This window comes from Camellia sinensis, chromosome 3 (assembly GCF_055761805.1).
Source record: "Camellia sinensis isolate YWXY chromosome 3, ASM5576180v1, whole genome shotgun sequence".
Classification (NCBI taxonomy): Eukaryota; Viridiplantae; Streptophyta; class Magnoliopsida; order Ericales; family Theaceae; genus Camellia; species Camellia sinensis.
Window position 1 is genome coordinate 225,458,384 of NC_138963.1, and position 71,334 is coordinate 225,529,717.

Sequence of the window (71,334 nt, forward strand, 5' to 3'; positions counted from 1 at the left end):
AGTCCATACCCAAAATAACATCAAAACCCTTCATGGGCATGACAACAAATGGAAAAGGAAGCCTATAGTCGGCGACCTCTATATCACAACCTCTAACACCCTGTTTCAAGATCAACTCACCACCCAAAGGCAATACCACACAAATAGGAGATGGTAACTGTGCTAAATCCAATTCCAAAACAGATGCAAATGCAGCAGATACAAAAGAATGAGATGCACCCGTGTCTATCAACACACTAGAAACCGAGTTGCAAAACAGAAAAGTACCTCTCACTATTGATGGAGCCGGTACTAAATCCTGCGCGGTAACAGCATACACGCGCCCCGTAGGTCCCTGGTCTACCTGCTCACCCCTCGGAGCAAAAGACTACTGCACAGACTAGGATGACGAAGCTCCCGGATTGGCCCTCGAGGCCTGCACAGACTGAGCTGGCTGAAAACCCGCGTCTGCCTAGAAACAGACGCTCCCGAAGTGGCAATCAACTGTGGGCAAAACCTCTTCAGGTGCCCAGGCTGTCCACACTGATAACAAGATAAGGGCTGCCTCCTGCCCAAACTCTGACTCTGCGGTCTAGCTGAAGAAGAAGCAGCTCTCTGACCCCCACCCTTCTGCGGGCAAACTGAAACCTTGTGACCCAGCTGGCCACACTTGTAACAAGCAAACTCCCCCTGATTGCCTCTCCCCGAGCCTGCACTCGGCACTAGAAAGGTCGATCTAGAAACTGATCCCTGAGACTGCTGAGGGTTATAACCCCTCTGCCTCCTACCATCATTCTGACCATCCTGGCTCCTCTTAGAGCCCCTCTGTTCTTCCTTCTCTTCCTGCATCATAATTTCCATATGAGCAGCAGCATCTACCAGGTGTCTATACTCTCGGATATAAGATCCACCAACTCTCAACTTGAGGCCCCGCCTCAACTTCCGCTCAAACTCATAGCAACGGCGTTCCTCAGACGCCACTAGTTCAGGTGCAAACCTGGACAAACTGGTAAAAGTAGCCTCTAACTCGGCCACTGACAAGCCCTGCTGTTTAAGCCGGCTAAACTGATCCCTCAGTTTCTCCCTAGCTGCTGTAGACAAAAACCTCTCCTGAAAAGCATTCACAAACGCCTCCCAAGTACCACCAACACGAGCCTTCTCATACTTCCACCATTGACCCGCATCTCCCTTCAGTTGGAAGGATGCCAAGGTCACTTTCAGTGCTCCATCCTCGATGCCAAGTATCTCGAATGTCTTACTCATTTGCTCTAGCCACTCATCAGCCTTCAGTGGCTCCTTCAGATCCCCGATAAACTCATCCGGATTTGATCGGAAAAACTCCCTCTTCAAGAAAGAAGGCCCTGCCTCAACTGCCTGATTCCCAGCTCTAAGAATACCCAAAACTCCTGCTATCTCTCTGGCCAAGGCACCCATGGCCTACTGACCCACTGGCTCGGCCACATTGGCCTGACCAACTCCCTCTTGCACTGCCGGAACCTCACCCGGTAATGGTACTTCCTGCCTCGCAGGTCTACCACGCCTAGCACCTCTTCCTCGTCCTGACATCCTAATAAAGGTAACACAGAACATTAGCACATTCACAAATGTGCCGAAACTAAACACCCACGTCCTAATGCATGGACAACTGTAATTCACTCCACGTAAGCACATAAACACATAAGCACTTACGAATTTCATTTCCGGATAATGATAGTCCCGAGGCGTTACTAGAGTTCCGGTTAGAAACAGCATTGATCAAGTGCTTTTCCAACAAGACTCCCAGAAACCCAAGGATCCATATCAACATCCTAGAAACTAAATCCCATACCCACATAGTCACATAAACATGTTATCAATTAAGCACATAGCATATGATACTACATCTAAGTCTCTATCAAGCGAGACAAACCCATTGTGATCCTAATCACTTCCCACGTACCCAAAGTATTCGAACCCGGTATGCTTTGATACCAAGTTGTAACGCCCTCAAAAAAATAACAATAAACCCATCAAATAAGACATGCATTGAGATATGAAATAACCACATTCTTCCATTTATCAGAATTCCATTACATAAGTATTACATGTTAACAACAGAAGCAAATGCCCTAAGGGCTTACAGCTTTCCAAGTTAACACTTGGATACAACAAAAGAGTACTAACTCATACACATTAAGCCCTTGGCTTGAATTTACATGTAATACTTATGTAATGGAATTCTGATAAATGGAAGAATGTGGTTATTTCATATCTCAATGCATGTCTTATTTGATGGGTTTATTGTTATTTTTTTGAGGGCGTTACAGTTTTGGGCTTGGACATCAACTGTAAAAGGTCATATTTTGGCCCCCTGTTCAACATTGTTGAAGGGCCCTAATCTGTTTGGGGTCAGCAGCTGTGAGTTGCTTCTTTATCTCACATTTAGGGCCATTTTTGCATGCTAGTTTTGCCTTATGTGTGTTTACTGTTTGGCCTTGTTTAAAATTGAAAAAATGCTTGTTTTGGGGCTGCCTAGAATCTGTCTTCACATGTCATAATCAAATAATGCATGTTTTATATAGCTATAGGCCAATGCATGGGCCTAGTTTTGCATTTCGGTTTCATTTCATGCATCGGGTGCTATTTTGCCGTGATTTGGACTTGTTTTATACCATATTTTAGTGCTGAAATTACATGCTTGTATGCCATATTTCATGCCTCGCCATGCCTTGTTAGAGTTTCATACTATGCCTTAGGTTTGGTCCTCGGTTTGCGTGCATGCGTGCACGCTTTTCGAGAGTCTCATTTTCATCTAATCGCCACCGATTTTGGCATGCTTGCGAGCTATCCATGTTAGTTTTAGTCCATCATCGCATGTTGTTGCATGCCATGTTTACTTACATGTTTAGGTTGTGTGCCTAGTATACATTGCTCATTTGCATTTTCATGTTGCATACTTAGCCTCCATGCCTAGGTTGCATTTCATTGAGCATGCATCCCTTGCCTCTTGATCAATCATGATAGGGGTTGGGGCCCTTTGATGTGTTTTGTGCTTGCATTTCATTTGATATCAAAGTTGCAAAACTTGGCCTCTTAGGCCATCATGCGTAATTGATGGCCCAAAGGTCGAGGGTAATGCTCCCTTGAGTCCCTTGCATGATAGGGAGTGTGCCCGCGCATACATGTGCTTGAAATTCTATGCCATGCACTGTCTGTCCTTGTTGCTATCAAAAACCAACTTCTGCAGGAAGTTTTTGCCGACCGGCACTGAAGAATGCCGACCGGCAAAGGATATGAGGCCGATGGACTTGAAAGCAGCCGATGGAAATTTCCCATGGCCGGTGGTCATTTCACTTAGCCGGTGGTGTTATGCAGTTCTCATTGAAGATACCCTGAGACTTTGGCAATTTTCAGAGGAGCAGGGCAGTATTAACAGAGGTAGCAGTGGCATGGTATGGGTTTCCGGGCTTTCGGGGGAAGATAAATCCGAGCATGCATCATTCACGCATCCCGAGGTGGGGGTTGCGGCCATCCTCTCTTTGCATTTAATTTGTTAATTAGATTAGAAATTTTGTAATAATTAATTTAGTATTATTTATTCGGACTGTAATATTTATTTGGACCCTCCGAGTGAGGGAAATTCTGTAATAAGTGTGGGTGAGTGTGTGAAAGTCTTCCAACCCCCACTTCTTTCTTCCCTTTTATTTACCTGCTTATGATGGTAGATTAGGGCATGTTTAAATTAGCATACCTTATGCTATGCATGCGTGCATCCATACATTTGTTTTGCATGCACCGGGCTCGGTACATCATTCTAACTGCATTTGTATTTCAATCCCAAATTGAATACGTGCATTAATTGGTTGCATTTCACATGCCATGTTTAGGTTAGCCGAGCCTACTCTAATTGCATCTTGCATCTGATGCATTAGTCAACTTGACATGAACTAGGATCACGTATGTTTGCTAACTAGTTTATTGTTTTGGCACGGAGTACGATGTAAGTATTTATGCTTTAGCATCTCGCATGCGTGTGAATGTTAACCTGATAGCATGCTTACCATGTGGCTAGATGCTTATGTGTTATAAATTGTTTGAATGCCTGTGGGTGAAGGTTGGATTGTTTGAGTTGGAAAAACTCGTTGAAATCCGTATTTTAGCCTACTTGCGAGTAGCAAATTCAAAAGTACTTTTTTTTAAAGACAAACGGATATGCAATGTTTCTTTCCAAATTAGGCAATCTAGTCTATACTTGTTTGCTGTGCACATAACATAGTAATTCTAGGCTAACAATTGGAATAAGAATACATAATGTTTTCAAAAACGGATATCACGGTTAGTAGAGGCCGATCTTCGGATCGGGCGAGAGGGGATGCTCATAGCTGACCTTCCCCAATCGTACCCTAGCTCCCGAGCCGAGAAACTCCGGTGATGACAGACATGTGGCCTTCGGCACCGAGTCAGGGTTTCCTAAATTCCCCCATAAAAAAATATTTAGGTGGCGACTCTGTATCTGGCAAAGCAGTCCATGTTTGGCACTTCTTTTCAAAAATCTGTTTCTCAAAATGATTTCCCGGATTTGGACTCTTTGGTTCAGATTAAGAACCGTGACAATTTGAGGGTCCGAGCTGTAGTGACCCCACAAATGAACGGAACGGGACTCACCCTCCCGGGGCGTTCGGGGATGTCTATAGCAGGAAATGTGATTAATATTTGTTACTTACGTTATTTTAATGTTGCATGGGAATACATTCATCGTAGACATCAACACGAATAAAAACGAAAATAAGAAAGGACAGATATACGTAGAATACAGGATTTATGTGACTATAAATGCTCCCAACAATGTTTCCAAGTGAAGCAAAAGAAAGTGTCAATCATCTATTTCTAATGAGCTAGCATACTCCATCCTTTGTGTTTAATAAAACCTTCAAGGGTAATCATGACAGATAAAAGGCATGCAACACAAATAGTCTAAAATCCTATATATATAACCAAACTTGTAACATTATGATTGACGAGCAGTTTTGTTTGTAATATAAATTATTTTTACATAGTTATGGCTGCCTTTTGAAAATCAACAAAATCATAAAGCTTACCATTTCCAACATATAAAGAGAGAATATTAATGAGACCAAAGAAACACAAGTAGGCAAATATACAAGTAGTACAATTTTATAATTTGTGTAGTACTAGTCGAGATATAATATCAATGCATCTATTTATATTCTGGTTTGCGAAAATTTTTCAAAAACCAAATTCATAAAACTCAACCAAATAGATTTGATTCCCAACGTTACTAGCAGTGAGGCAAAACCAAAATATAAAATTCACACATTAAAAAGTAGGGAAAGAAGAGCATGTACATGCAATGAAACAGACCAGGTTTTTCTCTTTAAACATAAGTGAATAATGCAACAAGCAAGCAAACAATAACAAGGAAGGTGATACCACAGAATCGATTCAATAAATCACCAAATATAACTATCTTTAAACAGAATCAAGCATGTTTTGGATTTATTTTTTAAAGAAAAAAAACAAAGGTCAGTTCCCTAACTATACGATCCGCTAAGACAATAAATCATACACCTAAAATCGAATTTAAATATGGTCATAACGTAATCGTGAGTCGTGAGTGAGAGATGCAGAATCAAGTATCAGATTTACAAGAGAGAGAGAGAGAGAGAGGGTCTGGAAAAACTCAAGAAAGTGAGTTCAAAATCAAATGATGACGATAAATAAAATAAAAAAGTAAACAATGATAGAAACGAATCAGAGATTGATCGCTGGTAAATTACCGCAAAACCTGAATCTGAAGGGACGGTGGGCGGCGACTCCTCCTCCTCCTCCGCTCTTTCTATCTCTCTCTCTCTCTCTCTCTCTCTCTCTCTGTATATCTGTTTCTTGCGAGGGATGGAGTGAATGGATGGGTTTAGGGTTTGTGTGAGTCGTTTGGTTTGGGTTTTAAAGTAAAGTCACGCCGTTCGTCCAACGAAGAGTGAGGTATTTATTTCGAATCCGGATCCTCCGTTGCACTCCCCTGTAGCCCATTCCTGTCGCCCTCCAAAACGACGTCGTTTTGGAGGTTTTTTCTTTCTTTCTTTCTTTCTTTCAACACTGGTATGTCTCTCTCTCTCCTCATTTCAGATTGCAAATGGAATCAGAGAGAGGAGCAACAATCAGCGACCCAAACCACCCCTCTCCTCGGCATAGATAAGATCTTCGAAGCACGCTATACCCAATAGCTAATTAGCAAAAAGGGCATGAAATTAAGATAGTGAAAATGAAATTACAAACTAACTTTATTGGAGGAATCAATAATCCCTTGTTCAGCAAATTCATAGATACAAACTAGAACTCTTTAAACATATAGTAAAGATTAGCGTAAATTTATTCAAGTATATTGCTTAAATAGAATGTCCTTATCTCTCCCTGAAGAGTAAACAATTATTTGGAAGATCTCAACTTTCCACATATTGATCCAAAAGAATAAATAGTACAGAAAACCCCAAAAGACTTCACCTTAAATTACCAAAAACATGTCTTAAAATGCTAGATTTGAATCCCAAACCAGAATTACACTATCTTTGAAAATTAATTGACACAAACTATACCCAAAAACCCAAATTAGAAATATTGGATTCCCAAAAAAAAAGCATAACTAAGCTCGACCCTTTACTCCTTTCACTGTTCCAAACAGTGGGTCGTCCTCAAAATTATTTTTTAAAAAAAGAAAAACAATTCAATCCAATCCTATCCAATCATAATACCTTATCAGGTTCTAGATCTTCTTCAACTCTATTCGTGTCAGACGAACAAGGATCATCAACAAGAGGAGGAGGAGAGGGAGAGGGAGCTCCGCCGCTGGAGATTGCGATGGCGGGAGGCGGCGGAATCTCCGGCAAAGGAATCGTCTTTCCGAAGAGCTTAATCGCAGGGTCTGTCGATTCTGACATTTCTGCACTGTCCTTAAAGAAAACTTCTAGAGAGAGAAAGAGGAGAGAGAGTAATCCAGGGAGTTTGGGATTGGATCACTGTGAGAGAGAGAGAGAGAGAGAGATCTGACAAAGCCAAAGGTGTGTGAGTGTGAGTGTTGGTGTGTTCTCTCTCTTCGATGATTGTTGCTCCTCCCTCCGATTCAATTTGCAATCTGAAATGAGGGGAGAGAGAGAGACATTCTAGTGTTGGAAAGAAAGAACGAAAGAGGAGGAAGGAAAAAAATAAATAAATAAATCTTCAAAACGACGTCGTTTTAGAGGGTAATAATAGACTCAAGAGGAGTGAGACGGAGGATCCGGATTCATGTAATGTAACCCTACTTCCATTCTCTTCCTTGCTTTTCTTTCCTATATTTTTCTGTCCGCTCTTTGGTTTTTTAGTAGCAAATATTGATCGATTGATTGTGACAAGATATTAATATTTTTCATGTTTATTATCCTTAATTGTGATTGTGAAATGGATCTATAACATTATTTACGCGAGATTTGAGGTTAAATCCGTTTGAAATATTGCATGCTAAGCCATTAAACTTGGGCTGAATTTTAACAAAGTTGATGGGGGTATTCTATTTATGAGCGCAACACAACCACGCCGGGAGCTTCTATATACACACCTAATCCCCTCAATACACATACTTAATGATATTTAATTTTATTATAATTTTATTCTTAAGTGAAATTACCATTTTAGACACCATTGTTAATTGAAAACATCTCAATGCACACCTCAGAGTTCACATTGTTACATCGTGTGTGTAAGCCACTGGTTTGGCATGCTTCTTTGAAAATGGCTTTGGCATTTCTGTAGGATTTTCATTTTTTACAAAGGGCTTTGGCACTTCTGTAGGGAAAACATCATTGTGATGGAGGATTTGCCTTCTGAAAATCAGTAAATAAGTATTCATGTGTGTAGACGCGTCCGCGTGGGGGGCCTTCGCTATAGTTCGGACTTGATTTTGTTGTCACGGTTCTAAATCTGAACCAAAGAGTCCAAATCTGGCAAATCCTTTTGAGAAAGAGATTTTTGAAAAGAAGTGCCAAACATGGACTGCTTTGCCAGATACAGAGTCACCACCTAAATATTTTTTAATGGGGAAATTTAGGAAACCCTGACTCGGTGCCGAAGGCCACATGTCCGTCATCACCGGAGTTGTCTCGGCTCGGGAGCTTGGGTACGATCGGGGAAGGTCAGCTATGAGCACCCCCTTTCGCCCGGTCCGAAGACCGGCCTCTACTAACCATGATATCCGATTTTGAAAACGTTATGTGTTCTTATTCCATTTATTAGCCTAGAATTACTATGTTATGCGAGCAGCAAACAAGTATAGACTAGATTGCCTAATTTGGAAACAAGCATTGCATATCCGTTTGTTTTGAAAAGCGCTTCGAAATTTGCTACTCGCAAGTAGGCTAAAACACGGATTTCAACGAGTTTTTCCAACTCAAACAATCCAACCTTCACCCACAGGCATTCAAACAGTAATATCACGTAAGCATTTAGCCGCATGGCAAACATACTGTCATGGAAACATTCACACGCATGCGAGATGCTAAAGCTAAAATACTTACATTGTACTCCGTGCCAAAACAATAAACTAGTTAGCAAACATGCATGTCCTAGTTCATGTTAAGAATAGCTAATGCATCACATGCGAAAATGCAATCTAGGCAGGCTCGGCTAACCCTAAACATGGCATGTGAAATGCGATCGATTAATGCACGTATTCAATTTGGAATTGAAGTACAAATGCAGTTAGCATGATGTACCAAGCCCGGTGCATGCAGGACAAATGAATGAATGCACGCATGCATAGCATAAGGTATGCTAATTTAAACATGCCCTAATCTACCATCAAAGCGGTTAAGTAAAAGGGAAGAAAGAAGTGGGGATTGGAAGACATACACACCACTCACACACACTTATTACAAATTTGCCCTCACTCAGAGGGACCGAATAAATATTACAAATTAATTAACTACGCAAGCTAATTAAATATTACAAATTGCCTAATCAACTAAGCAGATTAATTAATCTAGGAAAAGCAGTAAACCGCCTCGGGAGGAGAGCTCGATGCAATGCATGCTCGGTCCTGCTCGGAAACACACCGCCATGCATAGGCTGCCTTTGTTTTCCTTCCTTCACTCCTCTGGAGGTTGTCAAAACCTCAGGACTGCTTCCTTGGATATCGGGGAGCACCACCGGCTGAATGGAACTGTCACCGGCAGTGTGTTATGGCCATCGGCACAAAATGAAGCTGTTGGCAGAGAAGAGATTGCCGGTCGGCACTTGACACTGCCGGTCGGCAAAGTGTTCCTGCAGAATCTGCAATTGACAGCAACAGAGGGCAAGGCAAAGCATGGCAGCACAATTCAAGGCATATATGCACCAATCATGTCCCTTATCATGTTTGTGACTCAAAGGGGCATGTGTCTCGATTCTCAGACCACCAATCACGCATTTCCATGCATGATGGCCCAAAGAAACAAGTATGCAACTTTCATGTCAAATGAAATGCAAACCATACAAACAAACTAAGGCCCAATTCCTATCACCAAGTCAAGGAACAAGGCATGCATGCAAGATGCAAAGTAACCTAAGCATGCGAGCTAAGGATGCAACATGGCATGGCAAGGCACTTATGCAAGCATACAAGCATACATGTGGCAATACAAACCGATGAAAAGATGGACTTATACATGATTTAGGCAGCTCTAATTAGGCCTAAAACAAGGGCCAAAGTGCTAAAATAAGGGACCAAATGCATATACACGCATGCACATGTTAAGGCCAACACTTAGGCACAAGTGAGGCAACTCTCAAACACATTTGAAAGAAGGATATCATGGACAATTAGCATGCAACATAAGCTCTGAAAATCATGTTAAAACATGGTGCCAAACCAAGCAACAAATTAAGCTAAGCATGCAACAAATGGCCTAAGTACTTGAAGCAAGTCAAAGGGACTTGAACCATGGCCAAGCCAACCAAGCCTCACAAGGCTAAGAGGGCTTAAGATAGGTTTAAGACAGACTTAGACCATGCAAAATGGACTCTTAGATGGCCTCTAAGTGGCTCAAATGCAAAGGCATACGCAATGGCCAAAACATGGAGCACGCAAGACAAGCTTTCAAAGCATTAAAGAGACAACTAAAGCAAGCATACATGCATACTATAAGGTCTGAAATGACATGGTGGATGGTCCCAAATCACCAAATCAATACAAAAATGTCATGCTATACATTCACATGCTTAAGGCCAACAAGCCGGAATGCAAAGGAGCTATATTAAGCATGCCAAATTCGATCCAAACAACTATGGACAGACCTAAAACATGACAAAATATGCACAAAAGCTTCACAAGACTAAGCCTAAAACATGCTAGAACTAAGGCTAACAACCTAAGGCATATTAAGGCAACAACAAGGCATTACATGGTAGGTATGCTAAGCATGCATGGTGTACCAAAACCAATAGAAAACGGGGGCATATTATGACATATTAAGCACAAAAAACAACTAAGGCATGGTCAACACACACTCTAACATGGTGCTCCCTCAAGAGGCCAAAAATGGTCCATTTTAAGGACAACAAGGAGAGGGGGGGGGCCCTCTCCTTTTGGAGACTTCAAGGCACCATCTCCACCACTGAAATCCCTCAAGATTTCAGTGGTAAAGAGGCCCAAACACCAAAGTCTCGAAACTAGCTCAAAATAGCACAAAATGAGGCCTTTCAAGGCCTAAGAGGGGTCAAACACCCTCAAACCACAAAACACTCTTAATAAACAATCAAGAGGGTTAAAAAAAAGAACTTTTTTGTATTATACACTAAGCACAAAAATAGTTCAAAGATAGGTAAAAACAAGATGCAAAAATGGGGTAAAAAGGGGTAAGATTCTTACCCTTGAAGACCTCTTCAACAATGATGCTCCAATGGCCCTCCTTGGCTTGAATCCAACACCAAAACACCAAAATCAGCCCCTTAGAACCTCAGGAGCCAAAGGAAGGTGAAACACTAGGTGTTTGTGTGCAATAGTATGGACTAAAACACCTAGAACACTAAAGAGAGGGAAAGAGAGATAGGATATGTATCAAACCCTAACCCTAAAACCAGAGCTCTCCTCTGTCTTCTCTCTCTCTAAAATGTCTAAAGTCTCTAAAGTGTCTAACCCTTGCAACAAGAGAGAGCCCCTCTCTTTATAGAACTTCTTGTCTTGTAAAGCTTACAAGACAAGCTTCATAAGAGGGAGATCCCTCCATACACGTGTATGGAGGGGAGCCAAAAGCAAGACAGCTGTCTTAAAATATCTGCAAAAGCAGATGCACAGTAGTCGGCCGGCCAAAAGGGCCATCTTGGCAAAAAAGAGTGCCGACCGGCACTAAATAGTGCTGACCGGCAACAAATAGTGCCGGCCGGCAATATACATTGCCGGTGGCAGCAAAAACCAGCCGGTGGCCTCTAGCCACTGCCGGTGGTGTATGGGGATGCCTCACAAGGCATTCCCTGCCCCTCTAAGGCAAAACAAAAGTGTTTGGTGTGAAACCAGACACTAAACGGTTGAGTTCGGAGATCCTGAGGCAAGGCGCGCGAGCCGAGACCTCCGGGAACTCCAAACGAACGCAAACATGGATAATCACCAAGTGTTCCAATGGTGACGCCCAAGTCTTGAGGACGGTCAAAAATGGGGTGTCTACAATGTGAAGTAGAGCGAAGGAAATGTGAGTTTAATTTTTTTTTTTCGCAGCGTCGTTCGGATAACCAGAGCCGAATTTTTTTATTTTGTTCAGAAATGTACTACCGAAATAATTTTTTATTTTCGGAAGTTGATGTCCGAACAAAGTGATACATTTCGGAAGTTGTTGTCCCAAAAATATATTCAAATTCGGAAGTTGTTGTCCGAACAAAGTTAACTTGTACAACATTCAACTTCCGAAATTTGAAAAAAAATTCGGACAACTACATTCGAATGAAGTAATTTTTTTTTTCCATTTCATATTCCAAATTTGCAAACTGCATACCAAATTTACAGTTTCAAATTGCAAATTAATCTTTATAATGCTATTAAAAATTTGTAGTGTTATACAAAACATGCAGGAATATGTGTCAACTCAAGGAAGTCAGGTTTGGGCGGATTTTGTGTTAGATTACACCACTCAATTCATAACTGAACAGGTTCAGTCTACGAAATTATAACGATTATGTTTCAAATTGCTCACCAAATGTAAATGTTTGATAATATTTATTTAACTTTGTAGGTATTCAAAAGTAAGGATGAATTGCTCAACTGGGTACGTGAAGTTGGAAAGAGAAATGGTTTGGTCATTGTAATCAAAACATCAGACTATGGTGGAGGGAAAAAAAGACCCAGGATGTGTCTTGCTTGTGAGAGGAGTGGCCAATATAGAGCAACAAAGAAGTTAAAACATAATGGCAACAATACATCAAGAATAACCGGTACAAAGAAGTGTGGTTGTCCTTTTGATATGAGGGCTCACAAGTTTACCACATATGATGCATGGACATTGACCGTAGTATGCGGATTGCATAATCATCCACCTGCGGAGCACCTCGAGGGACATTCATATGTGGGGAGGCTATCAAAGGATGAGAAAGAATTGTTAATGGATATGTCAAAGAGCATGGTTCGGCCAAAAGAAATCTTAGTAACCTTGAAACAGCGAGATGCCCTCAATGTAAGCACACTTAAAACCATTTACAATGTACGCCATCGAAACAGGGTGGTACAGAGAGTTGGAAGATCACAGATGCAACACTTATTGGGTGAATTGGCCAAGTATAATTACATTGAGCGCCATCGGTCTGAAGAGTCCACGATGACTGTGACAGACTTGTTTTGGGCACATCCTACCAGTTTGGACTTATTTCGGTCTTTCCCACGTATATTAATTATGGATTGCACATATAAAACCAACAGATATCGACTTCCTCTTCTTGAAATTGTGGGAGTGACATCAACTGAAATGACATTCTCTATAGCTTTTGCATACTTACAGTATGAGAGGGTCGATAACTATGCGTGGGTGTTAGCTACATTACGTGATGTCATGGACGGGTTTGTTATGCCAACAGTTATTGTTACTGACAGAGAGCTAGCCTTGATGAATGCCATACAGAAGATATTCCCGAGTGCCAGACATTTATTATGTCGTTGGCATATCAGTAAGAATGTGTTGAACAAATGCAAGAAAATGTTTGAGACACAGCAAAAATGGGAGAAGTTCAACCATGAGTGGAACTCTGTAGTGTATTTATCTTCTGAAATTCAATACGAGGAGCGTCTTAAATCATTACTTAAGGAATTCAGTAGTTATCCTGATGCAGTCAAATATGTCATGGATACTTGGTTGGTTCCTTACAAGGACAAATTTGTGGCGGCATGGACAGACACGTGTATGCATTGTGGCAATGTTACAACGAACCGGTAAGATTACTTTTCTTCAATATGTTATTAATAAGTGCCATGTACTTGATTTTAACTTGACTTACATTGAATTGAACAGGGCTGAGAGTGCACATGCAAAACTTAAAAGACAATTGGGTTCATGTCAAGTCTCATTTCAGGCATCATTTGAGAAAATACACAGTCTGCTTGAGTTGCAACACACTGATATCAAGGCTTCATTTGAGAAAAGTCTAACTGTTGTGCAACATCAATTTAAACCTTCTCAATTCAGGGAGCTATGGGGGAATATGTCTATCTCTGCATTGGAGTATTTGCTTGTCGAGAGTAAGAGAGCCAATTCCATTGGTATTGATGTTAAAGCTTGTGGATGCGTCCTTCGCCACACTCATGGTTTACCTTGCGCCCATGAGATTGCTGACTACATCAGACAAGATCGTCCTATACCACTTACTACCATACACTCACAGTGGAGGCAACTTCATATCTCCATATGCAAGAAAGAAGAGGAAACAGAGGTGACTTGTCATGCAGAAGTAGAGTTGTTTGTGAACAAGTTTAATGAAAGTGATAGAACCATGCGATTTGAGCTTTTGAAGAAGTTGAAAGAGATTGTATATCCGGGAAGCAATTTTCTTGTTGAGCCGGAGGTGAAGCCCAAAACACGTCTTCGGGATCATAAGAAGATCAATGTTTCTACTCATCGTGACCCGTGTGCATTTGAGTTAGTGCAATCTGGACATGATTCCTTCTCACCTAGGGACACTCAAATCACTACATTAGCTTCTACTCTGCAAACCAAGAAGAAGCGACCTGTTAAGGGAAAGGAGAAGGTGAACCCGAAAAGGAAGGCATACATTACTAGAATAGTGAAACCTAGTGCATATGTTGATGCTTTCCCTATTGGGTTAAAACCATACATTAAGTTTGTCAAGGATGTAGCTGCAGATGGGAATTGTGGTTTCAGGGCTATAGCTGCTTCAATTGGTCATATAGAAGATGATTGGGCTCAGGTTAGGCGTGACCTATTGGGTGAGCTGCACACACACAAAGAGGAATACATTACACTTTATGGGTCCTATGAAAGGTTTGAAGAATTGACAAGCATATTGTCATACTTTGAAGACAGTCCTGGATACTCACATTGGATGACTATGCCAGACATGGGGCATCTTGTTGTATCGTGCTACAATCTTGTGTTATACCACTTGTCTTTACAACAATGTCTCACCTTTTTACCTCTTAGAACAGTGCCAGTACCTCAACTTGATAGACGTGAGATTGCCATTGGGTTTGTCAACGGAAATCATTTCGTCCAGGTATAACAGAAACTTATCAATTGGGATTATGCATGTACAAGAAGTTATGAGGTATGACCACTAAGTCAATTGATATTTGGTGCAGGTTTTGTTGCAGCCAGGCCATCCAGTTCCTCCTATTGCCACTAATTGGAGAAAATACCGTCACCCTTGCGCTGTGGACTCGGATGATGCATATGTGCGTCGCATTCAACATTTCAAGGACATTATTCATGATAATGTAGCTACTCGAGAGACTTTTGATGTTCTTGATGTTGCATGACACATGTATGCATTTGACAATGTTACAATTATGGAAGAAATTAATGGATGTGTTTTTTATGTTGATGTGTTATGTTTTGCAATATGGATTGAATGTTTATCGACCATTGTTGTAATAAGAAAATATCATTTACAAAATCAACGACCATTGTTACCATTCCATTCTAATAATAAAATGTCATTACAATGTCATTACAATACCATTGTTGCCATTCCATTCTAATAAGAAAATATTAACCACTGTTACCATTACAACAATGTCATCTTACAAAAAACACCAAAAAATATTCATCAACTAACAAAATAACATGTAACAACATAACATGTCACGAATCAGCTGTATGCCTACGCCTAGGCCTACGACTGTATGTCAATGTCGAAGATGGAAAGCGACCTCCAGCAGAACTAGGTTCAGCAGAACTACGTCCAGCTTCGTCAATGTGCTGACCTTCAAGAACATGTGTCATACTCTCGATAGCCTGGTAAAGTCGATAAGGATGGCAAATCCCCTCCTGATAACCAGCGTCAATAATAGGATGTGAAATCTGCAGTGCATGTGCAATACACTGCATTTGAAAAGAATATCACATTTTAGGGAACATATCAGAAAAAAAAAAAGTAAGTTACATATGCATCAGAGAGGATAATAGATTACATCCGCATGTTCGCTGAAATCCTGATGGTCATGGACACACGGTTCATCAGTGTGCTCGACATATAGGTGCGTGATATTCTTATACCAATCCATGTAACCCGGTACACATTGCCAAGGCTGATGAACTGGTGTGCTCCTCCGTTGCTCAGACAACACGTGGTTATCCCAAGCCTCCCAGATCCTATCCAAGTATTTGTACATGATGGTATATCGTGCAGATATGTTGCCTCGTGCACCACGACTGGGAGCTAGCGGTGCATCTAGGATGGTTTGAACCCTGCCAAACTGCCTCAAAACTCTATCTGGATGATAGGGTTCGACAACGTCTAAGCACTTTAAGCATCCATGGTAGAACGTAACCGGGTTACATGGATGCCGGTCTCTGCAACTGTGGTATGGATCCCAAATAACCTGTAAACGTAAAGTGTTTTTGCATTAAAGTTCGCAGGATGAGTAAACTTACATCAGTAGCTACTAAACTGTCAAGCTCATCTCGAAAAGATTTCAAATGGTCAATGGAGGAACCCGCCTCTCTCCTAGATGCCCAATGGTACACGTGTGGCACGTCTTCATTATAGCCCATGTTTTGATGAGGTCGGAATGCTCGAAAGTGCTCATAAATTCACGCCTCCAAAAGAGTCATATAACCACCCATCTGCTTAACCCCAGACCGGCTAGCAAACCCCAACTGTCGATATAAAAATGCTAATGCAGCAGCACCCCAGGCATAAATATGTATGGATCCCAAATCCATCAATAAGCTGAGGTAAACAACGGGAGCCCTGCCGCCACTCTTGTCACTGAAGAGTGTACATCCCAACAGAAACAATAAATAAGCTCTTGCAGCGCACTGTATAGCCTCCTCGGGGTCTGAATCTGTGACACCAGCAAACTGACTTCGCAACCATTCAAGCCTGACTGAATTGTCACCAGCAGAAGAAACCTCTTCATGTGCTGCAAGTTCAGTAATCCCCAAGCCATAAATGAGTAATGTAACTCCATGATGATCTGTCACATCTGGTATACTGACTGATTTGCCTACAATGGGAAGGCCAAGAATAGTGCCAACATCATCTAGGGTCAAGGTCATCTCACCAACTGTCATGTGAAATGTGTTCATCTCAGGTTGCCATCTCTCAACAAAACATGAGATTAGAAGCTTGTTGACGAACCGATAAGTGCAACGAGCTAACTGTGACAGTCCAAACTACTCAATAATGGCTTTGAATCTGGTGTTGTTCTCTACTAACCACCATGGCCATGCAAGGATCTTGGAAGAGTGATTATGACACTTTAGGGGCCCTCGTTCCTACAACACAAATGATATCTCATTACAAACTACCATACAACACACACAAAAAAAAAAAAAAAAAACTCATATACAAATGAATTTCAGTTTTACTGAGGAATGTTTACCTCCCCGTGCCAAATAGCTGCAGCCACATGACTATTGAAACTCCGCAGTATTGACGGATCAGTCGGTCCACCTGGAAAAGCATGAGTAAGGTACTCTTCCTGGACAGGAGGAGAATCAGGTAAAGAGGTATCCTCCATAGCAATGCTAGGCATATCATAACCTTCAACTCGTCTTTGGCTTCGGCCCCCACTTTGACTGGCACTGGGAATATCATATTCTACTGAAACTGGATCACGACCTCGACCACGACCTTGACCTCGTCCTCGCCCACGCCCTCGTCCCCGTTCATGCTCTACATCCAATTCACGATGTCGTCTATTTGAAGCAGTAGGTGGGACACGTTGTTGATATTCAGAATACATATTATCTGCAAAAAATACTAAGTGTGTGTAATGAGTGTGTGTAAATAAACGGAGTGTGTGTAAAATTAATGAGAGTGTTTTAAATTATAAGTGTGTGTGTAATGAGTGTGTGTGTAAAATTAATGAGAGTGTGTGTAATGAGTGTGTGTGTAAATAATAAGTGTTTTAAATTATAATGAGAGAGTGTGTGTAAAATTAATGAGAGTGTGTGTAGTGAGTGTTATAATTAAGTGTTAGAAGGGAAAAAAAAAAAATTGTGTTCGGAAGTTGTTGTCCGAAAATACCTATTCTGTTCGGAAGTTGTTGTCCGAAATTATAGCTACTATTCGGAAGTTGAAAACCGAAAAAAAAAATTATTTTCGGCACTTGAAAGCCGAACCAAGTAAATATTTTCGGAACTATAATGCCAAATAGAAGAAGAAATTTCGGAACTCTAATGCCGAACAAAAACAAAAAATTCGAATAACCAGTTCCGAATGAAACACGGCAATCACTTACATTGGGGTGGACTGAAAATTTCAAAAATGGTAAAAATTAACCCTACATTACAAATAAAATAGGAATGAGAAGATTCTAATCTGTGTAAACTAACCTAAAATGTGAAAATTTCAATGCTCTTCAATGCCCTTCAATGCCAATACTTCAATGACACAAATGGACGGATGAAGCTTTTGGGGAGGAACGGTGGAGAGTGTGAGAGATGGGTGTGTGTGTGAGAGGGGTTCTCAGATGGGTGTGTGTGTGAGAGGGGTCTGTCACAGGTGTGTGTGTGTGTGTGTGAGGGGGGGTGTGTGTGTGTATGATTTACATTTGGGGGTATATGTGGAATGATAGGTGTGTGTAGTGAGTCAAATATACTAGGATTTATTTTTTTAGTGTGTGTATTGAGAAGGATTTGTATAGAGAGGAAAGGGTGTGTGTATATAGAAGCTCCCCCCCACGCCACACTTCACACACTATTTTTCGTTTTCTTTTTATTTTATTTTAAAAAATGAATAAATAAATAGTATAAGCCATTAAACTTGGCTGAATTTTAACAAAGTTGATGGGGTATTCTGTTTGTGAACGCAACACAACCACGCCACACTTCACACACCATTTTTCTTTTTCTTTTTATTTTATCTTAAATAAATAAATAAATAAATAGTATAAGCCATTAACTTGGCTGGATTTTGACAAAGTTATGATCTCAACACACCCGCGCCACGCTTCACACACTATTTTTCTTTTCTTTTTCTTTTATTTAAAAAAAATAAATAGGAACTAATTATCACACCATCAATGCACCACCACCACCAACAATTGAAGATCTCCAAGAGGCTTAAAAATTTAATAATGATATATTATTTTTATTACAAAAGATTAATATCAATATATTAACCATATATGGCATACACATGTTAAAAAATATTATTCCAAGAGTCGACTCAATTGAAGATCTCGTAGTCAATTCATTGTTATATTGTTAAATAACAAAGACTGATATGGGCAACCATTAATGTACTAAGCCGTGTGTCATATACGCGTGAATAATTTCAATAAATATTATTCCAAGACTTTTTTTTCTAGTATTCTCAACATGCAATACTATGTTGATAAAGATCGTGCATGAAAAGAAAAAAAAAAATCAATAAAAGTATCTCAATGGTACCACCACGTAAACAATATCACAAGTATTCATGAAATATCTAATAATTTTTCTTATTGTGCAACATGTGATTTGTGACACGTAAAAATTCGAGTTTTACGTTAAGATAGTGTTTGGTTCACTAGAATGAAATGAAATAGAACGATCATTCCATCAAAATATTCATTCTCATATTTGGTAGATTAAAAAAATAATAACAAAATACATTATAAATAAAAATAAAAAGGTTGTGACCCCCTTTTTGAGAAACCTCCACCACCCCCAATGCATTGTGATTGGTCAACTTTTTATTTTTTTGTTTTTTGTCCTCTTATCTCTGGCTGACATGTGTTTGTAGGAGTTGTGGAGATAATAATAATAATAATAATAATAATAATAATAATAATAATAAGAGTTTGTATTATTTCTGTAAATAAAATCATCATTGACCATTTCAAGAAAATGATCATTTCATATAAGAGCTTAAAAAATTATCGTATTATTTCATTCCAGTGAACCAAATAAATAAGGATGATTTTAAGTATCCGGCAAGATTAGCGGGAAAATAACAGAATGACACGAGGAAGAGGAAGAGATGCGTATGAGAAGGAACACATACATCATGCTTCCACCATGTACTAATTTAATATAACCATATAGACTTTAAACAACCCTACTCTTTTGTAAATCTCAAACTGAGCTGCAACAATCGAGAACAATTACGAGGCAAAGCAGAACACGACATAAGCACTTGAAAAAATTATTCAGGATTTCACCTATAACTGATATGCGCTGATAAAGTTCATTACCTACAACACACTAACTTTAAATATACATCATAAATATTTCATTTTCAATGTTGAAATTCTGGTTAAAGTTTTCATGCTATCTTCTATCTAGAATTATTGTTTGAGGCAGATAACAAAACTAACACCAGGTACAACCCACACAAAATTGAAATAGTTACATACTAATACCAAACAAAAAATATATATCCATCATCAAATTCAAGTTCTGAGAATGTACAAAGTAATAGGGGAAGAAACAACAATTGATCCAGCTCTAAAAAAATGTGGCCCCCCAAGGACAAATAATATGACAGAAACAACTAGAAAACAGGACAAGGTTCAAATTCACAATTGGAAAGCGATACAAACCAGATATGTGGGGCCTCCAATGGTCACAAGTCACTAGGGAATGTATGTCATGCTTAGAGATATAGATAAAGAGTAAAGTACAACCAGGCAAGTTAGCACCATCGCATGATTGCCACCTTTACAGCTACATCAAGAAGCGATCTCACATGGGTATCGTTCCTCTTCCCCAATTTTGCCTTCTCAGCCTCTTTGAATGTTTAACTTTCTTCTTTCCTCTTAAGAGGCAATTTTTGAGACATCTTTGCTTGATCTGTTGTATTTCATGTGGCTCTTAACAAGCTGCCCAGCTGCAATGGCGGACATCAAGGAGAGCTCCCCTGCCAAAACTGAACCAGCTACTATGGTTGCTAAAAGCCTTGAGTTCGATCCTGGGGACTCCTTGCTTGCACCTTTCACACCAAGAAGGTTCAGGCAAGACGATTGAGATGCAAGTTGAGTCCCACCTCCAACTGTGCCCACCTAGAACAAACAAAAAACCAAATAAGTTACAGCTATAGATAATGGTTTAAGAAACTCAAACAGAAATACAGTTCAATATTCTGAATACATTTTGGTTCCCTAGAAGTGAAAAATATAAGTAGCAATGCTTCACAAGTAGTTGCAAAATGAAGTGATAGTGTAACAGAAAAGCACTCTGCCTTAAAGGTCCACAGATGAGGCTACACAATGCTTGCAGCACAACAGTACAGAACCAAACAAACAAAAAAACACCGATATTTGGTCAAGATGGCAATACAAGCAGTGCATTGGATTTCCCTAGAATCCAATTTAACAGAACTTGTAGCAAGATAAAATCAGAATCATCAAGAAATGGGAAGATCATATGAAATATCGAATTACCTCTATGGAAGGCATGTTCACTGAAATGTGAAGATCCTTCCCGTCATTGACAGCTTCCATCATAGTTATATAGTGGGAACTCTCGATATTCTGTGCTGGATCCTGTCTAGTGGCTATGAAAATTGCAAAGACTATATTGGCAGCATGGGCATTGAAACCACCAAGAGCACCAGCAACAGCAGATCCAACAAGATTCTTAAGCATGTTAAGCTCTACGAGTGAAGGTACGATGGTTTTCAATACCTTCTTGTAAGAGGGGCTAATTTGAGCCCACTAAATTATTTAGGCCCAATAGCCCAAGATTAGTGGGCCCGAATTTATTGCAAGTCCAAGAATCGGTGGGCCCAGATTTATCGCCATCAAACGGGCTGAATCGCTCTAAGCCTCGAAGGGGTTCGGATCCACGAACTTAGAGACTTAGAGACTTACTCGGGCCCGGACTCGAAAGGGTGTTGAACAAGCCTAGATATCCGAGGCACTCGGACTCGAAAGGATTCGGACCTACGAATCTAGACATCCGAAGCACTTGGCTTCGAACGGATTCAGATGCAATCTAGAAGCCGCTCCGTTAATGAGTCCCAGAACACTTGCGGGCTCGGAGCTTTCCGGGATCTACGCACCAGAACCATGGGCGTAATGGAGTTCGAACAAAGGACCCGATCCCGAGGACGGTGAGTGGAGATAAATTCACTCTTCGGTTAAACTAGCCTATACCCGGGTCGAGGTGGCACGACCCCGGGGGGTCCATGAGACTCGGCAATATTTTTGCGGCAGGACGTCCTCTGGGACTACCCCTGACCCTTTGGGATGATTGGGGATCATTGGTTAGGTGTGGCTAAGAAGAAGGGTTCGCCGAGGGATTGATCTCCTCTTCGGGGTTTTCTCATCCTCGGAGAAGTCACCTCCTCGGAGAGGTCACCTCCTCGGACAAGGTGGTTAGAGAGAATATCCCCCATGTGCCTTGCACATGGGCTCCATCCTACATCATGAGGTGCCTATAAATAGCACCCACCCATAGCTTTACAAGGGATGAATTTTGGAGATTTTTAACTCTTGGGAAAGAACTAATTTCCCTTCTCCATTATCAACCTTGAGAGTGAAAGTGGGAGATCAATGGGAGAGCCTTGCCATTATTCTATTCTCTAGCCATTTTGCCTTCTTCTTCACCCAATCTCTTATCTCCATCATCTCCTTTGTTGTCGTGTTCCTAAGTTGAGATTATTGAAGAATCTAAGCCTCTCATCATATTCTAGAGAATTCGAAGTTGTTCTTCAAGGATCTTCGAAGATCTTCGAATTTTCTAATTCTTTTCTTGAACCCTCTCCTACATTTTGGCGACTCTGCTGGGGAGGTGGATTGGTTAATGGTCTCAACGAGATCTGGAATCCACACAACTCCAACAAGGATGGCAGGAGAAGATGAAGTTCACCAACAAGGATCCTCTAATGGTGGTGATGACAGAACCACGGCACCAGATCAACCACTTTTGCTTGAAGCCATTCAAGGACTTCAAAATACTCAGCAGGAGATTCTTACCACTCTTCAGAATCTCACTCACACCATGTTGGTGATGAGTTCTAACTTTGCACCGGCGCCAAACGGAAATCAAACTGGTGGTGGAGTTATTCCCGCCGGAGCGCAAAATCAAATCCAAGGAGAAGTAAGCCCCAATCAGCCTATGGCTCATGGCAACACGGCCACAGTAACACATGCTCAAACCACAGTAGGCGGCGGCAGTTTGCCCATGCCCGGGCTCCATGGCGTGCCAAGCCAAGATCCAATGGTGACTAGGGGAGTTTCTAGTGTAATGAATGGTGCTCCGGCGACTGTTGGTGTCCAGGAAAACATAAGGAGCGTGATGGCACAAAAGGGAGCTCTGCCCGTACCTAATCTTGTCACGCCACCAGTAAATGTTACCCAAGCACCAAGCGGGCCTCCTTTGGTGCCGACAACGAATCTGCAAGCACAACCCGGTATAGCGGCGCCGTACGGTGGACTTTACGGGCCTCAATTCAATATCCCATCACCAACTGGCTTGTCTATAGGCGCTGATGGCCAGTATCGTCAAATGTCCTCACCAATGATGAATTTGCAGCACCAGAATGGCCAAGACGCCCCTAGCTCAGTCTTCGGGTACATAAGCCAAGTCCCGGGAATACCACCATCAAACTCTCTCCCTCAACAGTTTCTCACTCTCGCCGATGTGCAGGCCATGTTCGATCTCGAACGGGGCAAGAGGACCTTACCCTCTTTGCCTGATCCAGACGTCAAGCCGCCTTACCCCATTGAGATGCTGAGCTATCCATACCCTGAGGGATATACAGTGCCGAAGTTCATCAAGTTCGACGGCAAACAAGGAAATGCCCGAGAACATGTTGTGCGATTCATCGAGACTCTAGGTATTCATGGTTCAAACCACGTCCTCCGACTGAGAGAATTCTCTAAGTCCCTCACCGACCGAGCATATAGTTGGTATGTTAATTTGGCCCCAAACTCTGTCCGAAGTTGGAAGGAAATGGTTAACAAATTCCACTCCAAGTTCTTTCAAGTGGCGGAGAAGGTGACCACACTTACATTGTGTAAAGAGAAGCAACAAGAAAGTGAAGACATCCTTGACTACGTCAAAAGGTTTCAGGACAAGGCCGTGGATTGTCATGAAGCAGTTGAGGAGAGTTATCTGGTTCAAATTTGTCTAGAAGGGGCATTGAGCAGGTACAAAATGTTTCTAGTTAACCACAAGCTACCCACCTTCTCGGCATTAATAGAAGCAGCTCGGAACATTAGCATTCCTCAGGCTCAGGAGTCCGGATTTAAAGCCAGTTACAAGACTAGTTTCAAGTCATCTCGTGGACCTATCGTTGCTGCTGCCTCTGCCCCGGATACCCGAAATTCACAAGGAGGAGGTCATAGAGGCCAGAAAAGAAAGCAATATAATGGTGAAAAGGGGAATGTTTCTTATCCATGTGGAATCGAGGAAGTGAAAGCTCTAGTTAAGGAATAGGTGGCTGACGGAGAGCTAAAATTGCCTTATGTTGAAGAAATGCCATCAAAAAAGGACCGTGAGAGCCCTGAATTTTGTGTCTACCATCGTACATTGAAACATCCAACAGAGAAGTGTTGGACTCTCAGGAAAATCTTCAGAGATAAAGTCGAGGCAGACGAATTGAGGTTCAAAAAGCGAGGGACTCAAGACATCCGAGAACAACCATATCCTCAACACCGAGACAAGGGCAAGAATGTTGCTATGATAGCTTATGAAGGCCCAATGATCGAGGCTATCGCTAATCTCGATGACGATGACTGTTATCTAGACGACATCCTCGAGCCAGAGGGTGAGCAAGTTTACTATGGAAGTGCTCCCTTTGATCCAGAAGGAGGAGAAGAATACTATGGAAGAGGAGGACACCATGTTTATGTGGCATCTTATTTTGAGGAGACCGAGGAGATGGTTAACTACGAGCCTCCAAGAGTGGAAAAAGATCCGGATCACTATGCCAAAACCCTGCAAGACTGTGTAAAGTTCAAGCAGTTCTTTGACCAGCTTGGACTTTCCAGGGAGGCAAGAACGGAAATCACCAAGTCTATCATTAATATAGCCGAGGCACACCATGAGGAATGCATGTCGACTGAGGGGTCTATCCCGAGGAAGGCAAAAGAGCAATCTAGTGCCATTACTTTCTCCGAGGCTGATCGAAAGTATCCTTTTTCTCACAATCGCCCGCTTTATGTGACTGTTTTTATTAACGGGGTCGAGTTCAAAAGGGCCTTTCTAGATAGTGGAGCCTCTATCAACATTATGACTCGCGCTACTCTAGAAAAAGCCGGAATCTCTGAAGAACGCATTGTGAAGCAGCCGATAGTCATCACTAGCTTCGGTGGAGAAAGGAGAGTTACTATCGGATGCGTAACAGTTGATTTAGCCGTTGGAGAAATTCGCTCGGCCACCAAGTTCCATATTATCGATTCTGAGGCAAATTATCACATCATTCTAGGGAGGACCTGGATGCATAGATATGGGGCTGTACCATCAAGTTATCATCAGTGTGTTAAGGGTAAATGGGGAAAGAAGACGGTGACAATTCAGGCTACAGAAAGGCCGTTCGAGATCCATGAAGCTCATTATTCTGATGCCATCTACTTCACCGAACTGGCTGTCGAAGAAGTTCCCACCACCTCTAAGCCTCGAGGGGTCAAAATTCCTCGTTGGGAGGATATCAAAGATGACAAGGAGCCGATGACAGAATCAAGTAAGCGGGCGATGTCTAGACCAGAAAGTCCGCCTATTCCTCGGAAGGTGATGAAAGTTCGAGAAGGAGGCAAGATGGTGTATTATTTATGAAGGTGCGGGGAGTCGGTTTCTTCAGTCACCGACTCCGAGTCAAAAGAAGAGCCTCCTGACAATGATATAGTAATAAAGCCTGAAGTGGCTCCAGAATGTATGCAAGATGGGCCGAAGCCTCAGCCTGAACAACTTATCGAAATAGATCTGAGTGATGGACAAGATGCACCGAGGCCGGTATTCGTAAGTTCGAGCCTTAGCCCAGAAAAGCGGGAACAGTTGTTAAAGTTGATAAGCCGATACTCAGATGTGTTTGCTTGGTCATATAAGGAAATGCCCGGACTAGATCCTGACCTAGTCTCTCACTATCTTGATGTGTTCCCAAACTCCAAGCCAATTAAGCAAGCTGCTCGAAAATATCATCCAGATCTCGAAGAGAAGATTAAGGAGGAGATTGAAAAACTTCAACAGGCTGGTTTCATCCGGCCAATACAGTACCCCACGTGGTTAGCAAACATCGTGCCAGTAAAGAAGAAGAATGGCCAAATCAGAGTATGTGTAGACTTTCGGGATTTGAACAAATCTTGCCCGAAGGATGAATTCCCTCTTCCTCACATCGACACCCTCGTGGATACTACCTCGGGACACCAGATGTTCTCATTCATGGATGGATTCAGTGGATACAATCAGATTAAGATGGCTGAAGAGGACGCAGAAAAGACTGCTTTTAGAACACCTCTCGGAAACTTCTTCTATACAGTCATGCCTTTCGGACTCAAGAATGCCGGTGCAACTTACCAAAGGGCTATGACTGCAATCTTTCATGACATGATCCATCATGAGATGGAAGATTATGTTGATGATCTAGTGGTGAAATCCAAGAAAGAAGAAGACCATCTCCGAGACCTTGAGAAGGTATTCAAGAGGTGCCAGAAATTCAAAATGAGGATGAATCCTCTCAAATGTGCTTTCGGGGTGACGGCCGGGAAGTTCCTCGGGTTTCTTGTACACAGACATGGTATCGAGGCAGATGAAGACAAGGTCAAATCTATCAGAGCAATGCCTCCCCCGCATTCTCAGAAGGAGTTAAAGAAGTTCCTCGGGAAGGTGTCTTATATTCGGAGGTTTATCCCAGCACTTGCAGAGATCTCTGCCCCTTTCGGTTCATTGTTAAAAGGAGATGCCAAGTTCGAGTGGAACCAGGAGCACCAAAAGGCCTTCGAGAGAAGCAAGGTAGCCTTGACCTCGCCTCAGACCATGATAGCCCCGCAGCCCGGGGTGCCTCTAATGTTGTACTTAACCTCAACCCCCAAGTCCATAGGGGCATTATTGGTCCAAGATGTAGATGGAGCAGAACGCCCGGTGTATTACATCAGCCGGAAGATTCGAGGAGCAGAAGTCCGATATACTCCGGTAGAGAGACATTGTTTAGCTTTGGTATTCACTGCCCAAAAGCTCAGACATTACTTCTTAGCACACCAGATTCAGATTGTTACTAAAAGTGATCCAATCCGATACCTCCTCAGCAAGCCTGCTCTAACCGGGAAGGTGGCAAGATGGTTGTTAGCACTGGGTGAATTCGAGATCACATGTGTAGCCCCCAAGGCCATCAAAAGCCAAGCCTTAGCTGATCTTCTTGCTCAATTTCCAAGTGGTGACTATGAACCAGTGAATGAAGAATTAAGAGGAGAGGTGCATGCGGCTATGGCTTCCGAGGAAAGCTTCTGGACATTGAGCTTTGACGGAGCAGCAGCCGGAGGGAAGGGAGGAACCGGGATAGTCCTTACAAGCAAAAGTGGGGAAAAGTTATATTTGTCTTATAAACTGGATTTCCATTGTTCGAATAACGAAGCCGAGTATGAGGCTCTTATTTTAGGCTTGATAGCAGCTGAGAAGCACAGTATCAAGAAGATTCGGATCCGGGGGGACTCAAAGCTGATAGTGAAGCAAGTTTCAGGACAGTTCGTCTTAAAGGAGCCTGCCTTGGCCACATATCGAACAACAGTCCAAAGGCTTCTTGACAAATTTCAGAAGGTCGAAATAGAGCATGTGCCTCGCTCCGACAACAAGTTTTCAGATGCCCTCGCAACATTAGGGGCAAGAGTTGACATTCCAGAGGAAGAGGCAACAATTGTTATCAAGAAGAGAACAGAACCTTCAATAATACCCGAAGACAAAGGCCTTCCGGAGGACTGGAGAGGAGAAGTCCTCGAACAACTCAGAAGCAAAATTGGAAAACTGACTATGGCCAAGCTTGCCCAATTCACAATTATTCAAGGTGAACTTTACTTCCGAGGAGGTACCGGATTCCTAGCCCGGTGTGTTGGCCAACAAGAAGCAAGCTTCCGACTACAACAGATCCATGAAAAGTCTTGCGGGGATGGGGATATCAGTCTGTATAGAAGAATCCAAAGACAAGGTTATTATTGGCCCGAGATGGAGAAGGACTCGAATCAATTACAGAAGGAATGCCCCAAGTGTCAGTCATACATCCGGGAGGATGAGAGTTGCTTTGAAATTGATACCCCTGACTGGAGGCAAGTCTACATTGACTATCTCAAAGAGGGAACACTACCTGAGAGCCCGGGGGACATTGCACACCTCAAGAGGAGAGCGAGGCGGTACTTTCTTGATCAGGACAAGCTGTATAGAAGAAGTATTGAGGGCACTCCCCTGAGGTGTCTCTCCAAGGAGGAGTCAGATCTAGTCCTCGGAAGAGCCCACGAGATTGAACATCAAGGAGGGGCTCGGCTGTTCGAGCAACTTATACACCTTGGGTATTACTGGCCGACCATGGAGTCAGATGCATCCCATCACGTGAAGAGGTGCCAGACTTGTCAGAAACACGGAAATTTGATCCATGCTCCAGCTGTAGACCTGCATAGTATCCGAATGCCATGGCCGTTCCATACTTGGGCTTTTGATCTGATAGGGCCCATCTCCACATCTTCTAAGGGGTACAAGTGGATTCTCGCAGCCACAGAATTGAGTACAAAATGGGTCGAAGCAATTCCTCTGAAGAACGCTACGGGGCCTGCAGTCGCGAACTTCATCAAGGAGAATATCATTTGCTGATTTGGGGTACCAAACACCATCCTTTCGGATAACGGCACTCCCTTCATAAACAAATATGTGAAGAGCCTCCTAGAGACTTACCAAGTGAAGCATCACAAATCCACACCCTACTATCCAAAAGGGAACGGGCAGGCGGAAGCCACAAACAAGACACTGATAAGGATTCTGAGCAAGATGATGGATGAGTTTGGGGGGACTTGGTCCGAACAGTTGATAGTAGCCCTATGGGCGTATCGCACTTCAAAGAGAAAGCCAACTCAAGCAACTCCTTACTCCCTTGTGTATGGGTCCGAGGCAGTGTTACCTATAGAGTTGGAAACGCCATCTGCTCGAATGGCTCTCGCCTCGGGGATGGTATTGGAGCCTCGAACCACCAGATTGGAAGCGTTAGAGGAAAAGCATGACAGAGCTGCAAAAGTCATGGAAAGGTATCATGAGTCTATCGCCCGAGCCTATAACCAGACTGTGGTACCAAGGAAGTTTGAAGAAGGTGATCTAGTATGGAAGATTGTAGACCCAATCATGCGAGGACAATCTTTGCCCAAGTTTTCTCCAAAATGGGAAGGGCCCTACAAGGTGGTTCAGGCCAGCTCAAGTGGGTACTACAAGCTTGTAAGGGTTGAAGATGGCTTCCGAACTGGACCGCTCAATGCAAAATTTATCAAGCATTACTACCCATAGTTGGACTCATCTATGTTGAAATTCATTTTCATTTTCTTACTTTGTCTAAAAGTCGTATTTCCCTTACGCTATGAAGAAGCTGGTTTTCTCTATGGTGTATGTTTTATCCCATCACTTGCAGTGAATCTATTATACTTTTGCCAAGAAAGTTGAAGAACTAATGAGAATATTTCAGCTTTTATAAACATGTGCATATGATTGTTCTTTCCATTGTATCATTCGAAATAAATATTTTATCAAGTAGAATGAGAAAACAATGCGAAAATATCCAAACAACAAAAATTTTGTCATTTCATTGCATTGTCCTAGATAAAACATTTTTATCGAAAGGGGCAAGAAAGTAATGATAAAAAAAAACTCAATCTTTCCTAAAGACACCCTCGAAGAAGCTGCCCGTCATATCTACATCTGCAGGACAAACAGTAGAGTGTGCCTCTAAAGTCTCCAAGGCCCGAGCATAACCCGACTCAAGTTCACGAAGAGTTGCCTTTATCTCATCTATAGAGGTGCGATAAGAGGCAAGCACAGACATAAGTTCCAGCTGATGACTGGCGTTCGAAGCTATATCCAGGCGCTTCCGAAGCCATGATAAGTCCACTTGGTGACGCTCCATGTCAGAGATCCCCTGATACGCCGTCTCGACTACTTTCCCATTAAGGTCACACAACCGTTGCCTGTCCAAGCTATATAAGATAGTGGCAAAAGACTCGAGAAGAGCAGTCTGAATGAGTGGACACTGGCAAGCAAATGAAGCAAAGGTCTCCGGGTAACTTGAATGCACAAGCTGTAGAACTGAAGCAAACTCAGGAGCTACCCAATAATGGAGAAATGATACTTTGCCAGAAGCTGAAGGATGAATTGGGGCCGGAAAGCTGCTAGTCTCAGGAATCTCCCCAATGTCTATCGGGTTAGATGAACCACCCGGAGGGGTAACTCCCGGCAGAGGTCCCGAGCCTGAGAATGCCGAACGATAAGGGGAAAGACCAAAAGCATCACTATCAATGTGGAAATCACTAAGATTCAGATCCAAAATATTCGAAGGCACTGGCGATGAGGAACCTCTGGCAGTCGTCTCAAAGGCAGGTGTCCCACCTTGAGAAGGAGAACCGTGAGGAGTTACAAAGAGAGTCGGAGAAGAGCCCGAGGCAGGTGAAGGCAGGACCCCGGTAGCAGCTAACACTGGAGCAGAGTCCGAGGCAGGTGAAGGCAGGACCCCGGTAACAGCTAACACTGGAGCAGAGTCCGAGGCAGGTGAAGGCAGGACCCCGGTAGCAGCTAACACTGGAGCAGAGTCTGAGGTAGGTGAAGGCAAGACCCCGTTAGCAGCTAACACTGAAGAAAAGATAAGAAAGCCTTATTAGAGGTAGGGAACAGGAAAGCCATTTGAGTAAAGATTTCTCACAGATAGAAGTAAATGACAAACTTCAGAAAGAAAGATTACCAGAGGGAGAATCAATATGCAAAGCCGGAGCAACTGAAGGACTCCTAGCATCAGCAAGGTCACTTGGCCGTATAGAGAGCACCTGATCGATCTCAATGTCTGACAAAGCCTGAATAGTAGCAGTCATCCCTGAAGAAGGAAGGAGGACCGGAGGATGAGAATCACCATAAGTGCCAGAGCGAGTCTCAGAGATTTCTAGCACATCCACCTCCACACCATTCCCAGAGGCGCACCTCGTCTCTACATTGCTTCTAGAAGCATGGCCTACGGCATCAATTTCTGTGGCATCAGTCCCTCCAGTAATCTCAACATCAGAACGGTGAGCCCCAATAACCTCGTCACCAAGATAGCGCTCCTCCTCAACTACGGTAGGGCAGTGACGACGCATGCGTGGAATAAGGTCACAAAAATGATCGGAGGACTCAGCCTCATCATCGTCATCATCTATAACTGCTATACGAGAGGTGCGCATCTTCACAAGTCTTGCAGACAAAGGAAGGGTGTCGTCCAAGTCTGAGTCCGGCCTGGGGGAGGCAGCATGGCCAGGAGCCCCGGTACTGAGAACGTCAACAACCGCAGGATCCTACACAACATGGACAAATAAAAGTTTTCATTTTAGAAGGTATAGTCGCAAAAAGGAAAGTAGCTTCAAATCAAAAATTTCGGGTACCTCATGAAGCCTTTTGGAAAGGCGAGAAGCGGAAGGACTGGCATCAGAAGTCCTCTTGTGAGCCATCTTCTTAAGGCGGGTCGTCCGAGGAACTGGCTCCGGAGAAGTAATTGCCAAAGGGACTGGCTCCGGAGAAGTAATTGCCAAGCTAGAAGCAGATGCCCGAGCAGAAGGGTCAGTTGGAGCAGATGAGGTGAAGAAACTCTCGTACATGTGGTCAGATTTTCGGCTCTCGGGTAGCCGAAGAGAAGAATCCTTCTTATAAATCGGCGGAGGCAAACATACGGTCGGTCTGCTCTGGACAAATGCAATAAACGCATCGATATTCTTCTGCCAATATCGCCTGAAAGAGGAGGTGAAACCCCCTACTCGACTCAAGCCTGGCATCGTCAAAGAGCCGGCTATGGGAAGCACGGTGTGTACAAGCCCGCGGCTAAAGCGCCCGTAGCTCGCTGAAAATGATAATAAAGGAGGTGCTGGCCCCGGGGCACATTGATCAAACCCGAATTGATATGCTACGCGGTCGGGCCTATAAACGGCACTATCAACGCCTTCCTCATGCCACACCGGTAATGAACTCGGACGGATCATAATCAGCATATCAACAAAGGGTGCAGGGATGTTCTTCGGCAAAGGAAAGGACACCGAGCAGGAGGAGCCATGATAGATAAGCGGTGTGGCCACACCCACAGGCGGGCATACATACGGCTGTGCCACAAAGCGTCGGGGATCATCCACCAGAGTATTCAAGGATAAGGTGGAAATGGTACGTGACCACCGTGTAATCAACGGCTGGCAAGACTTCGCTTTCTCAAATGTCCGAGACCCATCAGTATCGAGCACGGGGATGCCATCTTTATCCACTATCTCTCGAAGAACTTCCGCCTCAAATACAGTCGGAGCAGGGGCAAATTTTGGGAACCTCTCGAAGAAGAAACATAGCAGGAACTGGCTGTGAATAAAGGAGACAGGCTCATATCGACCCACGGAGCGAACCATATCTCGATGTAGTAGATCCAGCCGATAGTAGAGATTCCCAAGAAATAGTGGAGCCAAAGGGATCCGATCTCCTCTGAAAAGCCTGACTGCCAAGGGGAAGACGAAAGAATTGAGGGAATCCGGAGGTGTGCTCGGAAGAATGAAGAATGAAAGGAAGCAAGCCAGAAATCCCAAGAAATAGAGCCTGGAGCCATACATCGGACCGGCCTCATACTCCCGAGAGTCAGGGTCAGCATCTCTGGCCAAGGGCTGAAGATCTTTGAAGAAGTGGCGGATCCATGCAGTATAGGAGGCACGGTCCGTCCTTACTCGACTAGTCCTCCTCGCTGAACCATCAAAAACGGAACTCCACCGACCACAAGTTTGAAGATTTAGCTTCAGAGATTGGATCAAAGAATCATCTTCGGGGGGTGTCTGCTCAGGGTCGAAGGCATCAGGGCCGGTCACTTCCAGACACAGCAACATGAACACATCCTCAAGGGTGGGCCCCATCTCGTGCTGGCCAAGTATAAAGGTGTGTGTCTCGGTGCTCCACCGAAGAGCCATGGCTTCCAGGCTAGCATTGTTGCGACGGATGGATAGGGATCGAGATATTTTCACCGGGATCAATAGTCGGGCCTCTTGAAGCCGCTGACAGAAGCTCTTGTCCGAGAGGACATCATCGACCCACTCCTGCCAACCAAAAGGAGGGTTTGAGAAGGCCTTGAACTGAGGATAACAGTATGGAAAGTCCCCCCGCTCAATCCGAAAGCGTAGCATCGAGGAAGGAGAAATGAGGGCCTCATGTCCAGAGTCAGTGTCCTCAGTGAGACATAATGGAGCCCCCTTCGGAGATAGAAGAGAAGTGGTGGAGGTAGCCGCCCGCCAGAAGGGGTCCTTCCGACCAAAATAAGGAGATTTCCTCCACTCAGATGCCGGAGGTACATCCCTCTCTTTCATGAGAGCCGGTTCCGATGATCCCGGGACAACGGGTTTCTTTCGAGAAGACATATGGCTGAAATAACCGGTATAAATATTAAAGAGTTGACCGTATTAAAATTCAGAATATTGTTACATGCAACATGATGGTTTTATCAACAAATTCAACTTCGGACGTCATCAACAATTCATTTTCTCGGATATTCTTCAAGCTCAACAAATTTTAATACCAATGGGTGCATCATCAACATATAGATTTTCGCCTTCTATCATCAATAAGAGGTGCAATGTCAGAGGTCGCTTCATGATGAAGTTCAATTGGGTCAATTTCTTAAAGTCACTATGTTCCATATTAAAGGTCCAATTTATACGGGGCTCAAAATTTGGACACAGTGAAGTTCAATAGTAAATTTCAGGCCCGAGATCCGAAGTATATTACATTGCTTATCAGTAGCAAGATTTGATGGATTGACGTGCAAGCTACAAGAATGTTCTTCCCAAGTCAATATTATTTGCTCAATTCAGGTGGCAGATATTCTATTACGAGGGCAAAAAATTCAGCAGCAATGGTTCAAGTTATGCAATAGTCCAGAATTTCTTTGGCAAATTTCAAGTCAGAAAAATCGTTTAAATAAATCCCACAACTTATTTCAAAAATTGCAAAGCCCAAACAAATTCAAGATTCACATTGGGATTTCAAATCACCGATATTATTTTTATTTAATGTATCAGAACATGGAAGTTCAAGCATGGATTCATTTTATTTAATATAGCAATGCATGGGTTTATATATCTATTTCTTGAGCACAAAGATCCATCAATAAGAAGGAAAGTGAATTTATTCATTTATTTATTACAAGAGCTGCCACCACACAAATATATATATATATATATAAAACAATTGAAAGAGTTACTCACAGATTCACGCCAATGGAAGAAGAGCACGGCTGGAAGTAGTGACAAGACTACAAAACGTAAGCCAGACACACCTGAGGCCGACGCCGAGCAGTACTAGGCAGGCCCACTCACACGTCGCGTTGAAAGGGCAACGTGCGTAGTCGGCGTTAGAGAGTTGAGGACGGAGGCAGTGTTGAAGATGTAGCTGAGTTGGCGTCGATCAAGATCAACAAGATTGAGCTAGGCTGAGCTAGACCACACACGTTGCGTTGAGAGGGCGAACGTGTGTGGTCTGTGTTGGAACCGTTGAAGTCAACAGTGATCAGAGGTGGAGCAGAGAGAGGCTGACAGCGGCACTCGGAGGGTTGAGACAACAATCGATATGCAAATAGAGGCGGATTTCAGCGATTGTGGGAGCGAAACCAAGGTTCGGCGTGCTTGAACCTCTAAGCTCACTAAGCTGAAGTGAAGCACCAAGGGCGAGCAACAGCCTGGATTACACGACTGCGGCAGTCGTGACGTTGAAACAAAACAGTGGCTGTGTCACGGCGTTGGGGCAGATTGGCGGCGTCGCTTGAAGCCACGAGGAAGTTCAATGCGAACGGCAGCGGCTCTGCTTTGTTCACAAAGAAGAAAAACTGTGTTGGTCCCATTCAAGAGGAGTCTAAAAAAAAATATAATGAAATAAAAATATATAATATATATACATCATGAGCCATATATATATATATATATTTGAAATGCCTACTAAAAGCAAAGATGAGGAAGAACGCTGGACAGTGGAGGAGCAGTGATGTTGCAGAAAGGCCGATTGTGAATTGGCGATGAAGCTGGGCAGTCGAAGCCGGCAGTAGCAGCGGCGTCGGTGCTGTCTTGGGCTGTGATGTTCGCGATAGTCGGAGCTGAGCTATGTGGATGGCATTGCAATGGCAGTCGGCATTTGTGGTAGGTCGTAGTCGGCGTTTGCAGTAGTTAGAGCAGCGACAAGATGTTAGCAACGCGAGGAGGCAGCGACCGTGACGAGCTGGTGCCGGTGCTGACCTACCGTGATAGTGGCTGGATCTTTGGCAGCGGGGCTAGAAGCTGCGATGGAGGTCCGTGCTAATGGCAGCAGTGCTGGGTTGCTGAGGAAGAAATATGGCCTCTCGATCTAGAGAGAGTAGGATGAGAGACGAAGTTGAAATGGGTGTGGCGGCTGTGCGAAAAGTTGGTGAGCCAAATAGGGTTTTGCCATTTCCTTAAATAAAAAAAAAAGGTGCGATCCGGTGTGATGCCAGAAGTATTCTGAATATATATATATATATATATATATAAAAGAGCCTTTCGTTTTTCTTTTTTTTTTTTTAACTCTTTCTTATCAATTTTTATATTCTTGACAAGATAAGCCACACTTTTTCTTTTAGAGTACAGCTAGCCCACGTTTCACTTTACAGCATAAAAAGGTAAGGCTCATGCACTTTTATTTTTTATTTAAAAAAAAAAAAAAAAAAAAAAGTACAAAAAAATTAAATTTTTGCTTGTCAATTTTTTCTGTAAATTGAAGTGCGTCATCAACTTTATCCATAGGCTCTGTCGTGACAAAATGTTTTTTTTTTTGGGGAACGTGATGCGAAACAGGGCCGAAGAAATGCCAGTATGCATGTCTGAGAAATTTAAAATTTCTCATACACGCAAGGGGCAAATGTAAGAGGGGCTAATTTGAGCCCACTAAATTATTTAGGCCCAATAGCCCAAGATTAGTGGGCCCGAATTTATTGCAAGTCCAAGAATCGGTGGGCCCAGATTTATCGCTATCAAACGGGCTGAATCGCTCTAAGCCTCGAAGGGGTTCGGATCCACGAACTTAGAGACTTAGAGACTTACTCGGGCCCGGACTCGAAAGGGTGTTGAACAAGCCTAGAGATCCGAGGCACTCGGACTCGAAAGGATTCGGACCTACGAATCTAGAGATCCGAAGCACTTGGCTTCGAACGGATTCAGATGCAATCTAGAAGCCGCTCCGTTAATGAGTCCCAGAACACTTGCGGGCTCGGAGCTTTCCGGGATCTACGCACCAGAACCATGGGCATAATGGAGTTCGAACAAAGGACCCGATCCCGAGGACGGTGAGTGGAGATAAATTCACTCTTCGGTTAAACTAGCCTATACCCGGGTCGAGGTGGCACGACCCCGGGGGGTCCATGAGAATCGGCAATATTTTTGCGGCAGGACGTCCTCTGGGACTACCCCTGACCCTTTGGGATGATTGGGGATCATTGGTTAGGTGTGGCTAAGAAGAAGGGTTCGCCGAGGGATTGATCTCCTCTTCGGGGTTTTCTCATCCTCGGAGAAGTCACCTCCTCGGAGAGGTCACCTCCTCGGACAAGGTGGTTAGAGAGAATATCCCCCATGTGCCTTGCACATGGGCTCCATCCTACATCATGAGGTGCCTATAAATAGCACCCACCCATAGCTTTACAAGGGATGAATTTTGGAGATTTTTAACTCTTGGGAAAGAACTAATTTCCCTTCTCCATTATCAACCTTGAGAGTGAAAGTGGGAGATCAATGGGAGAGCCTTGCCATTATTCTATTCTCTAGCCATTTTGCCTTCTTCTTCACCCAATCTCTTATCTCCATCATCTCCTTTGTTGTCGTGTTCCTAAGTTGAGATTATTGAAGAATCTAAGCCTCTCATCATATTCTAGAGAATTCGAAGTTGTTCTTCAAGGATCTTCGAAGATCTTCGAATTTTCTAATTCTTTTCTTGAACCCTCTCCTACACTTCCTAACTACATCTTCAGTGATGATTGCCTCATAAACAACTGACTTTCCACGCCCTTCGATTCAATTAACTGCAGCTGGCTTCTTGTCTGAACAAAAGTTCCCTGGACAAACAATCAAGTGATGCATGACACGTTACAATAGCACTAAAAGAGCTTATCGAGTAAAGCCCAGTAAAATGGAATGGGCATAATGGATTAATGACATAACTTGGAAAGTGAAATAAATAACCACATAGAAAAAGTCAAAAACAAGGGCCGCATGTGTCCACAAATTCAGAGAAACAGAAAGCTAAACATTGACAAGTCACCTTACCAATAACGTACACCAGTGATATAACCATACATATATGATCAGAATTAGAAAGCGCCAAAATTAGACAACTGTAAACCATTAACAAAATTATTGCAGACCCAAACAGATTTGTCACTAGTCTCAAATTTTGAGCAACAATCCACGTTGACGAGGGAGAGGTGGAGGGAGGGGAGGAATTACCAGAGATGCCGATTACATCCATGTCTGGAAAATCATTTTGAAGGAAATCTAAAACATTCTGAACACCTTTGGATACCATGTTCATCCCCATCGCATCCCCTGTGCTGCAGCTAAATCTTATGTAAAGGTTTTTCCCCGCAATAGAACAGTGAATGCCTTGGAGCCTTGCAAATCTGCCCGATCTGCTATCAGAGAACACGTTACCGTGAACCGAAAGACCAGAAACTATTGGAAAATGCTAAAAATACAATATCCTAATTACAAAAGCATAGAAGATTGTACAAAGTAACCCCATCAACATCAGAATATGTCAAATTCCAAAACAGAAACAAGTGAAACACAAGAGCCACAAATATAAGCAATTCCCCGTACATAGATATATACAAATCAGAAGCATCAATAAAAATCTTGCAATTCAACATAAAACTAGATGAAAACAAAACTTGAAACACCCCACAGCATTCACCATCAGGGAAGTATTTACGTCATTTGGTGTAATTGATTGGAATGTATTGACAAATCTATGTAGAACCATGAAAAAATAGTGCCAACTATATTCTCGGGCACTTTTTTTTTTTTTGTTAAATGTTCTCCGCTTTTTATAGGATATCCTCAAAGTTAATTTTTCTTACATTTAACATAAATCAGATTCACCATTTTTCAGGAAAAAATGTAAAAATTATTGAGCGTCAACCTCTAAAAGATGCGAAAATGCCTATCAACATCAGTACCTTTTCAAATTAAAAAAAAAAAACAACCAAAACAGCAAACACAAAGGCAAAGGGAATGCTAACCATTTTAGCATTTGATTGATACCAATAACTCAGAAAAGGAATTAACAAAGGAAAATACTATAGCCCTAAACTTTTTACCAAATAAATGATCGGGGTAAAAAATTTGATCATTTATTTGATAAAAAAATTAGTATCCTAGCATTACCCATTAACAATTTAACCTATGACACTATATTTGGTTTGGGGATTTGGAAAGAGAATGAGAAAAAGTGTGAAACTATATATTTATATGATATATTTTATTCACATTTCATTTCTCATTCCATTTCCATTTCTCTTTCCAAATATCTCGTCAAAAGCCCCAACCCAACCAAACACAGCGTGAATGTGATTATGAGTGAAATTGAAATTATTGGTATAATTGAATTTGAAAGGAATCTTTCTTGTTAAAAAACAAGGACAATGTATCGAAATTAAGAGGATCTTCCAAGAAGAACTTCAAATCCGTAGCTCTCTTCGCCATGGAAAACCTGACAACAGGAGCTCTTGTCATTCCATCTCTCAAAAGAATGCCTGTAGCACCACCACAATCATATATCGCCTTGCAACCTCGATTCGTACTCGCCACCAAACATCCCTCGGTTGTTGCCATTGGCACCGAGTATTCGCAACCGTTGAGCAACAAAGGCCCCGTAATCCCCACCGAAATTTGCACAAAGCCGACTGGCATTTCACAACACTGCCCCAGAATGGAATCGTAATCGAATCCATCCAACGTCAACCTGTAGACACCCCATTTTTGACCGTCCTCAAGACTTGGACGTCATCATTTGAACACTCGATGATCATCCCTGTTTGTGTTCGTCCTGAGTTCTTGGAGGTCTCGGCCACGCGCCTTGCCTCAAGACCTCTCGATTCGACTGTTTTGTGTTTAGTTTTGCACCAAACACTTGTGTTTTGCTTTTGAGGGGCAGGGAATGGCTTGTTGGCCATCCCCACACCTCACCGGCCATGGCTTGAGGCCACCGGTCCTGTTTTATTGCCATCGGCCATTAATGATGGCTGACCGGCACTGTTTTTGGTCGATCGGCCTTTTGTTTCGGTCAGTTAGCCACCTTTTCTGGCCGAGACCTTTTCTTTGGGGGGGTTTGAACCTTTTGAATCCTTGTTTTAGCTTCTTGAGGAAGCTTGAACCTTTTGAATCCTTGGTTTTAGCTTCTTGAGGAAGCTTAAACCTTTTGAACCCTCGGTTTTTAACTTCTTGAGGAAGCTTGAACCTTTTGAACCCTTGGTTTTAGCTTCTTGAGGAAGCTTGAACCTCTTGAACCTTTGTTCTAGCTTCTCCAAGAAGCTTGAACCCTTGTCTAGCTTCTCCAAGAAGCTTGACCCCTTTGCCTAGCTTCTCCAAGAAGCTTGGCCCTTTTGCTCCAAGCTTCTAAGAGAAGCTTGGCCCCTTTACCTTAGCTTCTCTAAAAAGCTTTGCCCCCTTGGTTTCTCTATAAAAAGAGGGCCTCTCCTTCCATTTCAAGGGTTGAAAAATCTGATGTATATAATATATATCACTCCCTCTCTATATCTCTATCTCTCTCTCTACATTTGTGTGGGTTAGAGTGTTTCAAAATGAGTTTTTGTTCTTGTTTTTGCATTAGAACACCTAGGAGTACACTACTCTTTGGTTATTGACGTGCTAAGCTATTGTTTGAGGGGTTTTTGAGCTGGTTTTGATCCAAAGTGGCTGCTGGTTTGGTGTTCTTCGAAGTGGGCTTCAAGGGTAATCTCTTTTCCTTCTTTATTCCCCATTTTTTCACACTTTTAGCCTATCTTGCAAGCATATTTGGGCTTTGTCATAAACTGAAAAAAGTCTTATTTTGAGCTCCTTTTGAAGTTTGTTTAGATCACTTTTGTGGTTGGGGTTGTTTACCCCCTCTTAGGCCTTGTTTGGCCCCATTTTGTGCTATTTTTGGTGAGCTCCGGGACCACCTTGTTTGGGCCTCCTCACCACTGAAATCCCTCAAGATTTCAATGGTGAGGATGGTGGTTTAAGGTACTAAGAAGGAGAGGGTCATCCCCTCTCCTTGTTGCCTTCAAAAGTTGCCATTTTAGCCTCATGTGTGAGCATATTATTTAAGACCATGTTGGACATGTCTTAGTAGGTATTTGGTAGTATTTTTCCATGTTTTACCTCTGTTTTTACTTAGTTTAGACACACCATGCTTAGCTTGCATACTTGTCATGTAATGCCATGAATTGCCTTAACATGCTTTGTGCTTTGAGCCTTGTGTCTAGCATGTTTTTGGCTTAACTTTGTGAAGCTTTTATGCTTGTTTTAGCATGCTAAAGGTCTATTTTTGGTCATTTGGGTCATCCATACTTTGCTTTGTATAGCTACCATGTAATCCCCCTTGTATGCCTTGAGCATTGACTCCTCTAGCATGCCATCCTTTCTTTGTTTCAGTGGTTTGGAACCACTTGCCATGCCATTTCAGTCCTTGTGGTGTGCTTGTATGCTTGCATTTGATGCCCCTTTAATGTGTTAAAAGGTTGTTGTCTTGTGCTCCATGTTTGGACCCTTTTGTATGCTTGGATGTTTAGACCATTTAGATGCCATCTAGGTGTGTCTTTGGTCTCGTTTAGACCTGCATTGGGGTTGTTTGGAGTCCCCTTGGCCCTTTGAGGCTTGGTTGGCATGGCCATGGTTTGAACCCTTTGGTTGGTCTCAAGCTTTGGGCTTGTTAGCATGCTTTGATTGCTTGGTTTAGGTTGGTTTGGCACCATCCTCATGTGTTTTTCAGAGCTTAATATGCATGCCATATGCCCATGATGTTCCTCTTTTAAGTGTGCTTAAAAGTTGTCTCTATATGATTAAGTGTTAGACCTTGTATGCATGCATGTTTGTATATGTTTTGGCCCTCATTTCCATGGCATTTGGCTACTGTTTTGGGCCTAGTTGAGGGCTGCCCAAATTGGTATAAGTCCATTGTTTGCATGTTGTGGCATGCTTGCCTTGTATGTTGTCACACACTTGGCCCCTTTGGTACGTTGTTGCATGCTTAGGTGGTAGTGCATTTGGCATGCATTCCTTTGCTAAGTTTCTTAACATGTTGTCCATGTTGCATCTTGCATGCTTGCATGGTTAAGTTGCCCTTTGCATGCTTGATTAGCTTGCATAGTTGTTACATACTTCACATGCTTGTTTGCTTAAGGTTGTGTGCCTAGTACACATTGCATATTTGTATGCTTACCTTCATGCATCATGTTGCATGCTTAGTTCACATGCCTAGGTTGCATTGCATTGAGCATGCATGCGTTGCCTCTTGATCAAGTGATAGAGGTTGGGCCACCTGTTTGTTTTGGTGTGCATTGCATTTGAAATCAAAATGCACAACTCGGCCTCTTTGGCCATCACGCATTGAAATGCGAGATTGGTGGTCCGAGGGTCGAGTACCAAACTCCTTTGAGTCATAAACATGATAAGGAGTGTGGTTGGTGCAAACATTGCTTGAAATGCATTGTCATGTCATGTTTTGCCCTCTGCTGCTGTCAAAACAGGTTTCTGGAGGAAAAAGTGGCCGGTCGACTGCATGGAGTGCCGATCGACCAAATATGGATAGCCGAGAGCTCAACAAATGGTCGATGACCATCCTGCCATGGCCGGTGATGATTCCCCTTGGTCGGTGGTGTTCTAAAGTGTCCATAGAGTGTACCCTGGGACTTGTACAATCTCCAGAGGAGAAGAGCAGGGTAAACAGAGGCAGCTTGTGCATGGCAACGGATTTCTTAGCAAACCCGAGCACGCATGCATTGGACCCTCTTCCCGAGGCCTTTTACTGATTTCCTTAGCTTAATTAATTTGTTAATTAATTAAGTGGTCTGTAATAATTAATTAGCTTGTAGGTTAATTAATTTGTATATTCTTTTGGTCCCTCCGAGTGAGGGCGAATTTATAATAAGTGTGGGTGCGTGTGTGCATGTCTTCCAACCCCCACTTCTTTCTCCCTTTTACTTACCTGCTTTTGATGGTTAGTATTAGGTCATATTTAATTTAGCATACCTTATGCTATGCATACGTGCATCCATACATTTGTCTTGCATGCACCGGGCTCAGCGCATCATACTAACTGCATTGTATTTCAATTCCAAGTTGAATACGTGTTAGTTGTAGCATCATCATATGCCATCCATAGATTAGCCAAGCCTATTGTAGCTGCATCTTGCATGTGTTGCATTAGTCATCTTAACATGAACTAGGATCATGCATATGATTACTAACTAGTTTCTGTTTTGGCTTGGAGTACTCGGTAAGCATTTATGTTTTAGCATCCTTGCATGAGTGTGAGTGTTGCCATGATAGCATGCTTACCATGAGTCTATGTGCTTATGCACCATTGTTTCGCCCTAATCGTGAGATGTTTGTGCTTGAAGATGCTATTCGAAGCACTGTTGCTTGGCCAATCCATTTCATTAGCTTTGATTTTGAGTAGAACTAACATCTATGGATAGTTTTTGAGGACTTTGATGAATAGATTTCTATAATTTTTGAATAGTTTTGGGTAATGTTTACAAACTTATATATGTACAGTTTTGGATGGTTTATAACTTTTTGGATAATTTAGAACTTAAGGATAGTCCTTTTGGATATTTTTGAACTAGCAGTTAGGTTTTGAATGTTTGAAATGAATATATTGATAATTTTTTAATGTTTATAATTTATATATATAGTTTATTTTTTATGGTTGAAATAATATTGTCATGGTTGATTAATATTGTTTGTAATATTAGATTGTACAAAATAGGTCGTTAAATAGTTTTTAACGGCGTGCGAAGCATGTCATTGAAAGTGAATAACTTTCCATGACTGGTCATAATATGACGTGCCGTTGCACGTCGTAAAAGTGTTTTTACGACATGCATTGCGCGTCGTAAAAACTATTTTTTCTTGTAGTGTTTGTTAAAATGGCAGCATTCTTTCTTAAAGACAATTTTGCCTCCGTGAATTTAATTATCCTCTCTTATTTATCCCTCATCACACTATAGTGGCAGCAGTAATGATGCATTTGCACTTGCAATAAAATGGATAGTAGTGCAGAATATTGCAACTTATAATGATGAAGATAGGGACAACTGAGTGGACATAGAGGGCAATAACAGAGTTGAAGCACATAGTTTGACTTGCTCATAGATTGTTTCTACATTTGCATGTGTATGTGTGTGGAGCTGAGCCAAGATTGCCTTCATTTCATTTTTCCTAATTTCTCTGTTGGACTAAATTTGTTTTCTGGATATGGTATAACAGTGAAGCTTCAAAGGTTTCATCTTTTACTAGCATAGCTATATGGTTATTTATGCCCAAATCTTTTGGTGAATAACTTTGAGAATGAATTGAAACTTTAGTTGTTGTCTATAGAACCAAATTTGGGAACATCAATATGGACTCAGCTGTGGTTTTGACTGGAACAACAAATGAACGGAGAGTCGGACACCATTTTGGTAGTGTTGAGATCGGTCGTAGCGAAAGTGCCTACATTTTTCGGGTTGCTTTACCTGGTGCTCGTCGCAATGGTTGTAAGTTTCCTGTCCTGCTTTTTTATCAATGTGCATATATTAGTAAATGTGTGTTTGAAAACGTATGGAGCATGCCTACTTCAATAAATATGCTGTATCCGTACCAGGTACTTACCAGTATATAGTACTTTGTATAGTATTTCTACATACATATTGGATATACAAAATACGTATTCAAATTTTTTCTTTTTAATTTTTGACGTACCCAAACCTTAGTTGCACGAAGCGGGAGTGGAGGCGGGAGCGGGAGCGAGGAAGCGTTAGCCGATAGAAGTTTTTTAGGTAGGGAGCGCCTCAGGGAGCGGTAATATATATATATATATATATATATTAGTAATTATTTTTTAAATATATTTATTATATAAAGATGAGTTAAATAGTTATTTTTAAATGTATTTATTATTTTTATCTTAGGTATTATTTTTATTGATAATATTTTTAATTTATTTTTTATTTTTAATTGATATATATATTATAAATAAAAAAAAATATATAACAAATAAAGAATAATAAAGTATGTTAAAATAAATAATAAATAAAAATTGAATGATTTATTTATAGATTTTATTAGATTTTTTATTACATATGATTTAATTAGATATTTTATTAATGGCTAAAACATCATTTTATCCTTTTATTTTATTTTTTTGGGCCAATGAAGTTAAATGATAAATCATCATGGCCCAAAGTTTCATCCAAAACCCAAATACAAAACGGGCCAGTACTTCCCCTCCATTAAGGCCCATTAGGGCTTTGCCTAGCTTTTTATATATATAAAGGTCTCTTCAACAACCCTAAACACAAACACAGAGACAGAGGGAGCTCTCTCTTTCTCTTTCATTTCCATCGCCTACACGAGATCGGCGAATTGGTCGGCGTCCAAGCATGGTGCACGTTTCCTATTATAGCAACTGTAAGTCTTCTCTACAAGATCGAAGAAGAAGATCGAGGAAGATTAAAGATGAAGAAGAGCAGTGATGAGAGATGATGAGCGACGACCACCGAAAACCGATAAGGTCTTCTTTCTCTTCTGTTCTCTCTTTCTCTTTCGTGCTTCATAGCTTCTGAGTTGTTTTATTTCCACCAATGATTCCATCTTGGACAGGATCGCGTTTCTCTTTATAGAAATGCAATTCTTACACGTTTCTTTCTAAGAAACGCAGAATCGCATTTCTTACGAAGATTCGTCACCTGGTTGCATGATTCCTACAACCAAGACACAAACGTACCTAGCATATACCCAAACCGTACCATACCGTACCATACCTTAGTAAAAATAATATTTTATTTTACTATAGAGATTAAATTTCTTTCAGTAGATTTCTTTTTAATTTTTAATTTTATACTTAGCATGATTTTAAAATAAGCTATGATTTGTAAGTTATTTAATATAATGATATTTAGTTTTGGTTTATACCTTTACTTTTGACATTAAATGTATGTTGGATCTTAACAAATTAAACCATTTAATCAATTTTTGCATTACTCCAAACTAAAAATAAATATTTTTTTACAAACGTACCAAGCCGTATCCATACCTTACTGTTTTCCAAATTTTAACGTATCGACGTATCCATCGTACAGGTATCAGTACTTGTACCCATACTAGTGCTTCGTAGTTGAAGCCTCAGTTAGTAGTCTAGGAAGCATGGCTAATGGTTCGTTATGGGTATGCCTATACGGAAAAATCTAAAAAAAAATAAGATAAATGTACAGTTAGTTATGTGATACGAAACAAAAAATGTTATTTATAATAGTACATGATATATAACAATTTAAAAATCAAATGCACAAAATAATTAAAGTAATTTTTAAGTTTATAAAAATACGCACAACATACCCCTCTATTTTTAAAAAATTACATTTATGTCCGCAATGTACCCATAATTGTACCTGAAACGTACCCATAATTATACCTGAAATGTACCCATGGCGTACTAACCCTGTCTGTCTAAGCCACACTTGTACGCATGTTGTGTACCCGATATTAGGCATGGACAAACGTCGGGCTGAGCTGACATTACATGATAAGGGATTTTGTGTTTACCCAAGCTAGGCCCGGTTCGGCCCTAACATCGAGTCTCTATATATTTGTTCAAGCCTGGTTCAAAAAATAATTATAAATCTCAATCCCACCAATCGGGCTATTGTCATAAGGGATTCGAGCGGCTTTTTTACGTGTTGGCTGTAGGCTACCTAACACACAACTCTCCTCCTCAACCCGGCTTGGGACTGGCAGAGTTGTTAACAACCCTGGCAGAGTTAAAAGCACTAAAGAAGAGTGAGGGAAAAAAAAAAAAAAAAAAACTATTTGCCATGTCCCCAAAAAATAAATTAATAAAATAGAGGGATATGCCAACTGGCGCGTCATATACATGTCCTCCCCGCCCCCCCCCCCATGTTGTGTTGCCTCTGCCTTGTCCCGTGGCCCCTTGTCATTCGACATCACTACAACACTTGTTTTGAAATAATATGTTCTTGTAGGCTTGTAGATATCTCTTTGTGGGCATTTTATTAGGGAGTCGCTATTCTCACTCCACTTTGCTCCAAATATGCTCCCTTCTTTATCCTTATAATACATAGAAGTGAGTGTATTTGGAGCAAAGTGGTGTGAGAATAGTAAGTATGTATAAGAAGGACAAAGAAGGAAGTGCATTTGGGGCAAAGTGGAGTGGGAATAGCGGCTCCCTTTTATTATTGCCTGATTAATGGTCCGCAGGTAATCTAATTTTTTTACCATTTTTAGTTCATCTACGTCTTTGGTGGGCATTTTATATATAAGAGTTATACTCATGCCACTTTTTGTGCTCACCATAGCCATAGAAAGAACCACAAGCTTAGATTGAGGGAAGGGGGAAGTTGCTTCCAAGATAACATTTGTTGAGTACCACCTAATGTTCTGATTTGGTAAATTCTTTATTACTAATTATTTGAAGTGACTAAAGGAAGCTTTTGGTAATTTGTTAAATTTGGCATGTATTGTCAGCATAAATGTCGACACCAAACTTGCGGCCAATCCTTGCTATATTTTGTAGTAGATGCTAAAAAATGAAATAATAGGCGGGATGATGATTTCAAGTATTGCCCAGTCTTGGTGCACCTACCAGAATTCCATACTAATTTGTATTATCCTATTCCTTTATATTGGTATTATTCTAATTTTTTGAGTTATTTTTATTTTCAGGATGTGTCATCAAAGATAATGTCATTCTCTCAGAATGGTCCAAGGCCTGTTTGCATCCTTTCTGCAAATGGTGGCATGTCCAATGTGACACTTCACCAAGCGGCAACATTTGGTGGAACTGCAACACATGAGGTTTGTCTAACCTTGCTTTACAATGATGTTGCAGTGGAATACAAATTGTTCACTCTTCAGAAATAATTACGAGTTTGTATTAAATATCGTGAGTCCTGAATTCCAAGTATGTACTGAAGGAAAATACGGTGAATTTACAAAATTTTGAATCTAAACTATGTTTCTGTGCTATTGATGCTATTTTGTTAAATGTTTATGAAGAATTGTCACCTGCAATAGGAAAATATAGCTGATGTCAAAACTAGTGATAAATTGTTGTTTATTGTTGAGTCATTCCGTTAGGAGAATCTACCATATGATTCAGTTAATTTTGGAAGTGATCTCTTCATGCGGCTGTTTGACACTTGGTGTGACATACAGGTGCCACAATCCATTTGTTATCATTATGATGATTCTTGACACATTTTCTGCTTGGTTGGTAATCAATATATGTGTAGATTTCGATAGTTAATACTATTTTACCAAATGGTTGGTTGTATTTAATGATGCAGGGGCGATTCGATATTTTGTCACTGTGTGGTTCATTTCTGCTGACCGAGGTTGGTGGGTCAGCGGAGCCGAACTGGTGGGTTGAGTGTCACATTAGCTGGACCAGATGGACATGTTTTAGGTGGCTGTGTTGCAGGACTTCTTACTACTGCAACCCCTGTTCAGGTTTGTCTGGTTCTCTAGCAAATCTTTTACATGTTTTGTAAAACTGCGCACTCGATTTTAAAATTTATCATCTTGTGAAATTGATAAATAGATCAGTACTGGTGTTGGGGTGGCCAAGATATAGAACAATCTTTACTTTTTCTAGCTTAACTTCTCTCTCTCTCTCTCTCTCTCTCTCTCTCTCTCTCTCTCTCTCTCTCCTTTCCCTTTTTCTGATTGGTATAATTGGGGAAATATATTTGAGAAACAATCTTTACAGTGGAAATCGGTGCCCGAGGCAGTATAACCCTCAACACAAAGTTTGTGTTTTACAGTCAGGTGAGCGAGTGACTGAAGGGTTTTTTGGTGAAAGCTCGCAACTTTACACCCTGCTTAATTCGTTGCAGTCTCACCAGGCTCCGTGCTCCGACAATTTGTGTCCATACTTAAACAAAACATAAATTTCTGGTGGATGTGATCTTGACACTTGCCTTAGTTCATTATTGTTCTTTGACAATGATCCACTCTGGTACATACCTTTTTTAAGTTTTTAAAATTTTTTTAACAATCAGTAGGAGGGGGAAGAGGGAAGGGGAAGTTGCATCATGCAACAGGTAAGACTCGAACCCAAACATCACCCCTGGCAAGGGAGCACCTCATCTACTGGCCCAATCCTTGGTCTTACTCTGGTACGTACTTTATAGAATCAAATTTGAGAAAGTAAAGAGTCAGTATTGTAACTTCATTGTCCTAACTGTGGCATGAAAAACTCTCTTTCCCTTTCAATAGTTTGGCAAACTCCTAAACAACCTTGCTGAGTTGGAACAATTAGAAATTCCAATTCATAGTCAAATGTGAAGCATGGCATGAATCTCTTGCTATTACAAATCTAGGAAGTTTGAGTTAAAATTAGGCTGTCCTTTTGGAGTTGTTTCCAAGAATTTAGTGGTTCCTCTTGCACCGGATATTTTATATCACTGCTGCAAAAAACCACTATTACCATTTTCGAAAACATCTTTCCCTTTAGTTTAGAGCTGGACTAGCTAGCCCTTTTGATGAAAAAAAAGCTCGCTATGCTTCAAAATGATGCAACACACTCACAGGTATACTCACTCCCTGGCAGCTGGCCATTGTTTGATGAGGTGATATTGTGCAGTTGCAACAACATTTTTTTGTATCCAAGGTTGCCTATGAAGCATAAATGCTTCTATTGCGGTGTTGCATTCATATCGGATACTAAGGGTGCATTTGGTATCATTTTTTAATACTGTTTTCTGTTCTAGATTACAGAAGAAATGGAAAATGACATGGAAAACTTGTTTGGCAAACTATTTGTGACAACTATAGCGACCCCGGTCTTTTCCCATTTGATTATTGTATCCGGACTGTTCCGTAGATTCTGTCATTGTATAATTGTTGTTGTTGTTGTTCCTTATTTTCTCATTTGGAATTATAGGATGTGTTGGGCAGGTTTGTTCAGGTTGGTTGGGTTTAGAAACCAAGTGTTGCTGTCCAGAATTTTGGTTATTCGCTCGAGCGAGGAGTTTGTCGCTCGAGCGAGATGTTGTTTTGGTTCTTCGCTCGAGCCGGGGTTTGGTAGCTCGAGCGAGAGTTTGCGTCTGGGTTAGACCTGTAGCTTTGCATTCTTGGCTCGAGCGAGCTTTTCTTCGCTCGAGCGAGTTAGTTTGTTCTTCGCTCGAGCAATAGTTCCTTCGCTCGAGCGTGAGTCTGGTTTCAGCCCTGAGGGTTTGAGTTCTTCGCTCGATCGAGCTTTCTTTCGCTCGAGCGAGCTTTTGGGTTGTTGGCTTGAGCAAGGCTTCCTTGGCTCGAGCGTAGATTCTCTGTGTCTGGTCGCTCGAGCGACCAAGTCTTCGCTCGAGCGAGCCTGTCCAGTTTAAATACACAGCAGCGAGATTTGATCAGTCTTTTTCATATTCTTTTGATTCCAAACCCTAGGTTCGACCTCTCTCTTTCCCTACTCACCTTCTCTCTTAGGTTTGATCTGTTTAGAGAGTGTTTCAACACTAGTTGCTTTATTAAAAAGATAGAGGGAGTTAAGAACTTTCATTTAATCTGAACATTTGGCAATTTGGAGCATTTTGGTCTTTGGGCACTCATCTTTGTCTTCACCATTTGGGTTGTTTTCTCTGAGGTAGGGATTTCCTACTCCATTTTATAGGTTTTGTTCTAAGTTTTGGTATTTTGATATGTTGGGGATACTTTGGTAAATTTTGGGAAAAACCCTAGTTGTATTATTGAATTAATTTGTATAAGTAATTCATGGAATTGGGAAAAGAGGGTTAAATTCATGGAATTGGGGAATTCATTGATTAAATGGCGTAATTGGGTAATTGATATCATTTGTCTATTGAATTGTTTACATAGTTATTTTCAGTTTAGAAATAACTGTTTTGGGCTATCGGTGGAGGATAGTCGTGATTGTTGTAGACATTGCATGTGGATTAGGAATAACTGAAACTAATCACATTGGTTAAGTCATTAATTTTGACTATGGCATTGATACAGAAAATACGTGTAATAATTGAGCATTGCATTTGCATACATTGTTTTGTGTGTGGGAGGAGATAGGGGATGTACTCCACGGTTTAGGGGAAGATAGGGGATGGACCTCTAAACCGGATTTTGTTTGGGAGGAGATAGGGGATGGACTCCATTAGCATCACTTTTATGTGTGCTTATTTATATAGAAGTGTTTTATTGATACAGCACTAAAATGTGTATCAATCTGGAAGTATGAAGTGTTTGATTTGAGCTTGAGTCTCATTTGTTTGTTGATATTGGAAGGATGTGAATATTATATGTGATTCACTGTTGTAAGTTTGGCCAGGTTCTGAGCCATGTTGATAAAATTGGAAAGTAAAACGTATTTTAGACAATAGTGTCATGAGATTGTAAAATGAAGTAATTGATTATCTTGGTTAACCATCTGTTGAATACTATTGCTTTATTCATTGCTTATAAGTGGTTTAGTATATTTCTACTGGGCTGTGGCTCACCCTTTATGGGAACATCATTTTCAGGTTCAGGTGATAAACTACCTCCAAGGACTTAGCTTGGGAGGGTTTGGCTTCTGGATTGGAGAAGACTACTTTTAGTTAATTGTCTTTAATTATTAGTACATGTAAACATTCAAGCCTAGGGCTTTTCTTATGTTGAGTTAGAACTCATATTTTTGTATCCAAGTGTTGGCTTGGAAAGATGTAAGCCTGTAGGGCGTTTTATCCGATGTTGCATGTAATACTTTATCTGGTAATACTCTGATGAATGAATTAATAAATTGTCTTCTTTAAATAATGCATGTCAATGATATATAATGGGTTAATTTTGAGGGCGTTACACTATACACATGTATTCATGCCCCTTGTTTCATCATTGCATTCAAAGTTCAAAATCATATACCTCTATTCTAATCCAGTGTACCCCATGTTTCACAAATAAGCTGATTTAATTGTCGATTATTTTTTGTTTCAAGTTAGGGGAGCGCATTAGATATTTACCTAAACCGGTAGGTCCCCATCCTTGGGTGTTGTAAGAAAATTGATTACAAAAGGGGAAATCGATGTCCACAATAAAATTACTTGTAATGTAAATGGATCATCATCTTGTCCCTCGTCCATTAACTTCAACAGTAGATATTTAATGGCAGGAGAGGTCCAGCTGCCTGACTCACAAACAACCTTACACTTTACCCAATAAAGAACGATAGTTTTCATATCAATATTCTGGAAAAAAAATATTGTTTTTTGATTTACATACGAGTGCATTACATACATACATCTGCATGTTTATAGTTTTACCATTGATAATTTCCTCAATACTATTTTTTTTGAGAATTTGTCATATCAGGGTTTCATTTTGTGTCATCAGTATATCACATTTCTGTCTATGCTACCCTATTATTTGTTTTGAGAAGTCCATTCATACAAAGCACACCCATCCATTTGTTCTGCTTTTGCAGCATGACAACTGATTTTTATTTTTTGTTTTATTTTCCTCGTAATTTATTGTATTATATATTTGCCTGTTGACTATCTTCGTCATTGATAGTTTAAGCCAGCTCCACCTTTTAAATACTTTCCATGATCTTTCAGATTTGCTGATTACATATAGATCTTGTATTTTCATTAATAAAGAAAAAAGGATTTTTATTGATCAATATTGGAAAAAAAAGGTTTTAACCACCCACTAGACATTTCTCAACCAAAGTTCCATTTTAACACACAGCTGTGTCTATATAATGACAACTATAATAATGGGTTTCCTCCATTGTAGTTGATTATGGGTAGTTTCATCGCTGATGGTGGCAAGGAATCAAAGGAAGTAAATCAAATGGAATAGCTGTCAGCTCCATCAAAGCTCTCCCCAGTTGGTGGTGGTGGTGCAACAGGTGCTACCAGCCCGCCATCGCATGGGCCGCTCAGTGAGTCATCTGGTGGACCTGGGAGCCCACTCAACCACAGCATAGGAGCTTACAACAACAGTAACCCCCAAGGCATGTTGACCATGCCATGGAGGTGATCTTTCTGTGGAGCTTGGCTTTCGTTCACCCTTTGAGAGACCCCGTTTGTAAGTTAAGTGCGCGCGTTGTGTAATTTTAGTGGTGCAGAATAAAGACAACTGGTGACTTGACTTTGCAATGTGACCTTGGTCTTGTTAGGAGTAGCCAACCTTGTACTGACAATTGGTGCCCTTCTCCAATTGTGTTGATAAGTTATTAATTAGTTGTGTTAGTAAGGTTCTATAGAACAGCTCATGGTGATTTATTTTTTGTTGAGAACAGTAGAGTCTCTGTTGTTGTCCGTTAGATTTAAATGGTACCAAACTGTCTCCTTTGTTTTGTTTCTCCAGTGATCAAGTTTTAGGTTTCCTTAATGATTCTAGCCCATTTCTCCTGGTAGTTTTTGCTTAGGTAATACTGTCGTACTAGTAAATTGCAGTTTCTTCATCCAAGATTTGTTGCAAAACTTGTGACCATTTCAATGCCTTTGTCTTGCTTTCCCAGTTGTTTTGGGTGGCACAGTTTGTCAGAGGTAATATTTAATGGAAGTATCTAAATGCATCACGAAAAAATTGTTGGATATCCTATATCTTTCGACACTCAAATTTAAATTTTGTTGATTTTTGTTTGATGCACCCAAAATTAGTTCACCTTACCTTTACACACCCTCCACATATCCGGCCTACCAACGCCACCTTCTCCCTCTCAGACTTGAATCCTAACCCCCACTGTTGCCATTAGAGAGCCTTGAGGGGGAGAGATAGAATTACACAGAAAGGAGGGATAAGTCGATTTGCAATAGGGGAGGTGAGTGCGATAGGTTGGGAGAAGGGGATAGGGTGGTGGTAAGTTGGGGAGGTGTCTGGTTGATGCCGAACAGTGGGAAAGCGTGGGGCCACGACAGGAAGATCTAGGTAGGGACTGGCCGGAATTGGAGAGGATTTTTTTGTCCTTTTTAATAATTTAACTTGGTAAAATGATATTAAAGAGGAGTGATATTCAAACAAAATTTTCTCACAAAATTTAAGAAAAGAATGATGTGATAATAAGATTCTTATACTTAAATGATGGATATGTCAACTCCCAATAAATAGATATAAATGAGATTCCTCAAAAAACAAGATACATCATTTGTATGAATTTTTGAACACAAAATTTGTTTGTATAGAGCATTACTCTTAACAAAATTATGAAAGGTGGAATGTCCAATAATTTATTATTATTATTATTATTATTATTATTATTATTATTATTATTATTATTATTATTATTATTATTATTAAAGGATGCATTTTGAGCCTCTCAGGTGTGCTTGCTCAAACTCAAATTCCAGCTCATTAATCTCATCTTGTTAACACCCAGGCAAACAGCATGGTTTCTCAGCTTACTAGCCCTGGGCTTGAGGTCGAAGAGTTGATCTGGGTCAGGGCAAATTAGCAGAGGTAGATCTACTCTTTTTACATACCTGTTTTCTCAGCAATCAAAGTTCAAACTAGGTGGATTCACTTCGGGCTTTAGATACTCCCGCAGATCAAATCAAATCAAATCAAATCTCCTTTGATAGAGACACAGTGGTTGTTCATAGAAATAAAAAGAGGATCTCTGATCACATTTTTCAACACTACCAAAAAAATCTAAACCCCTAGTTGTGTCCTATTTTACTGCCTATGAAGGAACTGCCTTTATACAGTAGTAAATACAGCTGCTAAAAAGATTATATCAACAATAGATGCTCCAACTTACTTCCTGGCTCTCTTCAACAGGAAACGCAATGAAAGAATCCCAAGCGCAAGAGTCTGCCAAAACCAGCCTCCTGCATTCAAAGGATCCACTTTTTTTGCCAGATGCCACGCATACATAGCCTCTCCAATATGAGCTGCTATAGCCAAAATGAACACTATTCTCATTACCCACATAGACCGGAAGAAGAAGAGACAGAAATCTCTTAAAAGTGACACAAGTCTGAAAGCTGGCCAATATGCAGCAATAAATAGCAAAGTCATTCCAATTACACTAAACATCCATGTATATATTGTAGGCCCGCCCAAACTTCTCATTTTCCTCTCTTGAAAATGTGATATGGTTGCGGCCATGCCCTCCTGAGGACTCACCATAGGGACATAGCCAAGCTCCTCCTTTGCTTTTAGGAAAGAGAAGTAATAAGTAACCCCAACCTGTCAAGAAATAAAACACACACAAATATATCAGATATGGTTCAGTACACAGTAGTGAAACTTGCAAAACCTAATAACAGATGTTAGAGAATTTTTCAAGTTTGTCTGGAAATGTGGGTGTTGAGATGGGGTGGAAGGAATTATGGTAAACCATGTGGGAAGGTGCAGGATCAATTGCAACTAGGCCAAGTGAGAACTGCAGAATTTTAGGAAACTGCCGAGTGGCAATAGGAGGTATGCATCAAAGTGACGATATGTTTCATTAACCACTTAAATTGAAACCAGTAGAGGGGTATATAGATGACCCTTTATAAGATCCAAGTAGGAAGTGATTTTATGTTATGTTTGCGTTGTGTAAGGATACTTTTGTACTTTGGACTGTACTACTATAATGTATGGGAAAAAACCCCTAATATAAGGGAGATAACCCTTCTCTCTGATTTATTTTATTTTTGGATTGGCACTAGGTGTGAGGATCAAAGCCCGACTAATCCCTAGGGATGCACAGGCCCTCGGCAAGGAGTTTCCTGCAAGTGCACCACCATTAATTCAAGGGTTTTTCCCTAGTCCGGTGGCCCCAAGAAATTGTTAGTACCTAAGAGGTTTCGATCTTTGAACCTTGAAGGGAGCCCACCCCCAAGACCCAATGTTTGTTGTTTTTGTAAGCAGTAAGGAATGCTTTACAAGTCTACAATTATATTCAACCAGAAACCGAGGTAATTTAGAAGTGAACCTCGTGCACTTCAGTAGGAAGCATCAATGGTTGAGGAAGCCACCATTGGTTCAACCATGGATATAAGATAGTGTAGACCAACTGGAATATCCTTCCCAGAACAAGAGCATGAGAGACAGCTAATGACCGCTTTGGCAGGTCATACTCCAGGCTCTGGAGTAGTGGGCGAAGGAATTCAAAACTGTTGACTGGAGACCCTGTAAATCATTGCCTAATATTAAACCATTGCATGGAAAACAGTTAAATATTAAACACAGTTGACTCTAGTAACTAATCAGTTTTTCACATTCAAGTAGTCCTTCCTTGGAATCAAGGGTTAATCAATAACTTTAATGGACAATACTACACAAACTAACAAATCTTACTAACTTTTCTCACAGATATGTGACACGCAGTCATAAGACTTTGGTATTTGAAATGGGACCCACTCAAATAATATAATAGGTACAAATCATGTGACTTTGTAAGTTGTGTTAGTTTGTATAGCATTACTCAACTTTAATAGCTCTAGTTGCCACGAAATAAGTAAAATATTTCTAAGCAAATGGATTGAATATTACCATCTGATATAAAGTATGGTTGACCAGCAGCTATTGGATGTCCTTCCCTCTGGCGAATGTCATCCAAGAGTCCCATGCTAGCCAATATTAGGGCCAGAACAAGGTTATCTATATAAACCCAGTCTGACTTCACTCTTTCTTCATCAATTTTGAATGGCAGCAGACCTAACTTCGAAAGATTTATAATACGGGGGAGATGTCTCTCCTCACCTGGTCCATAGATAGCAGCCGGACGAATTGCGCATGTATAGAGATTTCCATTCTTCTTCCTACATAGCATAGAAACATCGTACATAAATCAGAATCTTACAAACTAGACGAGGTCAGGTCAAGCATTGAAATTCATGTGTTGATTCTCTTTCTCTAAAGGCGCGAAGAACTTGATACTGCAAATCTGAAAAAGGGAGGATATTTTCATTAATCTGAGTTTGACTTTCTTATGCTATTTTCCAGATAACAAACAAAATTTTGAAAAGTGAGAATGCATAATTCTTCAATATAACCTAAATAAGTAAATTGAAGAGAGAAAACAACTAAGATGAAGTTCTCAATAGTCAACAATAATTTCCACAAAGAACCCTGTACTTGTAGTAGGGGTCTAGTAAGAATTGCATCTGAAACACTGTCTTGTTACTCAGATTGCTGGGATTTGCAAGATTAAAGAAGGGAATTCAATGAGTCATAAGAAAGTTGAATGACTTTTCTAAACAAAGGCAGTGTCTTATAGATTTGCTTGAGGCAATGCACATCAGAATCATTTTTACACTGTTCAAGGTACTGCTTTTTCATGTTTATTTAAGGTGTCTTGTTAGGATCACAAGTTATGCATACTCTTTTAACGTCTATTTAATAGATCACAACATTGTTCTCTATGCTACTTCTATAGTTCAAAAATATATTATGGAAAATTTCATATTCATGTTAGTAGATGCTTGACATATACCAACCCATTTGCTAATACATAAAAGTGACAATTTATTTGTTTATTTATTTTTTAAACCAGTTGAAACTTGAAGCCAATAACAACAAGAGTCATAAAAATATAGTTAAAGAAGTGAGAAGCACACCTACTAAACAAGATGTCAGAGATAGCCCGACTGGTGAACTTGTGAAAATAAAATTACTTACTTGAGAGGGCGCCCATTGCTCTTTAGAACTAACTGTTTAGCAATACATTTGTTGCGGCTGTATGGATCAACATAATCATGAAGAGGGAAATAAGGTAAGGTTTCATTGCCATTGATAATCTCCTTACCCCCAAACACAACGTTGTATGTGCTCACATAAACAAGCCTCTTAACGCCATGCTCAACACAGGCCTCCAAGACATGGCAAGTTCCGTTTATATTCACATCATCCACGCGGCCAAATTGGAGCATTTCTTTCCCAGACATGCCATATGAAGCACGGTGAAAAACACAATCTGCGCCGTGTAACGCTTTTTGAACATCTTGTTTGCGGGTGACATCTCATATCATTATAAGAATTTGGCTAAGAAAGTTGCAGCCAATATGACTATGATTATGACTATGACTATGACTATCAATGGCAGTTAATGTCTTATTCATAGCAAAGGCAATCTAAGCAAATGTGTGTGAGATACAGTCATACAGCACATATTAGTTTTATTAAATAGATTCTGAAGCAATCATGTTTTGTAGATTCAAAACAGTGTGTGGACTATGTTATGAACTAAATATGCAAGAGAAGGAAGAAAATATTGCATCTGGTGGAAGCTTCCAAGTGCTTCATTTGGTTGCTGAGAAAGATGAGGAAAAGAAAAGAGCAACTTAAAAAAATTTAATTTCACTACTCGGATCATCTGTTTCTGGGAAACAAAACAACACAATTTGCAAGATTAAAAAATTAATCTATTTATTCTATTTTCCTCATTTTCAGAGTTACCAGAACAGACAATCCACTGGATCTCATTGAGGGGCAACAATCCATCTTAACTTGACTAATTACTTTACTTGGATCAGTATTCTAATACATGTATGTATGTATGTATGTATGTATGTATATATAAATTAAAAATCCTACACAATGATCCTGAATCAAGTAATCAAAGAATTGTTCAGCAGAAACGGAACTCAAGATCCTGATTTATCATTTTCAGGGAAACAAAAAAAGAAAAGAAAAAAGAAAGAAGTCCCGAGAGAGAGAGAGAGAGAGAGAGAGAGATGCTTGGGATGCAGTGGACTCCCTTGTTGAAGAGATGATGGGAGCAGGGAGAAGTGGTACGAAGGTCAAAGGTCCGAACTTGGTGAGCACCCCTTCTTAAGAGCTCCAAACAAAGACTAGACCCAACAAATCCAAGCCCTCCGGCTACCACGAAGGTTTTATCCTCTATCCCCTCGTTCTTGCTCAAATGCATGAATCCGGATCCTCGGCCGCCCTACCCGGCGGCCCTACCCGGCAGCCCCCCAAAACGACGTCGTTTTGGGGTTTTTTTTTTTTTTTTTTTTTCTTCTTTCTTTTCTTCTTCTTCGTTCTTTCCTTCTTCTCCATTTTTTCCGACGAGCTGCCATAACCAGAGGGGAGGGGAGGGAGGAGGCTGCGCGTCGCAGCCCGTCGCCTCGCCGCCAGCCGTCGCAGCCGTCTCCGCCTCCGCCTCGTCGCCTCGCCGCCGGTGCGTCGCAGCCCGTCACCTCGTCGCAGCAGCTACACCGCCGTCGCCTCCGCCTCCTCCTCCTCCCCCACTGGTTATGGCCCCCTCCAGTCCGGCCCTTCCCTTCCTCCTCCTCCTCCTCCTCCCTCCTCCTTCCTCCCTCCCTCCCTCCCTCTTCCTCTCCTTCCTCCCTCTCTTCCTCTGCGTTTTTTTTTTTTTTTGAAAATTTACCCCCAAAACGACGTCGTTTTGGGGGCTGCCGGAAACGGCCGCCGGGTAGGGCGGCCGAGAATCCGGACTCCATCTCTCTCTCTCTCTCTCTCTCTCTCTAGCTCTCTGTCTCTCTGTTTTTGTTTCTGCAGAAAACAGGCCCTGTCAGCGAAGTGAAATATTATTTTTTTTTAGGTTAAAATTTAGAAGAATATAAAATAGATTAAAATGACGAATAAAATAAAATCTGACATTTAATTTATAATTATTTTATTTATTTTATTTTGTAAATATCTTATTTAATTATAAAAAAATTAATAATTTTTTTAAATATAAAAATTTTAATTTATTAAAATAATTAAAAATTAAAATAACTTATTAAAATAGTTAACTACCCATTTCACAATTTGTGTGACTGGATATTGATTCGCAATTCTTTATTCAGGGTCCGGAGTGAAATTGGAATGAGTCCAACTCTGGGGAGGCTTTGGTCCCCAAATTGTCATTTTTCTCGTAATTTTTATTTTTCATAAATATACGTATTAAAAAGAAGAAGAAGTCCTCTACTCATGAGTGCGAATAGGCCCTTATGAAAACAATTAAGGCCAGCCCAGCATGAGAGAGAAAATGGGCTTGAGTCAGATATTTGAGCCACTTGTATTGTATGCCCTGTGTTCAATCATGCTTGAAAGTAGGTCGGGCCCATCAGGACACTCAGTACACCGCTCCCTCGCTTACAACAATGGAGAGTTGTTCCACTACATACACGCTCTCGTTTCGGATTGCGGGCTTTGCGTTCCAAGAAATATGCTTTACTCATTTCGCTTCTAATCGATCATTCTCTCGCAGAATTCAATTGGTAAATCAATCTTCTTCTTCTTTTTTGTCACACATCTTTGTGTTCATGTGTGTAAACTATCCATGTTAATTTGTAAATGCACGATGATTTAGCAAATCTATGAAGTAGATAACAATAACAAAAAGAAAAACCACACAATTACATTGTGAAATGTGTGATTGTGATTTTTTTTCATTTCAAGTTTGAAAATCAAACTAAATCCACCAATACTTTATGACGAGTGGTTAAAGACAATTCAGATCGATTATACATTTGGTTGTTTGTAGAAGGTGATATATTGCATTCCCTTTTGGTGCATTGTTATTACAATTGGAGATTGAGTTTTAACCACTTTAATTGGAAAATTGGGTGAAAATTTGGGAGAAATTACAAGGAGGTGTGCACTGTATGTAGAGTGTTTTGTAGATTTTGCATGTCTTGTCCACCTCATGTATAGGAAAATTCACTTGTAACTTCATTAAATCATCAATTTTTATTTTTTTTTTATTTTTTTTATTTTTTTTTTGCGATTCCCCATTGACAGATGGGTCAAAAACTGCTTCCATCTTGAAGTCAGTTTTAGTTAACTCCATAATAGATGAGAGAAGTCAGAAATTCTCAAACATATTGTTAATGAGATAGACACTTGTGAATGTATAAAAGATCATGTGGCAATGCTAGGTAGCTCAAATATGAGGTTGGCTTGAATGGCTCGAAATTCATCTTGCCGATCGTCCGAGCGGATGTCCGGTCGGCCGTTCGTTGAGGAGGCTGACAGTCGACAAAGGTGACAACCGCAGTAAACAATCTTTCACCCGGTCGTCCAGGCGGACGTCCGGCCAACACTCATTCGGGCCATTCGAGCCCCTCCAATTCGAGCTACTACGCTTTTTCCAAGATCATGTGAATCAGGTTATCCCTTTATTGAGTTGGAAAAATTGAAAGATCTTAGTAGTTGGTCATTAATTACATTATATGAGCATTAGTATGACATGTGAACATTATGTATCTTAATTCTTATCAACTGATATATAAATATTTATGTGTATTGTATTGTATTTGTATATATATATATGCTTCTTTTGAGAAAATATGTGTTTTCATTTAATGTACATTGTAAGTGCAGACGTGGTTCTTTTCAAATGTAACAATACCATTGTTAAAAACTTAATACTTCATTGGTGTATGATCATGTATTTTTTGTACTATACCGGTTTTTCACTTATTTTTATTTTACTGTGGTTAGCAACACATATTATTAATTTGCTTATTACGCTTTTCTGTGCACAAATGATAGTAAACATGATTGACTATTAAAATCTCCAGTCGTCTTGATTATATTTTAAATAAACTATTTCCATATCTTGAACCTAACCTAATTGCTCCAAGTCATTAAAACTTCGCTATTTCTTCCTGTATTTGCGTACCCATGTCATGATGTGGTGGAGGGAATGGAGGTTGTTTTTGTCTGTTCCCTTTTCCTAATTCTTTGAACTACTAGTTTGCTTTTCAGTATATGTTAGTCAACAAAATTTGAAAGTTCTTCTCTATATGGACACTTCTCTATATGGTTCAAATTTTTGTTGCTGGAGATGAATTTCTCTTGTTTAATATACCTAAGAAGTATGGACACTTCTAAGAAGTTGACGTATCCATGTCGTGTCCGTGTCGAAGACTAACACTCTTTGGATACTCTTAGGACACGTGTCTGACACTCTTCAAAACATGTCCTATTTTTAAATTTTTTTTAAAGACCTTGTCACAACCCAAACCCGCCCCTGTAGGTTTGGCACCGTAACCGGCTAGTAATCCGTGGATTACCAAAGGCCTCTGAACATACTAACAAATAGTAAGGGGCTGCGGAAGCAAATATATAAAATAAACAAGGTCCAATGAGTTGTGATGACGTACATGAGACAGAAAATTCAAAACTTATTTATATAAATAAACATACTAGTCAAGTACACCAATATGTACAAAGTATTTACAAAACGTATTCCCAAGATCTGACATTACAAAACACACATACAGACTAGCATGGTTACAAAAACAGCCATGGCAATAGGCTTTCAAGCGGAACCTCCTTGGGAGGCGCAAAATTTGGCTGACAAAACGGAACGGAAGGCCGCCAACTCTGGCCTGGGTCATGTGCCGCCTCACCTACATATATATAGTAAACTGTGAGCGAAAGCCCAGTGAATAATAAACATAGTAAAGGGGTTTCAATGAATGAGTTCGTACAGATTTCAGAAATCAATTCATATTGTATCAAAATCATACTTGTTCATATCATATACAGACAGAAATCATAAGTCATGGTTACATTTACGTGATACATCCATTAGCATAATAGAACAGAACGCCGAAGCGTAACAGACAAAACGCATAAGCGTAAGGTTATGAATAACCTAGTTCCACGAAGGAACCTCCGGATCCGGATCACAAAACAGAACAACTAAGCCCCTATGGCGGGCCTCCGGTACGGGTAACAGAGCACAGACCAAACGCATACGTGTGAGGTTACGAATAACCAGTTCCATAAAGGAACCTCCGATACCGGGTAACGGCTGTAGATATCACACGATACTAAGGTTGTCACGAATACATGTCAGAAAGTGGACAATCATTCATTGTACAGAACATATCATTACCGAAAACAGTTCTCATTTTGCCACACAGAAAATAAGTACAGTTGAACATATCTTTACTATGTTATTACTCACAGTGGGCGTTGAAACAAGCAGACGGAGCCAAAAGGTTAAACAGAATGCCGCACGTGACCTACATAACACATAACAGACACATATTTGAAACACACGCTCTATTTATACAAAACTTACATCGTTGATTCTTAACGTGTTTCTAACCTTGAATCCCCCCTTATAGAGTCTTAAACATGGCATAGGAATGCCTAGGATGGAATGAGGATGCAAATATGCCTTAGAAAATATTTTGCAAAACTTGCTGAAAACAGGAGTCTCGCTCGAGCGAGTCTTCCTTCGCTCGAGCGAGCTTGCCAAAACAAAGGGTTCGCTCGAGCGAGGACTCCTTCGCTCGAGCGGTCTGTAAAAATGCAAAAGTACTGGTTGCTGAGTTTTTACGCTCGATGCTCGCTCGATGCTTGCTCGAGCGTGAGACACAGCTCTTCGCTCGAGCGTAGGTCTCTTCGCTCGAGCGTGCGTCTGCATGCACCAAAAACCTGAGAGTTTGAAATTTACGCTCGAGCCACCATTGATTCGCTCGAGCGGAGCTCTGAACAAACGATGGTCGCTCGAGCGAGGAATCCTTCGCTCGAGCGAGGAAGCCAAATTCTAGAATTTCTAGATTTGTCTTCCAAGTTCGAACCAAGCATTCACCACCCCAAAACTCAACCTCTTGAGCCCAATTTCTAGAAAAAACAGTTAAAACTCATAGTATATCAAGTTTCAAAACTCAATTTGTAAAATTAAAGCTCAAGGATGAGTCAATTTGAACACAAATTCAATAAATCACCAAGAACAAAGTTTAAACAAACATGCATGAGTCCAATTGAATTCCAAAGCTCCAAAACAAGATTTAATGTAACATTGAGCTCAAAACCAAGATAAATTCATGGATTAAAACAAAAGCATGAACATGCATGTGGAGTTTTGATAAAAACAACTCAAAATACAAGATTGTAAACATGCATGCATGATATACTACCCAATTCAACAATTTAAAGCTAAATCTAGATTCTAATCTTCAATAGGTCAAGAACTATGCAAGAACTAGCTCAATTACATGAATGAGAGGATGAATTCCTACCTTAAGCCTTCAATTCCAAGCCTAGGAGCTTAATTCTTCCAAATTGCCTACAATTCCTCCCAATTCCAAGGTAAACCTTGTTGAAATCAAGCTTTCTCCTTTCCCTAATTCTCTCCCACGTTTTTGTCTCACAAGAAGTGGCTGATAAAGTGTTTCTAAGTGTGGTGAAGTTTGATCAAATGTTGTCTCAAGTAGAGCCACTAAGTGGCACCATTGTAATTAAGCTAGGTTCATTATTATAACGTTATTTAATCTGATTTAACTATTCCAAATCGAATTTTAATTGAACCTACCATAATTTCACATAAAATCTAACGAGTCCAAAACACTAATCAATTTCAGAATCGGGCGTCGATAAGGCTTTCAATTCGCAGATTAAAGTTTAAAACATGAACAGATATTTCAACACTGAACAGATAGAACACATAAATCATGCAATACACATGCAAATTGATTCCAGATTTCCTCTTAATTACTATTAGGCATAATTAAGTACCAATTAACGTTAATCAGGGTCAGGGTTATTACAGACCTGAACACTGTTTGGACACTTGGAGAATACACGTGTCAATCGCTTAAACACACATGTCTATCGATTAGACACATGTGAAACTAATTTTAAGTTTGAACAAAACAACTTAACATACAACAATAAAACAAAACCCATATAAATTTATAAGAATTAGTGTCATATTGCATTTTTATATTATCTTTGAATGATATATTTATATATATAACATATAATAAATATATAAAATTATATATTTCATGAGTGTCCCTCACGTGTCGTGATTAGTATTTTTTGGAAATTAACGTGTCGGCATATCCGTGTTGTGTCACGTGTCTATGTCCATACTTCTTAGTTTAATATTAAGTTTTGGCGAGGGACTGAGTTCTTTATCTATATTTCGGTTCTTTTACTTTGGCCCAAGATTTTGTTGATTGTTATTATTCATGATCAACATAATTTTATGTGAAAGAGGCTAGCCTTGAAAGGTTAAACGCTTAGCTAGGAGATATAATTTCAAGTTTAACTCTCGGAATTCCAAATTCATAACACTTTGACCAGAGATTTAGAGAAGAAGGTTAAGAGGGTTATATGAACAAGTTGTGGGAGACCATGGAAGGAAAAGATTCGCATGCAAATGGAAACTCATCGGCAAAGTTTCAAGATGAAATGGAAAAAGGGCGGTATTGTGATCCTTTTGAAACGTCACTGGTCCCAAGTACAGGCAATTTGGATGGGCTCTTCATGATGCCCTTTTTACCGGTTCCAAATGCATCACAGTCTAATTCAAAGGCATCTGTTATCTTGACTGGAACAGCTACAAGAGGGGAACTGTACTAGCTGTTGGAGCTGTGGACATTGGTGTTAGCAAATCTGCCTATTTTTTTGAAGTTGCTCTGCCTGGGGTCAGAAAGGATCTTGGTTTGTTTCTCTCTTTTTGTTAAATTTTTGCTATATTTATAGAGAAATTATGATAATATTAATTGTCATACTATTTAATAGTCCTTGCTTACCAACAAGGCAACTTCTTTAAGTTACAGGGGATTAAAAATCCAAGTTTTTCTTAATGCTGAACTGGGTCAAAAAGATTCTGTTACATCTAAGGATGAGAAGACATGTTCTTTCTATCCAGTGCAAGGAATCCAAGGCATTGGGCTACCCTGTGTGTTTTTCCATCTTCTGGTAGAAATATTTTTATGCTGCTGAAGTGTCTATGTCATTTGGGCACGAGTCTGATTCCTGGAGACAACCATGCACACTTGACACTTTGATTTAGTGCATTTAACGTAATTGCAACTGATGCCTGTAGCAATACAATGCTTTCAAGAAATTTTCTCTTGGATAGTGTTTCCTTTCCCTTGCCTTGTTCTAAATTTTTTAAAAACTTAAAATATTTCCTATTTGGCAAGCAAGACGGCATTTTTTCTTTTTGTAAGCATAAATTTATTACCAAAACCACCTTAAAGGGGCGAAAACCCTATATAAAAACCGAAGCCTAGAAACTAAACTTCTGTGTGCATATACAAATCACTTAGAAAACTGCACTCAAGACAAAACCAAGAAAGGACAAAACCTATGAGGAAGTAGGACGTCATATACTACATAAACTTACATACATGCCAAAAAATCTAGGCATGAGCATGGCCAGACACTCAAAGGACTATAAGCACGTTATTTTTTATGGTATGGAACCGCATGTTACACAGACCACCAAAACATGTGAGGATGAATATACAGCAACCTAGGCTTACTATTCTGCATAAAACTACATATCTGCCAAACATGTTATTTAGATTGATAAGACTGTGTAAGGAACCCTCTTGACTCTACGAAAAAAAAAATCTGCAAAGAAGGTGGTAAGAACACTATGCTGCACCACAAGGTTTACAATTGTTGGATGAAAAATGGCACTGCCAGTTAATGGATTTGCATTCTTGGAAATTATGAAGGCTACTAATTAGTTATGGGTTTCGTTTTTAATTTTTATGACATGCATTATCTAGACAACCTTTATAGAAAGAGAATCACAAGGTTTGTCTCCAGCGTGTAGTTAACTTGCTCAGTATGTACTTAGGTTTGGATAATTCCCGAAAGGCCAGTATTAAAATAGAGGTGCTGGAGTTATCTAGACAACCTTTATAGAAAGAGATTCACGAGATTCGTCTCCGGCATGTGGTCAATTTGTGTGGGGATATATTTTCTGAGTACCAACACGTGGCAAGGTGACGCTGACGTGTAAGCCGAGGTGCCATGTGTCCTGGTCATGATGCCGAGGTTATCTCGGCAAGGCCGAGATTATCTCCGAAGATATCAGAATTCGAGATAAGCGGATAAGGGACAAGAGTCCTAGAATGATAAGGGAACTCATCTTGGATAAAGATAAAGTTCTTAGAGGGTTTATCCTAATCCAACTGGGAATCCATGATTAGCAGTAATCCAAAGCCCATTGAAGCGAGGCTTCTATTGGGACTAGGTTTGTGTTTATTATAAAAGAGAGACACCCCCTTGGGTCTAAGGTACGCAATTTATATTCTGAATAGTGAGTTAGCACTATTGATTATCTTTGAGAGATATACTGATTTGATCGTCGGAGTGCCCCCGGGTGGACGAACCACCGACGGAATCTTCTCTTTTTGTTGCAGGTTAACTAGGTGTCATCTATTCTGCCAGTATTCTCTAGCTGAATACTAAGGTGGCAGTATGGTCAAAAAATCACTCACACAATTTGGCGCCGTCTATGGAAAAGAAAGGAGAATAAATGGCCAGCAACGGACAGAAGGAAAAGATTAGGGACGACACTCCTGGTGGGAGTGGTAGACTTGTCGACCTCAACGTCGAGGGAGACAACCGCAATATAGAGACTCGTGACCAGAATCACGGAGTAAAAGATGTTGGCCAGGAGGGCGATGTACTAGACCAAAGTAGGTACTATAACGAAGATAACCTTCAGGTATGGAGGGATAGATGTTTATGGAGGGATAAAGAAGTGAAAGAGATGGCAAACAAGTTGGCGGACCTGCAATCGGTCGTCAACTTCATGATGCAAAACAACGTCATGCAGCCACCATTCTCACTACAGGACACGCCAATTCCAACGGCCGATGTCCCAAAGGGAGGGCAAAAAACAATCCCGCTCAGCACACGAGGAGCGAAAGACACTCTCACCGGCCTTCAAGGGAGTTCGGGCAAAGGAGAGTCGAGAAGAGAAGAATCACGAAGGAGGCACCGCACCAAGGAAGCAGACCCCAAAGAACATTGGCATGTTCAGAGACATGAGTTGTGCTTCGACACACCTAACGGAGAAGGGTCGAAAAGGGCTCGCAACGAAGCCGAGAGTAGTGCTCCGAAAAGACTGAAGTTAGGAGACAGCCGAGCTCCTGGCCGGACCAAAGAGGACTTGAGAGATTACCTCAAGAAGAAGCAAGATCATGCCAAGGTAACATTTATTGTTAAACCAAGAATTCCATTCTCAGTAGAATTGGACAAATTTGAGGCGACGAAAAGATTTAGTATGCTAAGGTTCCAAATATACGATAGTAAGTCAGACCCCAACTTCCACGTCGGATTATACTTGAACTCAATGGTATTGTATAGTGGGAACGAGTCGTTGCTCTACAAAGTGTTCCCCTCATCCTTTGGGGAGATTGCATTAGATTGGTTTCATAAACTACCAAAGGGAAGTGTGAAGACCTGGGAAGGCCTGGCCGAGATGTTCGTGGCCAGGTTCGTGACGAACAAGCTACAGCTACTAAGGGTGGACGCATTGATGGCCCTAAAGATCAGTAAGGATGAAGGCCTTAGGGCCTATGCAAAAAGGTACTATGAGGTGTTCAACCGAATACCCGAGTGCAACCAGGAGGTGGCGGTCTTGTCTTTCAAGAACGGCCTAAAAGATGACTGTCAACTACGAAAGTCTTTGGCAAAGACATTGCCAAAAAGCATGGAAGAGCTCATGGCAAGAATTGAGAAGTATGCCAGAGCCGAGGAAGATACATCGGGGAATAAGGAAACAAAGCAAGATAAAGGAAACGGCTTGCCGAAGCAAGGCCGAGGTAACAATGGATCCAGCAAGCAAGAGACAGAACTAAGGGCTGCACAGGCAGTAACAACTGTGTTCCGAATCCCGATTCATAGAGTCCTGCATAGAATTCGGAACCAACCCTATTTCAGAACGCCAGAGAGGGCACCAGGAGAATTTATGGGAAGGAATCTCGGTAGGCATTATGCTTACCATAATGAAGATGGACATATGACTCAGGGTTGCCGAGCCCTGAAAGCACACTTGGAAGACCTGGTGAGGTAAGGCCATCTGAGAGACCTTGTCGATTAGACCAGGACAAGGGAAGAACATGCAAGACTGCCTCAAGCACCAGCAGCACCGCCTCCCCCAGCACAGCAACCTCAGGCAGGAAGACCTCTGGTAATTAATGTAATTCACTCGAAGGTCAACGAAAACGAGATTCGAGGGGAGACCCAGAAGGTAAAACACCTACAGCATGTCTACCAAGTCGGGGAGAAGAGACATCGGGCAGAGGAGTGCCAAGGACCAGTAGTGTCCTTTACTGAAGCCGACCTTGAGATGGTCCAACACTCGCACAACGATGCCTTGGTAGTATCCCTCTAGGTTGGGGAGTGCCAAGTGAAGCGTATCCTCATTGACCAAGGCAGCTCTTGTGACATCATGTATGTGAGATATTACAAGTAGCTTGGCCTTCACCCAGACGATATGAAACAATCTAACGGCCCAATGGTTGGATCCAATGGAACGCCGACATGGCCACTGGGAGTGACAAGCTTGGAGGTGCAGGCTGGCACCAAGAAGATAAAGACAGAGTTCACCGTAATCGATACACCCTCCCCTTACAATATTATCTTGGTAAGGCCATGGTTGCATGCGATGGGGGCTGTTCCCTCAACACTGTATCAACTATTGCGCTTCCCAATAGAGCATGGGATGGAAGAAGTCACAAGAGATCAGCTACAGGTGAAGAATTGCTCCATGGCAGCAATGAAATCTACCTGCAGCATACGAGAGCCAGAAAGGGCAGAAATTGAAGATGAAGACGTGGAAGTCCTAGAAGACGTCGGCAAGGAGCCAGCCGAGAAGAGCGAAGAAGCACTGAAGAAAGTCCTCGTCTAGGAAGGGGATGAAGAACATTTCTTTCTTCTCGGCTCGGGCTTAGCCGAAGAAGAGAAAAATGAGTTAGAAGCTTTTTTGAGAGCAAATATTGAGGTGTTTGCTTGGACGCCTTACGAGATGCCTGACATTGACCCCGAGGTCACTTGCCATAAACTAAACGTGGACAGGTCGGCCAAACCTGTAATCCAAAGAGCAAGAAGACCGACGTTGATACACGTCGAAGCAGTGAAAGAAGAAGTAGATAGACTACTGGAGGCCAGGGCCATTAGAGAAGTTAAGTACCCGACATGGCTATCCAATACAGTGGTGGTAAAGAAGAAGAATGGTAAATGGAGGGTCTGCGTGGACTTTACCAGCCTGAACAAAGCCTATCCCAAAGACAGCTTTCCTTTACCTAAGATTGACCAACTAGTGGATGCCACTTCAAGGCATGGAAGGATGAGCTTCCTGGATGCCTACAGGGGGTACCATCAGATAGCCATGTACCCCCCAGATGAAGAGAAGACTGCGTTTATCACCCTGAAAGGGCTGTACTGCTACAGAGTGATGCCTTTTGGGTTGAAAAACGCAGGAGCAACTTACCAAAGGTTAGTAACCAAGATGTTCAAACATCTAATTGGCAGAACGGTGGAAGTCTACATTGATGAGATGGTCGTGAAGACCAAGGAACCTGTAGAACATCTGGCCGACCTCAAAGAAGTATTTGAAATCCTTAAGACATATCAGCTCCGACTCAATGCATCGAAGTGTGAATTTGGAGTTGGATCTGGTAAGTTCTTGGGATACCTGGTGACCAGAAGGGGCATTGAGGCCAACCCAGATCAGAACAAGGCCATCCTAGAATTGAAGAGCCCGACGTTGGCAAAACAAGTGTAAATGCTGACTGGAAGGGCCGCAGCCCTGAATAGGTTCATCAGCCGAAGCTCGGACAAATGCAGAGCTTTCTTCAACTTAGTGAAGAAAGCCACAGACTTCTTGTGGACCGAAAAATGCGAAGCTGCCTTGGCCGACCTAAAGAAGTATCTGACCACAGCTCTAGTTTTTTCAAATCCAGAACCTGGAGAGGAGCTGTTTTTATACTTAGCAGTTTCAGAACATGCGATAAGCGCAGTAGTAGTCCGAGAAGAAAAAGGGGAACAACGAGCTGTCTACTATGTAAGCAAAACCCTGGCCGATGCAAAAACCAGGTATCTACCCTTAGAGAAATTAGCACTGGCTTTAGTAATGGCTTCAAAGAAGCTGAACCATTACTTGCAGGCCCATAAAATTGTGGTGCTAACTGAACACCCCTTGAAGTCCCTTCTGCGACAAGGAGACTTGATAGGAAGAATAGCCAGATGGGTAGTTACCCTGGGCCAGTATGACCTGGAGTGCAGGCCCAGAACAGCAATCAAAGGCCAAGTTTTGGCCGACTTCGTGGCCGAGTTCACGCCAGAATCCATCGAACATCGGGCTCCGTTGAGCCAAGGTGAACGATGTCCAAACAAGTAGGGAGAAGCCCAGCCAAAGGCGAAAGAACAAAGGAAAGAGGAAAAACTCAGACCCTGCAGCATTTACATCGGCGACTCCTTTCAACTGTTCATTGATGGGAGTTCAAACAGACAAGGAGCGAGGGCAGGAGTGGTATTGATCTCTCCAGATGGGCAGGTACTAGAACAATCGATTCGCTTGGGGTTTAAGGCCTCGAACAATGAAACAGAGTACGAAGCACTCATAGCAGGACTAAAACTGGCAGCAGCAGTACAAACAGATGAGGTAATAGTCTTTTGCGACTCGCAACTTATAGTTAACCAGTCAACAGGCGAGTTTGCAGCCCGAGATGAAAGGATGTTAGCCTACGCGAAGGAGGTCATCAGGTTGGCAGCCTTGTTTCAGAACTGCCGACTACTTCAGGTTAGCTGAGATGATAACAGTCACGCCAATGCATTGGCCAACCTAGCCAGTGCAGTACAACCTGGAAAAGCAAGGACAATAATGATCGAATACTTGTCGGGCCCGAGCATTGAACCAATAATGACAGAGCATGAAGCAATGTGCGTGGACATGGGACCAAGCTGGATTGACGCAATAGTAGCATTCCTAAAAGAAGGAAAACTGCCAGATGACCACAAAGAGGCACACAAGATCAGATTGAAGTCGGCAAGATACAATCTGACAGTAGAGGGACATCTACAGAAGATCCTTCACTGGACCCCTTTTAAGGTGTGTACATCCCTTACAAGTTGAAGATTTTTTATATGAAATACATGAAGGAATTTGTGGAAGCCACGCTGGGGGCAGATCACTTGCTCATAGGGCCATTACGCAGGGGTATTGGTAGCCCTACATGGAAAAAGATGCGGAGGCCTATGTAAAGAAATATGAAAAGTGTCAAAGGTTTGCACCTCTGATACACCAACCTGCAGCAGACCTAAACCCAGTATCCAGTCCTTAGCCGTTTGCCCAATGGGGCATGGATCTCGTTGGGCAACTGCCCCAAGCAACTGGACAAAGAAAGTACCTGTTGGTGGCAACAGACTACTTCAACAAGTGGATAGAAGCCGAACCCCTTGCCAAGATCCGAGATGTGGATGTGAAGAAATTCATTTGGAAAAATATCATCACCAGGTTTGGGATTCCAAGAGCAATAGTTGCCGACAATGGAACACAATTTGACAGTAAGCTAATTAAGAGCTTATGTGCAAAGTTCAAGATCAAGAACTACTTGTCAACACCAAGCTTTTCCCAAAGCAATGGACAAGCAGAAGCATCTAACAAAGTAATCCTGGATGGGATAAAG

The 71,334-nt window shown here is 41.3% G+C and overlaps 6 protein-coding genes and 2 pseudogenes across 6 annotated transcripts; 3 read left to right on the forward strand and 5 right to left on the reverse strand.

The window, feature by feature from the left end:
* The first annotated feature begins 13,665 nt into the window (after positions 1 to 13,665).
* Positions 13,666 to 14,956, forward strand: LOC145822272 (uncharacterized). The gene is made up of 2 exons (XM_082918895.1): positions 13,666 to 14,694; positions 14,780 to 14,956. The coding sequence occupies exons 1-2, from the start codon at positions 13,666 to 13,668 to the stop codon at positions 14,954 to 14,956; spliced, it is 1,206 nt and encodes a 401-aa protein (XP_082775021.1).
* A 1,536-nt stretch (positions 14,957 to 16,492) lies between these two features.
* Positions 16,493 to 17,590, reverse strand: LOC145821288 (uncharacterized). Its single transcript, XM_082917784.1, has 2 exons — positions 17,027 to 17,590; positions 16,493 to 16,919 (listed from the first exon to the last, which is right to left on the reverse strand). Exons 1-2 carry the CDS (start codon positions 17,387 to 17,389, stop codon positions 16,818 to 16,820), a joined length of 465 nt encoding a protein of 154 aa, XP_082773910.1. The 5' UTR covers positions 17,390 to 17,590; the 3' UTR covers positions 16,493 to 16,817.
* A 2,400-nt stretch (positions 17,591 to 19,990) lies between these two features.
* On the reverse strand, positions 19,991 to 21,469 carry LOC145823142 (3-hydroxy-3-methylglutaryl-coenzyme A reductase 2). Its single transcript, XM_082922421.1, has 2 exons — positions 21,014 to 21,469; positions 19,991 to 20,632 (listed from the first exon to the last, which is right to left on the reverse strand). Exons 1-2 carry the CDS (start codon positions 21,215 to 21,217, stop codon positions 20,390 to 20,392), a joined length of 447 nt encoding a protein of 148 aa, XP_082778547.1. The 5' UTR covers positions 21,218 to 21,469; the 3' UTR covers positions 19,991 to 20,389.
* An 8,738-nt stretch (positions 21,470 to 30,207) lies between these two features.
* Positions 30,208 to 31,487, reverse strand: LOC145823141 (uncharacterized). Its single transcript, XM_082922420.1, has 2 exons — positions 31,160 to 31,487; positions 30,208 to 31,072 (listed from the first exon to the last, which is right to left on the reverse strand). Exons 1-2 carry the CDS (start codon positions 31,370 to 31,372, stop codon positions 30,473 to 30,475), a joined length of 813 nt encoding a protein of 270 aa, XP_082778546.1. The 5' UTR covers positions 31,373 to 31,487; the 3' UTR covers positions 30,208 to 30,472.
* A 5,021-nt stretch (positions 31,488 to 36,508) lies between these two features.
* On the reverse strand, positions 36,509 to 45,063 carry LOC114258298 (3-hydroxy-3-methylglutaryl coenzyme A reductase 1). Its single transcript, XM_082918896.1, is given in 4 exon segments — positions 36,509 to 36,840; positions 37,232 to 37,413; positions 38,409 to 38,747; positions 45,050 to 45,063. Coding segments are annotated over 4 exon segments (726 nt in total). The 3' UTR covers positions 36,509 to 36,649.
* Positions 45,064 to 45,175: 112 nt separating this feature from the next.
* Positions 45,176 to 51,835, forward strand: LOC145822273 (AT-hook motif nuclear-localized protein 10-like; annotated as a pseudogene).
* Positions 51,836 to 53,533: 1,698 nt separating this feature from the next.
* On the reverse strand, positions 53,534 to 57,839 carry LOC114287826 (uncharacterized). Its single transcript, XM_082922422.1, has 5 exons — positions 57,648 to 57,839; positions 56,591 to 56,931; positions 55,463 to 55,731; positions 54,903 to 55,099; positions 53,534 to 54,169 (listed from the first exon to the last, which is right to left on the reverse strand). The coding sequence occupies exons 1-5, from the start codon at positions 57,837 to 57,839 to the stop codon at positions 53,735 to 53,737; spliced, it is 1,434 nt and encodes a 477-aa protein (XP_082778548.1). The 3' UTR covers positions 53,534 to 53,734.
* Positions 57,840 to 64,027: 6,188 nt separating this feature from the next.
* LOC145823143 (increased DNA methylation 3-like) overlaps positions 64,028 to 71,334 on the forward strand; it is a 15,339-nt pseudogene continuing 8,032 nt past the window's right edge.

Excerpts from the sequence above, each read along its gene's own strand:
- LOC145822272 (XM_082918895.1), top strand. The coding sequence starts at position 13,666 with ATGTCTATCTCTGCATTGGAGTATTTGCTTGTCGAGAGTAAGAGAGCC. Across the intron at positions 14,695-14,779 it reads ACGGAAATCATTTCGTCCAG|GTTTTGTTGCAGCCAGGCCA; the intron begins GTATAACAGAAA and ends TATTTGGTGCAG.
- LOC145821288 (XM_082917784.1), bottom strand. The coding sequence starts at position 17,389 with ATGTATTCTGAATATCAACAACGTGTCCCACCTACTGCTTCAAATAGA. Across the intron at positions 16,920-17,026 it reads CAGCTATTTGGCACGGGGAG|GAACGAGGGCCCCTAAAGTG; the intron begins GTAAACATTCCT and ends TTTGTGTTGTAG.
- LOC114287826 (XM_082922422.1), bottom strand. The coding sequence starts at position 57,839 with ATGCATTTGAGCAAGAACGAGGGGATAGAGGATAAAACCTTCGTGGTA. Across the intron at positions 56,932-57,647 it reads GAGTCCACTGCATCCCAAGC|GATGTCACCCGCAAACAAGA; the intron begins ATCTCTCTCTCT and ends ATAATGATATGA. Across the intron at positions 55,100-55,462 it reads ACCATACTTTATATCAGATG|GGTCTCCAGTCAACAGTTTT; the intron begins GTAATATTCAAT and ends AATGATTTACAG.
- LOC145823141 (XM_082922420.1), bottom strand. The coding sequence starts at position 31,372 with ATGTACGAGAGTTTCTTCACCTCATCTGCTCCAACTGACCCTTCTGCT. Across the intron at positions 31,073-31,159 it reads TTTCCAAAAGGCTTCATGAG|GATCCTGCGGTTGTTGACGT; the intron begins GTACCCGAAATT and ends CATGTTGTGTAG.
- LOC145823142 (XM_082922421.1), bottom strand. The coding sequence starts at position 21,217 with ATGCTTAAGAATCTTGTTGGATCTGCTGTTGCTGGTGCTCTTGGTGGT. Across the intron at positions 20,633-21,013 it reads TGAACATGCCTTCCATAGAG|GTGGGCACAGTTGGAGGTGG; the intron begins GTAATTCGATAT and ends TGTTTGTTCTAG.